Source organism: Pyrus communis, chromosome 16 (genome assembly GCF_041283825.1).
Source record: "Pyrus communis isolate YQ-2024b chromosome 16, ASM4128382v1, whole genome shotgun sequence".
In the NCBI taxonomy this organism is placed as follows: Eukaryota; Viridiplantae; Streptophyta; class Magnoliopsida; order Rosales; family Rosaceae; genus Pyrus; species Pyrus communis.
Window position 1 is genome coordinate 2,483,313 of NC_142580.1, and position 55,698 is coordinate 2,539,010.

At 38.7% G+C, this 55,698-nt stretch overlaps 9 protein-coding genes, 1 long non-coding RNA gene, 1 other non-coding gene and 2 pseudogenes across 13 annotated transcripts; 10 read left to right on the forward strand and 3 right to left on the reverse strand.

Annotated features, from left to right (window-relative positions):
• Window positions 1-2,452: 2,452 nt before the first annotated feature.
• Window positions 2,453-6,551, forward strand: LOC137731281 (protein NRT1/ PTR FAMILY 3.1-like). The gene is made up of 4 exons (XM_068470380.2): window positions 2,453-2,611; window positions 2,842-3,059; window positions 4,394-4,953; window positions 5,544-6,551. Exons 1-4 carry the CDS (start codon window positions 2,542-2,544, stop codon window positions 6,451-6,453), a joined length of 1,758 nt encoding a protein of 585 aa, XP_068326481.1. The 5' UTR covers window positions 2,453-2,541; the 3' UTR covers window positions 6,454-6,551.
• Window positions 6,552-7,479: 928 nt separating this feature from the next.
• Window positions 7,480-8,543, forward strand: LOC148689824 (uncharacterized). Its single transcript, XR_015957644.1, has 2 exons — window positions 7,480-7,842; window positions 7,994-8,543. It is a non-coding gene; the product is annotated as an uncharacterized LOC148689824 (long non-coding RNA).
• A 490-nt stretch (window positions 8,544-9,033) lies between these two features.
• LOC137732117 (ACD11 homolog protein) lies at window positions 9,034-10,587 on the forward strand. The gene is made up of 4 exons (XM_068471414.2): window positions 9,034-9,467; window positions 9,753-9,925; window positions 10,040-10,185; window positions 10,278-10,587. The coding sequence occupies exons 1-4, from the start codon at window positions 9,198-9,200 to the stop codon at window positions 10,382-10,384; spliced, it is 696 nt and encodes a 231-aa protein (XP_068327515.1). The 5' UTR covers window positions 9,034-9,197; the 3' UTR covers window positions 10,385-10,587.
• Window positions 10,528-13,734, reverse strand: LOC137732116 (dihydrolipoyllysine-residue acetyltransferase component 4 of pyruvate dehydrogenase complex, chloroplastic-like). Its single transcript, XM_068471411.2, has 6 exons — window positions 12,660-13,734; window positions 12,353-12,544; window positions 12,019-12,106; window positions 11,858-11,928; window positions 11,661-11,744; window positions 10,528-11,121 (listed from the first exon to the last, which is right to left on the reverse strand). The coding sequence occupies exons 1-6, from the start codon at window positions 13,713-13,715 to the stop codon at window positions 11,017-11,019; spliced, it is 1,596 nt and encodes a 531-aa protein (XP_068327512.2). The 5' UTR covers window positions 13,716-13,734; the 3' UTR covers window positions 10,528-11,016.
• Window positions 13,735-19,278: 5,544 nt separating this feature from the next.
• On the forward strand, window positions 19,279-23,914 carry LOC137731712 (uncharacterized). The gene is made up of 6 exons (XM_068470900.2): window positions 19,279-19,923; window positions 21,265-21,350; window positions 21,465-21,587; window positions 21,724-22,563; window positions 22,670-22,886; window positions 23,026-23,914. The coding sequence occupies exons 1-6, from the start codon at window positions 19,647-19,649 to the stop codon at window positions 23,568-23,570; spliced, it is 2,088 nt and encodes a 695-aa protein (XP_068327001.1). The 5' UTR covers window positions 19,279-19,646; the 3' UTR covers window positions 23,571-23,914.
• Window positions 23,915-25,204: 1,290 nt separating this feature from the next.
• LOC148689825 (uncharacterized) lies at window positions 25,205-26,714 on the forward strand. The gene is made up of 3 exons (XM_088687271.1): window positions 25,205-25,551; window positions 25,650-25,731; window positions 26,340-26,714. Exons 1-3 carry the CDS (start codon window positions 25,486-25,488, stop codon window positions 26,504-26,506), a joined length of 315 nt encoding a protein of 104 aa, XP_088543397.1. The 5' UTR covers window positions 25,205-25,485; the 3' UTR covers window positions 26,507-26,714.
• Window positions 26,715-26,861: 147 nt separating this feature from the next.
• On the forward strand, window positions 26,862-27,642 carry LOC137732459 (uncharacterized). Its single transcript, XM_068471770.2, has 2 exons — window positions 26,862-27,134; window positions 27,276-27,642. Exons 1-2 carry the CDS (start codon window positions 27,023-27,025, stop codon window positions 27,482-27,484), a joined length of 321 nt encoding a protein of 106 aa, XP_068327871.1. The 5' UTR covers window positions 26,862-27,022; the 3' UTR covers window positions 27,485-27,642.
• A 447-nt stretch (window positions 27,643-28,089) lies between these two features.
• LOC137730584 (uncharacterized) lies at window positions 28,090-34,011 on the forward strand. Its single transcript, XR_015957957.1, has 12 exons — window positions 28,090-28,575; window positions 29,126-30,339; window positions 30,442-30,838; window positions 31,028-31,090; window positions 31,635-31,707; window positions 32,079-32,235; window positions 32,325-32,616; window positions 32,696-32,810; window positions 32,953-33,116; window positions 33,259-33,333; window positions 33,436-33,613; window positions 33,756-34,011. It is a non-coding gene; the product is annotated as an uncharacterized LOC137730584 (transcript).
• Window positions 34,012-35,876: 1,865 nt separating this feature from the next.
• Window positions 35,877-39,121, forward strand: LOC137731282 (uncharacterized). Its single transcript, XM_088688164.1, has 5 exons — window positions 35,877-37,330; window positions 37,679-37,782; window positions 37,885-38,056; window positions 38,135-38,257; window positions 38,365-39,121. Exons 1-5 carry the CDS (start codon window positions 37,142-37,144, stop codon window positions 39,013-39,015), a joined length of 1,239 nt encoding a protein of 412 aa, XP_088544290.1. The 5' UTR covers window positions 35,877-37,141; the 3' UTR covers window positions 39,016-39,121.
• On the reverse strand, window positions 39,111-40,815 carry LOC137730585 (homologous-pairing protein 2 homolog). The gene is made up of 6 exons (XM_068469571.2): window positions 40,679-40,815; window positions 40,542-40,567; window positions 39,964-40,231; window positions 39,787-39,857; window positions 39,493-39,681; window positions 39,111-39,407 (listed from the first exon to the last, which is right to left on the reverse strand). Exons 1-6 carry the CDS (start codon window positions 40,704-40,706, stop codon window positions 39,315-39,317), a joined length of 675 nt encoding a protein of 224 aa, XP_068325672.1. The 5' UTR covers window positions 40,707-40,815; the 3' UTR covers window positions 39,111-39,314.
• Window positions 40,816-40,992: 177 nt separating this feature from the next.
• Window positions 40,993-48,038, forward strand: LOC137731284 (uncharacterized; annotated as a pseudogene). Its single transcript, XR_015957837.1, has 5 exons — window positions 40,993-41,354; window positions 41,802-41,844; window positions 41,943-42,079; window positions 42,323-42,619; window positions 47,620-48,038. The product of XR_015957837.1 is annotated as an uncharacterized LOC137731284 (transcript).
• Window positions 48,039-48,623: 585 nt separating this feature from the next.
• Window positions 48,624-50,992, forward strand: LOC137731159 (aluminum-activated malate transporter 4-like; annotated as a pseudogene). Its single transcript, XR_015957958.1, has 6 exons — window positions 48,624-49,143; window positions 49,235-49,372; window positions 49,457-49,726; window positions 49,808-49,944; window positions 50,035-50,186; window positions 50,304-50,992. The product of XR_015957958.1 is annotated as an aluminum-activated malate transporter 4-like (transcript).
• An 81-nt stretch (window positions 50,993-51,073) lies between these two features.
• Window positions 51,074-55,396, reverse strand: LOC137731160 (KRR1 small subunit processome component). Its single transcript, XM_068470269.2, has 12 exons — window positions 55,037-55,396; window positions 54,528-54,604; window positions 54,261-54,371; window positions 53,823-53,891; window positions 53,005-53,061; window positions 52,843-52,881; window positions 52,638-52,742; window positions 52,433-52,515; window positions 52,222-52,303; window positions 51,649-51,792; window positions 51,466-51,537; window positions 51,074-51,338 (listed from the first exon to the last, which is right to left on the reverse strand). Exons 1-12 carry the CDS (start codon window positions 55,221-55,223, stop codon window positions 51,225-51,227), a joined length of 1,140 nt encoding a protein of 379 aa, XP_068326370.1. The 5' UTR covers window positions 55,224-55,396; the 3' UTR covers window positions 51,074-51,224.
• Between the last annotated feature and the right edge of the window lie 302 nt (window positions 55,397-55,698).

The following is a 55,698-nucleotide window of genomic DNA, read 5'->3' on the forward strand; positions in this document are numbered from 1 at the left end:
AATAGTTAGTTAATAATGATGTTCAAGATATTGATGAGGATGGCAAGAATCTGCAACGTAGAAGCCTAATTTGGATGATTATTAAGCGATCCATGTGAATCATGATGCGATTGAAGTTGAAGTTGTTCAATAATTGCTTGACAAATGGTCATATATTTTGAACTCATCTTTGCTTAGAAAAAGCTTCTTGCTCCCAAAAAACGAGTGCAGAAATTTTAGTTATATATACTTTTATCTTTATTTGTAGACCTGTGTTCATAACTTCATGTTATATATTGCAGGCATATTTAGTTACAAAAATGATTTCATTGGTTAACCTAAAGCATTTTTCACTTAATTTGTTTTACAAAAGATCATGATTCATGACCATTTTGATTTGCACCATGGCCAAGATATCTAAATTCTAAAAATTAATGTCAGTTCCCAAATTGGCCGAAAAGCGAAAGGAATGCTTGATTGATATTTAAGTGCATAGTAAACAAATTGATCATAGAACAATACTTGTCTGTAGGAGTTCCTACTTAAAATTATTCATTATCGATTTATAGAACTCCATTTTTATAATCAAAACTGTTCATATTATAAATCATTCTATAAAGATCCCCTATGTAAAAAATCAATTAAAACTAAGATTGTTTAGTCATCGAACTATATAAAAACAAATTAACGAAATTGATAAAAGCATCACGAACAGTCTACGTATTCACTAAAATAGATTAACAAAATGAATTTATTTTAATTCATTTTTTACATAAATGATCTTTACAGTGTGATTTACAATATGAACGGTTCTGATCATAACTACAAAGCTCTGTGATTCGAACACGAAGAGTTTTAAGTAGGAGTTCCTACTCATCTTTGAATAGCCAAGCATTGTTCTTGATTATATAACACCAAAAATGCATATTTATATTAATTACATCATATATTCATATATACTAATATAGCGTTACCCTATACATGTTTTGTCGAGAATAACTTTCTTATACAACAATATATTTACACTAAGAGTTGAAATTGATTATTAATTAATCATCGTCAACAAGATTTACACTTAAGATCTCTCACTTACAAGAGAATAAAAATACTACTAGACTATTACATTAAGTGTCTCGTCTAAAATAACTTTAGACTATAGCACAAAATTCTTTAAGTGGAGGAAGAGAGGGAAGGTAACCGAACAAAAGAAATAATGCAACAAATCATTCTATATATTTATAAACAGTGAACGCCGCCAGGACCTGCAATAATATATAACACACTTAATCAGATCCAGCAGATCCTTTTAGGATTTTTTTGGTGAGGATTTTGAGGATTCGATCATTGTGCATCGTGCGATTAATTTTTGTTAGGTATTGTTTGTGTTTAATTTTAAATAAAAATATTTAAAATAATTTATAACCCTACAATGTACAATGAATAAACACGATTTATAAATTCTTACGATTCTCATAAAGAGAATCCGACGAGTAACCGGATTCTAATAAGATGAGATAAAAAAGAATTTTCAGGTACCTTAACTAGGGAAGTCGCCTAACTAGGGAAGTAGCCAAGAATTGACACATGCACATATATCGACACAATTAGGGTTTAGGTACTTTAAGCGCAGCTATAACTGGGGAAAACCATAAGAAGAAATATAAAAAACCTTAAAAAGCTCAGAATGTGAATCCCTACTTTTGAAAACAGTCAACAGTCGATATAGGGTAAAAGAATAAGAAATAAGGCATTTAAGTGGTGGATTAACTCGATTGATAACTTTTATCTTTTAACCTTGTGTGCCGGATTCAAACTCATCTCTTCTACCCCTCTAATCTAACTTGTAATAATAGAAAAACAAATATAGAAGTGAAGCTTTCAAATGCATGTATGGCTAGCTATCGTCGACTATTGTTTTAGTTTTTTGGTACAAGCCTTTCAGCTTGCCAATAATCGTGAGGAAATTAAAGCCGTGCGCCATTCCCTCGGCATTACAAGAGACAAGTTATGAAAACTGTAAATTGGAATACTCGTCTGTCCATATACATGCTACCTTCTCTTCTCTTAGTTTCAAAAGTTGTCAAAAATCAAAATCTCTGCTGCACTCCATATTTTTTTGACCGGGAACTTTAACGAAAATCTCCTGATACTGTTCACTTTAACGAAAAACCATATTTTTACACTAAAAAGTCAATCATGGTAATTTTCACTTTACCCTTTATTTTGTCTTTATCGTTAAAACTCAAAGTTTTCAAACCATTTTTATTAGTTTTCCTCATTTTTTTTATAGGCCACAATTTGCCTACCCCACCCACACTTGCAAAACAAAACAAAAAGAACGAAGAAAGAAAAATAAATATACAATAATTAAAATAATACCATCAATATTATGGAACACATTTGTGGCCACGTATACATGAAAGAGTAGTAGGCGTAAGCGTAACTCAGACAAGTTACTCTGCTAATTGCTAACTCTATCCTTTCCTTCATATCATTGCCTATAAATAATGGAGCTTCGTTGGTCACTTTAAAGCAGTATAGGAGAAAGACCAAAACTAGAAGATGGAGGAGCAAGGCAGCAGCCATGCTGCAAGGAAGAAGGGAGGCTTGGTCACAATGCCCTTCATCTTTGGTAAGAGCTAATAATATTTACTGTTTTCAAATTTCCGTTGGAGTTTAGTTTACAGCAGTGTGCTCTTTTCTTTGCACCGTAGTTTGAATATTTTTCTATATTTAGATGAATTTAGCGTAAATTATCTTGCCGTTGTCAACTTCTTATTCTCTCTCTCTTTATTTATTTCGATTTTAATTAACTATGCTATTAATCAGTGGATTGTTATTGTTGGATTTGTGCGTGTGTAGCTAATGAGGTTTGTGAGAAGTTGGCTGTGGTGGGATTCCATGCAAACATGATAAGCTACTTGACAACGCAGCTTCATATGCCGTTAACAAAAGCAGCCAACACCCTTACCAGTATTGCTGGCACTGCAAGCTTGACCCCCTTGTTTGGCGCCTTTATTTCTGATGCCTACATTGGCCGCTTCTGGACTATCACTATTTCTTCCATTATATACCAGATTGTAATTCTCTCTCTCTCTCTCTCTCTCTCTCTCTCTCTCTCTCTCTATATATATATATATATATAGCTATACATCATGCATTACGAGTAACTCAGTTGATTAATTAATATCGTATTTACTCATGTAATTTAGTTGGTTAAGATAATATTTAAGTTTTATTTCATAGTTATCAAACACCATAAAGACTTATAATTCATTGATTACTCGTGCATGTGCTTGAAGTAATTTCTCAAAAGTTCTTATCAACACTATGGAGTCTTTTTCGTGACTCAAGTATAAAAAAAAGAACAAAGATCTATAATTTGTCACAAAGTTAAATAGTTAAAATTACTAAAAAGTATATCCAATATGATTGAGTTGAATTTTTTAACGGGAGACTTTGGATGAGGTCATTAGCTATGAATATTCTTTGATTGAAACCTTGTTGGTTTTTAATTTTTGATCGAGGCCTCTGAAATCAATGTGATAATTTATTTCTATGTACGTTACTATATATTTTAAATTAAAAATTAGAAAATTTAGCTGTTTATATAAATGATATTTTAAATAAAAAAACCATAATTTGTGGGATTAAAAATATTAAAATATAAATATACTATTGTGTGTGTTTATATATATAAACATGGGTACATTCATCAAAATTAACCAAAAAAATTATTGTATCAAAGCATGGGTACATTCTTCAAAATCACCAAAAAAAAAGAAGAAGAAGATATTAGGCTTAATAACATTAGTAAATTTCTTCGATTAAACTTCACATGGTTACATTTTAAAATCAAAGAAAAAAGAATGTACCCATAAAAGTTTAAAAATGGATTAAAAAAAATTGAATAGATTTTATATAAAAAAAATCGTACATTCTACATATAACAAAATAAAAAGTTTTACATGAATAGGTACATATAATTAGCATGGGTACATTTAGCAAAAATAAAAAGTACAAATAAAAAATATATATGGGTACAAATACAAATAAACTTTAAAAAATATGGGCACAAAAAGAATTTATTATATGGGTACAAATTAAAACTGAAAAAAAAATTGGTACAAATTAAAAAAGAATTACAAATTAAAAATGGGTACAAACTAAAACTAAAAATATACGATAAAAATTTTAGTCATAAATATAAATATACTAATTGTAACATTTTTAATGAATATATTTAGAAATAAAAAAATATTTTATTATTGAAATAATTAATGATGCTATTAATGCCAAGAACCTTGATCAAAAATTAAAAAAGAATAGGAATTTAATAAATGAAATAGTAAAAAAAAAGGATGAGAATCTAATTTCTCCGTTTTTTAACTCATTGTCGCAATCAATGAACCAGGGAATGATTTGCTTAACAGTATCAGCAGTACTTCCACAACTGAGACCTCCTCCATGCACCCACGACCAAGTTTGCGAAGAAGCCGACGGAGGGCAGCTAGCAATTCTGTATGTCTCCCTCTTACTAGGAGCACTCGGGTCGGGCGGAATCCGACCCTGCGTCGTGGCATTCGGGGCGGATCAGTTTGACGAGAATGACGAAAAACAAACCACCAAGACTTGGAACTACTTCAACTGGTACTATTTTGTGATGGGTGTATCAACATTAGTGGCTGTCACGGTGCTTGTGTATGTTCAAGACAACATTGGATGGGGTTGGGGACTTGGAATTACAACTATAGTCATGTTTCTCTCAGTTATTGCGTTTGTGATCGGGTACCCGCTTTACCGGAAATTGGATCCGGCCGGGAGTCCGTTCACCCGGTTGATACAAGTGTCGGTGGCTGCCTACAAGAAGAGAAAGCTGTCTATGGTATCTGATCCTAGAATGTTGTATCAGAACGATGAACTTGACGGTCCTATTTCTATTGGTGGAAAGCTTCTTCACACCAAGCATTTGAAGTAACTCTCTCTCTCTCTCTCTCTCTCTCTCTCAAAGTGTTGTGGTACTTTTTACCTGCTTTTTTAATTACTTGGCGAAATTGGCTTGTCCCCCTTCTTTTACCGAGAAGGGATGATAGGACTGCCACCATCATCACCAAATTATCATGGTTGTTATTAGGTGGAATCATGTTGCAGATAAGGACTAGATCATTTTGACCATGCATAATTCATATATGTTTTCTATGTAGGGACCACAATCCTTTGATCTTCCTTGAGCAGCAGCACCGCATACTTGTGTTTCTGTCATTGCTGTTCTTATGCTACGTAACAGAAGTCTCGCGTCTTCTACTCCATTAGCAGAGACTCAGATTCATCCCCACCTCCTAAGTCACCTTTGAAATTTCCACACCGTGGCTCAACTTAGCTTCACATGTGTGTGAATCTAAATCATTAGTTAACTGATACAGACAGTTTAGATTAATACAATTCATATTACGATAATTGCATAAGACTGTGAATCGGAACAGTTAATTAAATTGATTATTTGTATCATAAGGCTTCTTATCTTGATATCTAGACTGTTTACGTATGGTGATCAAATAATGCAGATTTCTTGACAAGGCAGCGATCGCGATGGAGAAGGACAATCTCAAGTCACCAAACTTATGGAGGATCAACACCGTTCATCGCATCGAAGAACTGAAATCCGTGATCAGAATGGGACCTATATGGGGAACAGGAATACTCCTCACCACAGCCTATGCCCAACAAGGCACATTCGTAATCCAACAAGCCAAAACCATGGACAGGCACCTCACAAAATCCTTTGAAATCCCTGCAGCCTCCATGTCAGTCTTTAACATAGTCACCATGCTCTCCACCCTCGCATTGTACGACCGCCTCTTCATTCCGGTGGCTAGAAAGTTCACCGGGCTGGAGCGGGGAATAACATACCTCCAGAGAATGGGAATAGGGTTTTTCATTTCGATATTCGCCACATTGGTCGGCGGATTTGTCGAAATAAAACGAAAAGAGGCGGCTTTCGCACACGGGTTGGTCGATCATCCTAATGATATGATCCCCATTTCAGTGTTTTGGTTAGTTCCTCAGTATGCCCTTCATGGGATAGCTGAAGCATTCATGTCAATCGGGCACCTCGAGTTTTTCTATGACCAGTCGCCGGAGAGCATGAGAAGCACCGCTGCTGCGCTGTTTTCGACCTCTATCTCTGTCGGGAACTACGTGAGCACCATTTTGGTTTCACTGGTGCACAAATTTAGTGCTGGCCCTAATGGATCGAACTGGCTGCCGGATAATAATTTGAACAAAGGGAAGTTGGAGAACTTCTATTGGTTAATCACGGCATTACAAGTTGTTAATTTTATTTACTACATATTTTGTGCAAAAATGTATACGTTCAAGCCGATTCAGATCGTAAAGAAAGAAGGTGCTGAATCTGGAGAAAATGAAGTGGAGCTTGCCAAGGCACAATTGGCTCAATTAGCATCTGTTAATTAATTAATTAGTGCGGAGGCAGGTAGTCATGAGTCATATTTATTACATCCAGTTTGTATGATCTTTACATAAAAATCTTGGACGAAGATGAATTTGACCAATTTGCTTCTTACCCTTTTTTTTTTTTTTTTTTTTTTTTGGTTCTTTTTTGTTCCCCAAAAGATGTGGTGAAAATGTTCACCCATCACCCCTTAATTTTATTAAAATAAAAATACAAACAAGGGAAACATACAGTCAAACCTCAACCAAGACCTCTAAAATTTTCTAATAAAAAAATATCAACTATATAATATATATATATATATATATATATATATATAAAACACAAAAACTTTAAAAAATCATTATAATGAGGATGTTATAGCCTGTTGCCATCTTCACCATATATCATAAAATAGGTGAAAGTGAAATCACATATATTTATCAGTTCTATTAAAAATATTAAATCCTGTTTACCAAATACTAAGACAACATTATTTTTTAATTAACAAATAAAGCATTGACACATCATTTGATAAACAAATTGATTTACTTTTGCATTGCTGATTTACTTTTTCGAATTAAATTATTTTACTGTATTTTCATTTAGTTCTTTGTGGTCAATGTATCTTCAATTTAGTTTAACCAACAATTAAAAACGTGGGAAGTAACATATGGGCTGGATTCAATTTTGGTTGATCTTAAAAGGGCCTTGAACCAAGCCCGTTTTAAAATTGGACCTGGCTTGAAGATTTAAAGCAACCATCAAGGCCCTAGTGCAATCACCGTCTGGAAGGCATAAACAATAGGAAGAAGAGATTGGCTTTTCTCTTTTTTTTTTTTTTTTTTGGGGTTAATCTAAGCTTCCTACTTTGAAGTTTCGTAATTTTTAATATTTAATACATAAAGTTTTTTTAATTTCAGAGTCATATTTTAAGTTTGGAACAATTTTATACATCCGTTAAGTTTTACGTTAAGTTTTCTGTTAATTGATGATGTAGTGCTTACGTGGACAATAACTGAGTGTTACATATCAATATGGGCCCAATTCAATATTAAAAAAAAATACGAAAAAAAAAAAAACCATCTGCACCTCAATTTCCCTCTGCAACCCGCAGAGAGGGAGAGCAGCTCCCGAAGCAAAACCAGAAGCAGAGGTGGAAGAAGAGGAAGTGGAAGCAGACGAAGAGGAGGAGGAGCTTTGGACGTCGGACTCCGATGTCGGAGATGCGTTGGACTTTTTGGACTCCAAGGACGACGACAGAGGAGTAGAAGGCGGCTTCACCGTCAATTCACCAATTGCCCACGGCGGCCTTCACTCCCGCCCTGCTTCCTCGACCCTTCAGCCTCTCGCTAATCGCAACCAGAAGTTCACTACCCATTTTTCAAATTTAACACTGAAATTTTAATTGGGTTTGTTCTTCTTGCTGTTGTAATTGTATGTAAAACTTAGAATTTAAAGTGGATTTCAATTGTAAAATTGTTTGGTTGTAAGTCTGTTTATTGTTTGGTGCTGATTTTCTTGCAAAGTTGACGTCTTTTGATTTGGGTTTTGCGGGTGTAGGAGTGGAAAGGGAGGTCCACGTGGACAGGACCGTGAAATTCGGGTTGTTGGGGTTCCGCAGGCTGGCGCTGTGGACGAATTCGTAGACGAGGAATGTATGGTCGGTTGAGATGGACGCGCCGAGGAGCTTGATGATGGAGGTGTGGTGGCTGCGGCAGAGGGTGGAGAGGCGGGTTTTGAGTTCGGCGGCGGAGAGCTTGACGCGGAACTTGTGCTGGAAAATGACGGCGTCTTTTTCGCGGAGTTTGCAGCGCCAGGAGGGGGTGGAGGTGGAAGGCTGTTCGAAGGAGGAGGAGGCGGCGGAAGTTGGGTGGGTGAATTGAGCGGATTGCTGGGTGCGTGGGGTGCGGCGAGGGGTGAAGACTGAATGGGCGGCGCTGACATTTTGGATTTGCACATATAGGTGGAGGTCGAGGAGGGAGGGTCGGGGGTTGAGGAAGAAGACACTTTTTTCTTTTTTTTGGAAATTTTGTAATTTTTTAAATTTGTTAATGTTTAATGTTTATTTATTTTTTATTTTTAATATCCACGTGGGATCTTTATTGACACATGGCACCCAATCATTGTCCACGTGAGCGTTATGTCATCAGTTAACGGTCAGACTAACAGATATATAAGACTGTCCCAAGTATGACTCTAGGACGAAAAAAACTTCATGTACTAAATGATGAAAACCACGAAATTTGAGAATAGTAAATTGAGATTAACCTTTTTTTCTTTCTTTTTTCTTGACCAACAATAGTATCTACGTAAAGGAGAGAAAGAATGGTCTTGGTCTTACAATAAACTATCAATAATGTAATTCAAATTTGATTTTAATGAGAATCGAGCTAAGCTATCTCACTTTATAAATAGAGAAAAATACTACTATGATATAGTACTACGTGACGACTTTTCACTATTTGGACTTTGACCTTTGACATGCAAAAGTGATTTTTTTTTAACAAATTATTATTATTTACAAAAGTGGTTGCTTCTACCTTAAGGTAGGGCAGGCCGCATCCCTAGCGAAGCTTCAAACCCCACAGCCTTACGTTCGTTTTCAAACACAAATAACACAACCAACAACAAAAGCAAACAAAATTACGAAGAAACAATTGTTTAACAAAGCAAGGTTTTATCTCGTTTGTCGTAGAATAAAAGAAATTAATTATTTTAGTTTGACGGGAGAGTCGGAGGATCGGAGGAGGGTGTTTGTTTGTGGATGATTTTGACGGCAAAGCACTGCGGCGGAAGAAGAGCCATGGACGGTATGGAAATGGCAGAGTCGACGTCGATGCCTCCTCTGACGGCAATCGTTGAGGCGTTTGAGGAGTTGGGCAAGTTCCTCCAATCCCATTCCCATAACTCCCAACAAAAACAACAGCAAACGCTGCGTTTGGATACCTTCTGCCAGGCTTCCACTCTCGTCTCCATCCTCTTCAGCTGCCTTGGCCTCGCTTTCAAGTTCGCCGAGATGGAGTACGTCTCCAAGGTTCTTTCTTCCTTCCCACCCCAAACTCAAACCCTAATTCTCATTTTCTTTATTTTTCTTCTCCGATGCAAGGACATGGTGGTATCTCACATATCTCCATGTTGTTTCTTATCTCCGTCATACAAGAATTCTTTAGTTAATTGGATGTACCTGGTTCCCGGGTCCGTGTCCATGCATTGTAGTTTTTCTTGTATTTATTTGATTTTTTTTTTTTTTTTTTTTGGGATTTTGATTGTTAATTTTTATGAAATGTATTATTTTGTTTGTTGTTCATCGTCTATTCAGGTTGAAGATCTTGTGGAGGCGTCAAAGACTTACGACACATTAGAAAGTCTTCTGGATTTTGATGTTGCTAATGACACGGTAAAATCCCCGGGAAGCCATTCCCGTAATCTGCGCCGTGTCCGGCAGGGTCTCGACCTCGTCAGAGCTCTGTTCGAACAATTCTTGTCTACCGAGTATGTTCAAACCCCTTTATGTCTAATTTCATATGTTTGCAAACTGCAGCTATGTATCATTCTACAGATTTTTAGTTCTCGTTTTCGACATTTCTTCTTCCTTTTGCCTTCCAGTGATTACTCTTTAAGGGAAGCAGCTTCCACAGCTTATGCCAATGTTTGTGCGCCATACCACAGTTGGACAATCAGGACAGCGGTTGCCGCCGGAATGTATGCTCTTCCGTCAAGGGATCAACTTCTGGTGAATCTCGAAGAGACCCGTAAGTCTAAAAGCTTTTCTCCGTCCAGAAACACTGATCCCTTTCAGTTTTGCATGCTATTTATTTCTAAAATGCAATCAATTTCATTACAGATCAGTCAGCAGAGAAGAAGATGAAAAGGTACATCCAAGCCTCACGTCCGGTTATCGAGTACATCGACAGGCTATACCTTTCTAGGAACATCTCCTTGGACTGGTGACTTGAGTCTTCATCTATCACAGTAGATGTCTCCGTTAACAGCAAAGGTCTTACAGAAAGACCTGTGCAGTGGTAGTTCGTTACGGTTACTTCTTCACTAAAATCGGTCTGTACATAAACGTTATTTACCGTGCTACAAGAGAATTATGTTTATAGGAGGCTATTATTTAGACTGCAATACCAGAAATTTATTAGTTACATCAATTTACTGCTAGAGATGTTGAATATAATAACACAGCCGTGGGTTTTTACTTTCCACCCAAGCAATCCCTACTATTTCCCTGTTTCAAAATTTTCTCAACCGTGATTGGCAAAGCAATGCAAATTCTTAAAGGGAAATGTTATTGGCACTCCAAAAATCCCATTCTACACTCCTCACTAGTGTATTTTTCTTTCCTATTATAGAAAGTTTTGGAGTGTAGAATGAGATTTTTGGAGTGCTAATAACAATTTCCTTCTTCAAAGTTCAAAACAAAATGAAGTGCAACACATGCAGAAAATGCTTAAAATTATGCGAGAGCATGTTCCTTAATTGGGCACGCCGTTCAAAAGACACACCTGCGCTTTGTCACTGACGAAAAATAGAGGCTTTTGGTCAAAAACATTCAATCCTTGGGAGTCCTGAAACACCAACTACAATGTGAGGCTCTCTGGGTTCTCAACAATCTTGGCAAATGTCTTAAGGAAGGCAGCCAAATCAGCACCATAAACAATCCGGTGATCAGCTGTTACGTTCACCTGTAGAAAACAGCCACATTCCAACACAATTAAGTTACCTTTTCTACAAGTTTCTAGCCACAAGAGGAGCTATAATTTCCCCATTTTCAGGTACGCTGCAATTGTGTTCCAGTAACAAATTGATAAAAGCACAAAAAGAAAAAGATTCACATTGCAGTGGAACCTAGATGTTAAATCCAATCAATTATATAACATATTGATGTTTCTGGAAATAGACCAACTGCAGAAAGTTGATACACGTAAAGTTGTTTCTTTCCTTCCACACAGAGGCTGATACACAAAGTTGTTTCCTTCCTCCTCCGACAATATGAATCGACATGCATAAAGAACTGATAACAAGTAAAAAAAAAAAAAACTAAAAAAGGTTCCTTAAGGAACATTTCATATGCTCTTTTGCATTGTGTATAAGTTTGTTTAACATATTCATTCATTGTATAAGTGTGAAATTTAATTTATATCCTTGTAAAGTTTTCCAGCATATACGAGCAACGACATTAACAAACTAGTATACATTATGGAGAAATCGCGAAGATACTCACGAGCATTTTACTTTTTACACTGAAGAATCCATCTGCATCGGCCACAACAGTTGGCTGTGAAGCTCCAACAGCCATGATAGCCCCCTGATTATCAATTCAAAACTTCAGCAAGCAGCTAAAAAATCATAAAAAACAGAACAATCCTGTTGTTGATTCATGAAAGCGAAAAATTCTCGTCTTTAAGGGTTAAAACTCACCTGGCCTGGTGGAAGAATAGCATCAAACTTGTCCACTCCAAACATGCCCAAATTGGACAAGGTGAAAGTTCCTACACAGAGTCCAAGACAACTTAATGAGTATAAACCGAAAGCAAGCAGATAAGAGAACATGGACTGACAGAGAGTTTGTAAACAAAGACCTGTACTGTACTCATGGGGCTGAAGTTGCTTGGAACGGGCCTTCTCCACTAACTCCTTCCATTTCTGGGACAGCAAATACAAATCCAACTGTGCAAACAAATACAAATCACCGATCACTAATCAGAACCCAAACAACTAAAAACAGAATTACTAAATGTCGAAGATAAAGGTTCCTCTGCTAATTGCACCAAGGCCTTTCGATAAAACCCCACACGAACTAAACAAGTGGTTTAGTTGGGGACAGTATTGGTGTTGGTTAGTAATGGTCCACTGACCGCTTCTGAAATCTAACACTGCATTACTTAGTAATTACATATTCTTTGAAAGTAAGACCTTGTCGGCATCCTGAAGAACAGGGGTCATGAGTCCTCCATTGATTGCCACAGCAACAGCAATGTTTATGCTGCTGTTATACAAAAAGCTCTTTCCGTCTTTGCAGCTCGCATTCACAACTGGGTGCTGAGCAAGTGCCATAGCAACAGCCTTGGCCAACAATGCAGTCATTGTCACACCCTTTGGTTTCACCTGTTAAACAATTTCAATGAATTCAAATCAAAATCCCAGAAATGCAAACACCAATCAAACCCAATTGAAATTCCGAACGAACATTTTAATTAATCAAGCAGTATCCACAATGTACCTTTTCATAGAGGGCGTCGATGGCATCGCTGTTAATCGGGTACCCGACCCGGAAAGTCGGCACGGAGAGGCTTTCCACCATGTTCTTCGAGACGGCGGCCTGCATCGTGGTAAATGGCACCACGGTTGACCCGGGAAGCAGTGGCGGGGGTGCAGCAGAAGGCTTGGGTGGAGCAGCGGCCACCGAAGTGGGCTCGGCGGCGACGGGTTTCGTGGGCATGACAATTCCGGCAGCCGCCTCCACGTCAGCAGGGGTAATTCGGCCAAATGGGCCGGTGCCCACCACGGAGGCAATGTCGACCTTGTGCTGCTTGGCTAGCTTTTTCGCGAAAGGAGTGGCCACGCCCTTTTTGGGAGTGTAAGTAGCAGTTGCAGATGGAGCAGGCTGGGCAATGGCAGGGGCGGGAGTGGCAGTAGCAGGAGGAGGAGTGGGCGTAACAGCAGCTTCAGCTGGGGAGGAAGAAGCGGCGGAAGCAGACGAGGAGGATTTGGCTTTTTCCCTGGCCTCGGCGACTTCCTCTTCGGTCTCAGCGAGAAGCCCGATGGCGGCGCCGACGGGGGCGGTCTCGCCTTCCCCAACGACGATTGCGGCGAGAATGCCGTCGTAGAAGGTCTCGACGTCCATGTCGGCTTTGTCAGACTCGACGACAACGACGCTCTCGCCTTTGGAGAGGACGTCGCCCTCGGATTTGACCCAGGAGACGATCTTGCCCTCGGTCATGGTGGAGCTGAGGGCGGGCATGAAGATCTCCCTGATCTTGGATTGGACGGTGAGGGTGCGGCGGCGGGGATTAGAGCGAAATGCGGTGGAGGAGGATGAGGAGAAGGGGGAGGGGCGCCATGGGAGGGAGGTGGAGATGGAGGAGGAGAAGGAAATGGGGGTCTTGGAGAGGAAAGGAGACGACGCCATTGGAATGGACTGGGAGAAAGGCGAGAGAGAGTGAGTTGAATTGGGAGAGAAATGGAATGGAGTGGGGAGAGATGAAAAAGTTGATAGAAACAGAGGGGGGCGGAGAAGACGAGGGAGAGTTGGCTGGAGGCTTTGAACTACCCGCATCAAACTGGGGAGATTTAAATTGTTTACATCGCCATTCGTCTGCCACTTGGCCACTCCCACTCCTCCTTGTTACGAGTCATTTTTCAATGTTATCGGCACACGAAGTAATACATCATGTGTCATTATACAGATTGTAAGATTTGTGTGTCAAAAATTTAATAACTTAAAAAATAAAATTTTTCACCACTTACATAAAAACACATGGTATACCACTCGTATTCCCGTCACATTTAAAAATTTCTCCCTTATTACCACTTACGTTCATGTTACAACTAAAAATTTCTTCTTATTTAGGATTTTACTTTATTCATTTCTGTTTGGAAAATGGCTGAAATATCAATTTATAAATTTCAATTGTTGAAATTTTTAGGGTTTGTTTGATATTTGGTTGGTATTTGGTTAATATTTGATTTATATGTTGTCTATGATTGATTGATCTTTACGGTTTTTTTTATTGATATGTAGTCAACATTTGATGTTTTCTATGTTTGATGAACACATTGTCAATAATTAGTATAATGTATAAGATATATACGATCAACATTTGATCGATATGTTATTGATAGTCGGCTGCTATGCCACTAGTATTTGTAAAATGATTATTTCAATCAATTTCCACACTTAGGGGCGTTTTTTGCCCTCGCTAACTCTCACTTGATTGGACTGGACTAAAGGTTAGTCCAGTCCCGTGTTTGGTACCCGTTGGGACTAACTTTAATGGCACTAACCTTCACTCGCCTTGACTAACCATGGGATTAGCTGGTCTTAGCGAAACCCCTAAAAAACTATGGGATTGCTAGTCCCATTTTCAAAACTGTCTGCATGTTGTATGAAAGCTACAAGTCTACAAGCATGCTTCTGGGCAACTCCATTTGCCCTCCCATGCCCTGATCTAAAACCCAAACCCATTCGCAACCTAAATCTCAAAATCCAACCACCAAAATCCCCCAAAAAAATAAAAAATAAAAAATAAAAGGCAAACAATCTCAATAGAAAAATTCTGCCTTATTTTTGAAAATTCCCATAAAGGTTCCCTTTTCTCCATAAAATTCCGAAAATAAACGGATAGAAAAGGGGAGAGAGTTGGGGACGAAGAGAGATTAAGAGACATAGAGGGAGAGAGAAGGTAGCTTTGGGGATGATTTTGCAGGAAACTTGGTTTTGAAGCTTTTTGCAGGAAAAAGATGGGATGAAAGGAAGTATTGGGGATGGAACCAAAGAGGAACAAAAGTAAAGAACTCTCTAGAGAGAGGTAGAAGTGTGTGTTCGAATTTTTGGGGAAAAAAAAGTTGAATGAATAATAAAATATTATTAGATATATATTAAATAATATAATAATATAATTTGTTATTTTATCTAATTTTTTAGTCTGATACTGCATCAAATGCTTTACTAAGTTAGTCAAGTTTAGTCTAGTCTAAGCCAGTCCAGCTTAGTCCCTGCAACTAGTCTAGTCAAAGATAGTTCGATGTAACAAATGCATCCTAAAATCCTAGCTACATAATTATGTTCATGTTTTATTTATACAATAATATTGGAGATGGTTTATGAGTTAAATCAATGGTGAACCATTACGTATAGGTTTTGTCATTGGGGTGAAGCGAAGTTGATACCAAACAATTATAATTAAACATGAATAATACTATACCACAGCGTTAGTAATACGTGCATGTTTAAATAGTCATTCGTGGACATAAATTGTTGTTGATATATACGAGAAATGTTACAGAGGTTCTCTCAAAAATAAATAATCTGCCACCTCATGTTTTCAGCATAATCCCTGTGCCAATATTATGAAACATTATGTCAAAAAAGATGAAGTGGCGAAGAGTCATACTTTGAGAGAATCTCCTTAGCATTTATTTATATTTACACATTTTGACCACTAAAGAGTATGATTTGGTCTAAACTTCTCTTCTTAATAGTTTTAATTATCACATTTTAACCCTTTTGTTTTTTAACAAATAACTACTCCAATTTATGAGTACTTGAACTCGAATGCAAGTGAAGGAGCACATCCGGTTTTAACCAGTACTTCTCTGTTTAGCATGGGTGCATTTTTGCTTAGCTGTCTCAATTGATTGTAACGCTCATTACCATGTTTATCACCATTAGATAAATTTAATTTTAAATTTTGTATTTGTCCACTACACAGTTCTTAAAATTTAAATTTATCCCATGATAATAAATGAAGTGATGAATATCATCTTTATTTGAAGTTAGTGGGTAAAAATATTTCCATTTAGCACAGAGTGGAGGTACATTCCACGCTTTTACGAAAAATTATGAAAATGTGAAGAATATCAACAGTAAACCGACTTTGGGCCAAAGATTGCTGGTTTTTAATAACTTTGAACCGAAGACAGGCAGGGATTGATGGGAACTCGAATTGAGTGCGGGTTTTATTTTACAAAGCCCACGATCTTGAAACTTGAAGCTTTAATACGACCCAACTTTACGTGCCTTCAATATTGGGCCATGCGGGTTCATATGAAGCCCATAACAGCTTCTAGAAGTGGGCCCGTATTTGGGAGATCCTAACGAATACCAACACGAGATGACAAGATATTCTCATGAGGTGCACTAATAGATGAATCCGAATTCTCGCCGGATTCCTTTTTACAATAATTTCAGGATTCGTGAATTGTGTCTATTCATTGTATATCGTGCGGCCATAAATTATTTTAAATTATTTTATTTAAAATTAAACACAAACATGGCAAAAATTAACTATAATAAACAAATAAAATTTACGGATCTTCATAATCCCCACCAAAATAATTCAACCCCGTCCCAAATCATCGTGACGTAGAGCTGGTTAACCCCATCACTGTTATTAATAAACATTATTATCATTTCATTGTGGAAAGTTTTCCATTGTATTTTCCAAGAAAATGTAACACTCAATCATGCGCTAAAATAAATAAAGAAATAAAATAAAATAAAGAAGCACGACCGAGTAACAGACATGTTTATGAGTGGGGCCGGGTTGTAGGTCAGGCTCGATATTTTTTACTTAAAAGAAGATTCTCTCAAAATTAATATTTTTTTATAAATTATTTATCATCTCACAGTAAAGTCAATTTTCGTATAAATATCATAACAAAATATCAGGTGATATAGAATTTTTGAAGAGTCTTAATCTTGTAAGACTATATTCTAAACGGATGAACTAGGGTTGGGTATAAAAACCACCAAATCGGAAAACCAAATCGAACCGTGATAAGAAAAACAGAGTTGACCAAAAAAGTCAAAACCGAAACAAAAATCGAACCGAACCGTTTCAAACGGTTCTGATTTTGATTTGGAAATATTAAGAAATGGAGGAACAGGGCAGAACCACTTTTAATATAAATTATTGTTTTATTATTATTTTTATATAAATAAGATATTTTTCCAGAAAAACCATGTGTATAAGCCCAATATTTTTCTTCATTTCTCTCCCTCTCCTTTGTTGTTTTATCACTTTTCACCCCCTACATTATTTTTCTTCATTATTTTACAGTATATTATGCATTATGTACGTTTTAGTTTTAGTTTAAGATCTACATTTTGGTCTTGATATGAGCCTTTCTATATTTTGATTTATATTTATATGCACACTTTCTATCTTCTGGTCACAAATCTTGTAGATCTAGTTGTGAAAACTCAAATTTACTTGAATTTGTGGTTGAATTATGTGTTTGATATTAGAAGTAGAAAATTAGAAAAAAATATATATATAATTTTGGTTAGAACCGTAAACCAGCATGAACCGAATCGTACAGTTTTAATAATAAATTTAAGTGAAATCACACCAAACTGAACCGTTAAAATTTTCTAATTCCGATTCCATTTTAAAGGTGAAACTGAGTTGAACCGGACCATGCCCACCCCCACAATTAACCTTTTTAGTTGGAGATCATTTTTTAACTTTTCTCTTGGCCCTCCATATATTCCGCGGAATTTGGCGCCAATTCATGGCCCTACCAATCTAATCATGAGAATAGAAGGTTTGCATCTTAAGGAGGCAACGGCTGAGATTCGCTCTTGCTTGAATAGAAAGTAAAATATCCCGCATACTTCTCCCGCCTTATGGATGCAGACCAAATTTTTAAGGGCCGGCTTAGCTGTATTTTGGAGCCATTTCCGATGGCCCTACCTCGCCCATTTGCTTTTATGCTCGACCTTATCTGAATTTTTTAATATTTATTTGATTTGTTGACTTTATATTATTTTCTTTAAAGAGGGTGCACGATAGAGTGCTTCGCAACTGCATTATGGGCTATAGATTTAACGCGTTCACATAATTGTGTATACTTTGAATTTGAATTTGATGTAGTTAACAGAGTACGATTATTTCATTCAACTTAATAATTTTTTATATGACCCACGACAAGTGGTTCAGAATAAAGTGCGAACAATTTTTTTTTATTTTTTATTTTTATTATTTAAAAAAGATATTTTAAGTTCAAAATTTTATAAGTTGTGGATTTATTTGATCATGATCATAAATAAGGTGTAATTTTTAACTAGCATCTTTCGAGCTTGAAAGATATGGATAATCTTTGTTCTCCGCATATTGTTCTTCTTTTTAAATAAAGAAATAGAAAAAAAAAGAAAAATGTTTACTTAGATCAAAACTCAATTGATAAGTGAAATTAAAAAGATTAAACCTAATAACTTGTAAGTGTGTCATTACAAATAAAAAATAAATATAAAGTTCGATTTTTCGCCTTAGATATTTCGATGCGTATACATAAATGTAGTAAGAGTGTATACTTTGAATTCGATATAGCTAATAGAGTATGATTATTTTATTCAACTTAATAATCTCTGGTTTAATCATATCAAAACTCAATTAATTAGCGAAATTTCAAAGATTAAATCTAACAATTTGATAAGTGTGTCATTACTTGCTAATCAATAAAAGTAAATTATAGTAATAGTTCATTAATTTTAATTCAATTGGAGTAATGGTCAATCAACTAAAAATTCATTACTATTGGTTCCTTAACTCATCAAAATGTGCAGTTATGGTTCCTAAACTTTGTTCCAATAAGAGAAATGGTCTCTCAACTTTATTCCAATTGGAGCAATTGTCTCTCAACCTTAATCCAATTGTAGCAATGGTCATTCCAACATAACTCATTTTTGACAAAATTCTGACCAAATTGACGAATAAGACCATAACTACGTGTTTTGATGAGTTGAGGATCTAATTATAGTAATGGTCATTTCAACATAACTTATTTTAACAAAATTATAATGAAGTTGACTAAAATGATCATAATTACACATTTTGATAAGTTGAGGGATTATTGCTCTAATTTGATTAAAGTTAAAGGAGAATTATTATAATTTACTCGATCAATAAATAGAAATACATATCACGTTCGATTTTCATCCCGTCGACAGCTGGCAACCAAACTGAGCGAGTCTTGCTTTTCCACACCGCGAATTGCGGGCGCCACACTCTCTCTCCCTCTCCTCAACTTGTTCCTTGTCCTGTTGTCAAATGTCCAATTCCAACATGTGATCGATAACAGCACAAAGCAGTTTCCAAACTTTTCCGGGGGTATTTACGGAATTCCGTAACACCCTTAGATATCCTCGCAGGCTCGCAGCATCCTGCAACTTTCCTGCGGGTCATGCTCGTGGACGAAATCTCAGCCGTCCATCCCAATCCAAAATACCGCAATCTCGAAACCCTAGCTTCCCCTCCCCTCTTGAATAATAAATTTCACATTTGTTCTTCAAACCCTTCTTCCATTCTACTTATAGAGAGAGAAACAGAGAGAGAGAGAGAGAGAGCGCCTCTGGTTCGTGGGTTTGGAATTGGATATCTTGCTCGTCCTCCTCGGTTAGGGTTTTGTGTGCAATAATCAATTCAGAGCCAGAGCTCCGTCCTTTTCAATCAATTAGGGGTTTAAATTGTCGAGCTTTGAGCGGATGGGGGTATTGGTGGCGGCAGCGGCAGAGGCACCGTTTCGTTTCCTGAGATGGAATGAGGTGTTTGTGTCGAGCGACAAAGGGCGGAGGGAGGTCCATTACTATCTGAAACGGAGCGACGGCAGCTCAGATCTGGCGGTGGTGGGCAAAGAGAAGAGCTTGCGGCACATGTCCTATCACTATGCGCACCGAATCCGTTCGTTGTTCTCCATGTCTTCGCTTGTTAAGCTCAAGTCTCGCAGAGAGGTCATTGATTGGCTCGATTCCGTCGTTGCAGGTAAATTTCATACCATTCGTTCAAATTCTCAATGAATTTCGTTACCTCTCTCTTTCTTTTTTGTTCTTGTTTGTTTTCGGAGATTTGGAGGTTTTCAGTTTTCCTTGTTGGGAAAATTGAAATCTTTTTGGTATTTTTATTCAATGGGTTCGTGTGCCTTTGTTTAAGATCTGGTTGGTTTTCGATGGTTTTGTTGGAGGTGGGCATAGATTTTCTGGGTTTCCTGTACTTCTGTTGTCGATTTATTCATTAAGTAGGGTTCTTTCCCAATTTAAAAAACCGTTCTCTTGCGGGCTTTGTGTTTCTTGTGATGTGTTTATTTTTGCTCAGTGTATTTTATCTTCCTCACCGGTTTTGCAACGTTTATCGCAATCGAAGTTTTGTTGAAACCGAAGTTTCTCTGGTTGATAGGGCGGACTGTTCTAAGGTTCACCTACCAGCCTATACAAAGCTTTCACTACTAATGAGACGAGGATTTTGGAATAATCTCGGCTTCAACGACAGGCCTATACAAAGCTTTTCCTTTTGATAAAGTTTAAACCTTTGTATTGAGAGGTTTTGCATTTGTCTTCATTCCTTTCTCTCGTAATTGCTAGAGCTCTTGTTCTTCAAGTTGGATTGTAGTTCTTTTCTCTAACTCGGTATAATTCTTGTTGATCCCTTCGGCATGAAGAGAACCTTCTCGTACTTTTGTCTCGTCATTCTTTTTCCTTTTGGGATCCTCCTTTCCTCTCTGCTGTGTTTAAAACTTGGAACACCTTAGAGACTTTTGTCTTGTTCTTTGCAGCACTTGTTATCAAGCTGCATAGGGATTTTTGTTATTCACTAATGAAGGATCTTATAGGTGGCCTGGCCGGTTTTATGCGTGTGTTCTTGTTTTGAACATTGGTGTCTTACTCTGTTCTTTCAACCTTGACCATGTTCTGTTCTTCATGGTATTGTTGGTCTTCTTGTTTTTATGAACTGACTATGATTTGGGCTGCAGGATTTTTAATTAAATTGTAAGGAGCTGGTCGAGAGCATCAGATCCTTATGCCCTAAAAAACTCTAGGTCAAGACTCTTCATGGCCGAATCTACAATATTTTTTGTTCCCTAATGATCTTTTGCTATCTTTGATGGTTTATATCTTCATATTTTTTTTGTCTCTATGTTTAATCCACCTGTCTGCTATGGATACTTGTCCATTCTATCTGCTTGTTTCATGTACACAATTATTTCTGTTAATAGTCGTTTGCTTTTTTTCTTTTGGTTTTCTTGTCTGTCTGAATTATCATATAATTTGTACAGTTGTCCCATGGTAAATGTCATATGTTAATTTGTTTGTTTTGTGATTCTGTCAGATACAGCATTTCTCAAATCACCTGATTTGGGTGGAAGCGTGTCAGATGGTAAAGATGCTTACAAGTTGGGGACTGAAATCTTTAAGGTAAGAAGGATTATGTTGACTGGTGACACTTTATGTACTTACCCCTGCCTGTTTTATGCTTCATACATTTTCATTTCAGTCATCGCTTATATTCATTCTTTATCTTTCTCTTAGGATACTGTATTGCGGAAGTTAGGCAAGCATACCACTGAATTTCTGTGGTTAGGCTCTCATTGGACATGCAGGAAAAAACGGAGGCATTATCAATCATTTAGCCGGAATGGAGTTGTAGTTTCGGTAAGTTCTATTGGTTTTTTTTATTTTTCATTTACTTCTTGTTTCATGGACATCTTACCGTCAGTAATGTGTTTCCTGTTTGAAAATATTTTCGTTTTACTCATTGTTCTGTTCCCCTCTTTCCAAATGCTTTCAGGTTCATGATTTTGTATTTGTTTTAGCAGAGGAAGATAAACGTCTTGTTGCATACTTAGAAGATATGTACGAGGATTCTAGGGGCAACAAGATGGTTGTGGTACGGTGGTTTCACAAAGTTGATGAGGTTGGTATAGTTTTGCCTCACAATTTTAATGACAGGGAGATTTTCTTTTCTCTTTGTCTTCAAGATCTCAGTATTGAATGCATAGATGGATTAGCTACTGTACTCAGCCCCCAGCATTTTGAGAAATTCAAGAGAGAGGCAACACAAACTCTTTTGAAACCCTTCGTATGCCAGAAGCAATTTGAAAATGATGATGTCCAGCCTTTTGACATTACTCAAGTTCAAGGTTATTGGAAACAGGAGATACTTAGATACATGCACACACTTGCTCCTTCGAAGGCTCATGGAAGTTCTCAACAGCCAGATGAAGGGTTGGAAGCGGAAGAAAATGATGGTGCCAATGGTATCAGACCTAAAAAGAGGCATCGTTCTTCACAAAATGATGACAAGCGCTTGGAATTCCGTGACTGGAAAGAGTCTCCGGATGCTGTATGTGATAATGCGGAGAATCTAAGTCAACATGAGACTGATTGCAGAAGTAAAAGCAAATCCTTCTGCCTTGGAAGAGGAGGTTCTTCTGTTTTACCTCATAAAGAGGTGAAGAAAAACCCGCAACAGCATTTAGTAGTTGGTTCCCAGGTTGAAGTCCTCTCACAGGACAGTGGCATTAGAGGGTGTTGGTTCAAAGCTTTGATTATCAAAAGGTACAGAGATAAAGTGAAGGTGCAATATCAAGATATTCAGGATGCAGCAGATGAAGCTAAAAAACTTGAGGTATGCTTTGCTGTCATCTGTATCTTTTTTTTTTTGTTCATTATTTTTTGTGCACACCTGTTTTTAACCTATAGATTACTTGAACTTTGTGGTTTCCATGTTGTAGGAATGGATTTTGGCATCTAGGCTTGCAGCTTCTGATCAATTTGGTCTTCGTACTTTCGGTAGGCCAATTGTTCGGCCATCTCCACCATCTAGCAAAGTCAGAGTTTCATGGGCTGTTGATGTTGGGACTGTTGTGGATGTCTGGTGGAACGATGGATGGTGGGAAGGGATTGTAGTTCAGAAGGAACCTGATGAAAGACTGCATGTGTATTTCCCAGGTTTGTCCATTTTTCTCGTTTTTGAAATCTAATAGCAACAACGAAGTTTAAGAGAATCCAACTGATAATAGTTTTCCTTTTCTCGTTTGTGTTGCTGTTTATTTGCTTCAATATCTGAATTTACTAGCTCTGCGTGCAGGAGAAAAGCGGGTGTTGATTGTTGGTCATGGTGAATTAAGACATTCTCAAGAGTGGTTAGGAATAGGATGGGCTCAGATTAAGGACAGGCCAGAACTTGTGAGCTCAATATCATGTAATTTAGAAACAAAGCAAGTTGTCGGAAAGAGTTCAGATTGCGGGCCAACGCAATCTGCAGTGTGTGACAGCGAACCCTTGAAGAAAGAAGAAACCGGATGTAATAATTCTGTTTCGCTCGATGAAAGTGATAAAGATGAAAAGGTTAAAGAACCGGGCAAGGTTCCAGATCTTTTGAAGGATGGTCTACTTGCCCAGCTGAAGTGGAAGTCCTCAAGGAAGAGAAGACGTGGTAACGGAAGCTCTGTCCAGAAGCTCCACTGCATTGTTTCTGATGGTAAAAGCGCCCGTCGCCTTGTGGGGTCCGGTGCTTGCGAAAGTTTTAAGATTTCGTCTTCTCTGAAAGTTGACCGTGAGAACTGCAAATATTTAGGGGATTCACTTTTCAGTTCCTCAGTTGCGCCTCCGCTAACAAGTTTAGTGATGTAGGTTTTTTCTTTCTTCATCCACAAAGTATATATTATATCGCGGTGCATCTTTTTGATGCCGCTTTTTATAGGCCCCTCTTAGCTGAGTCGGTAGAATGTCAATGTTTCGTTTGAGAAGCCATTGCATCCGAGTCTCTCTCTCCGTGTACGTATTTAACTATCTGTTCAAATGCAGCAAATAGCCTGACGGGGCCATATGCCCCTGCAAAAAAATGTCAGCAGAAATTTTGGGCGCAGGGTAGAGGTGTAGGATAACCTTTTTTTTTTTTTTTTTTTTTTAAGAGCTTTTCACCTGCTCGCATTTTGTATAACGTATTTTTGGTTTAATAAAATTTTGACCCATCACTTGCATAAATGTTTGAGGTGGTTCCTCTTGGAACCCATTTTGGGAAAGGGATCATTTCCGGATCCTTTTCACTAAATCCTATCCATCAATTAATTTGGACTCATGAAATTTGATCTAACGGTTAAAGTGATTATAACTTTTAAAGTGAGCTCTTGTTTTAGCCGTTGAATCAAATTCCAAGAGTCAAGAATAGTTGATGGGAAGGATTTGGTGGAAGCGATCTAGAGAGGATCGTTTTCCCCCATTTTGTAGTTTATACTTTGTTTTTTAATGAGGGAGACTTCTCTGCATCCTCTTGGACACCATTGTTGTGTTCGGAAGGAATAGTATTACACATGACATTGTGTCGGAGTAGAAAATTTGTAACACGAAAGGTTGGTGTGCGCCCATTTGTATCCCCACAACTACAATTGCCACTACTGTTGATGCCACAACCGTCCCTTTCACCATTGCACCCAACCACCTCAACCACTATTGGCACTACCACCATTGCTACCACAAGCACCATTGTGGCTGCTGCCACCGCCACTCTCTCGTGCTACCACTGTTGCCATCGACACCCTCATTACTATGTTTTTGTAATTATATAACTTTTATAAATTTAACAAACACTTCTTTCATACCCACAATACTTAAAAAAAAATTACAATTTATCAAATGTCCAACTAATTTATTTTGCAGCTGATTATTTTTAAAACACAATAAAAACAATTTTAAAAAAAAACATAACAATTTCAAGTCATGCGTTGTGAATTGAGGGAAAAAAAAAGGGAATATGTTGTCTTTCCTTTTGTCAGTACCGTTGGCCGTTTGTCATTGTGATTGATCAAATTCCATCTCTTACTTTTGACTCTGTTGGTTGAGTTGCTTTATTTGACTTGGTCGCGCTTAAACGCAACAGCTATATACAATTATACACAAACAGCTATATACAATCATACAGATGTAGGGATCCTAGGTTCCATGTACCGTTGCAGATCCCTATCCAATCAACCTTTTTTTACTTTCTTTCCAGAAGTTTTGAAGCTTGATTGTATGCAATGGATGTGAAGGGATCCTATGAAAGAACAGAGCGATAGGCTTAGGCAGAGCCCACCAAAACGACGACTAACCTGCATAGTTTAATACATAAACGGCTCTAAAATACAGCTGTATCGCAATCAGTATTGCCCTACGACATCAATGTCCTGTGTAGGAATGATGTCGTATAAGTATGGAGAAGGAAAAACTAGTGCTCTTGTGGGGGCAAAAGTGAAGTAGATAAAAAGGTACTTTTGTGTTGTTGCTGTTGCTGCTTTAACAAGTTTTAATTTATCTGCGTTTCCCTTTCTTTCTAATTCTACCAACTGGTATGAAGAACTCGATTGCCTCAGAAAAGTAGCAAGGCTCTGTCAGTCGGTATTCAGCCGTGCAGGGGAGCCGCTGCTCGATCATTTTCTCCTTTTCACCTTCTAGTTTCGACAACGAATATCTAATTGCTGTGTTTAAGTAGTGAGATCATGGCCTGCGGTGGTGCTGACCTTCATCATGGCTTAACCAGGAGCTCCCTGCAGGATTCGGAATACTCGTCATGAAGTCTCGATCGCTTTCTCCCGGAACCAGTCTTGCCTCTGCTGAATCCTTGTCCATGCCTCTGGTTTGTTCCCTCTCTCTCCCTCTCTATCTCATTGATTTATTCACTTACATTTTGGTCTTGTTTTGATTATTTATTTGCGTATTTATGGTTGAAAACAGTTGCAGGAAGTCGTTCTCTCAGCTGACATAAGTTGTAGCGATTGCCAAAAGAGACTTTCTGAGATGATGTCAAAAATGGGTGGTAAGTTTCCTCATCCTCTTTCATTAAGATGATTTGGAACAGTCATGGCAAATTGGAATATGAATTTGTTTAATTTTCTTTTACTTTGTTGGTAATAAAATAAAGCGCCTTCAGGATTTTTACCTGCACTGTTTACGCAACAAAATGAACGTCTTGCAAGTAAAATATTCGTTGCATAAACTGTGCAACTTGATATAACTTTACCAATTTTGGTAAGATTGCGAAAAATACAACTACAAGTAAGGTAGTATATACGGAGTTGAATGTTTATGCCACAGAAACATATGGACGTACACCAACCCCCACTTGTTGTGAAACATGAAAGCTATGAACTTTAGCTGCAGTAGCGAGTGGGTAACTTTAATTCCGAGTGACAGAATGTCCTTTTGGCCAGTTGTTTATGCTATTAGCATAATCCATACCAGTTGTATATGTTGTCTGCTAGTCATGTTTTAGGGCAACCTAATTGGACCACCTCTGCAACTGCATGTGCTTCCATGGACGTTTCTGATTATTTCATCTACTTTTGCAACTTGGGGTCTTTGATTAATTCCCATAATCCAAATTACAATCTCTTAAACCATGACACTAATTTCTTTCATTAGCAGAGATAGAATCTGTTGTGGTGAATGTGTCGGAGAAGAGGGTGACGCTCGTATGCAGATATCCCGGTGCAGCCAAAGTTCCATCCACTCGGCTAGTCGCTGCAGTAAACAAAAACCCTCTGAAAAAAATTTCATTGATTCGAAGGATGCTTCGTACTTCCTCAAGTTGATTGAATATTCCAAGCCAAATAAGTCCAACACAAATGTTCCTCATTCCTTGAACAAAATTCGACATGTATTTTAGTTTTTTCTCGCAGATTAACCGGTGATATGTACATAATTAAGTCCGTTGTTTGATTCCACGGTGTTTTGGGACTCGATTTTCTGTAACATAAACCTTTGAGTTGAAGAAAAGTGAGATGCTTGACCTTGCCATAATGTCAGGAAACAGGCAAAGCTTTAGGGTGAAGTTTAAGGAACAAAAATGCCTCTTTCTTAACTTGGAACATAATCAGATCCCAAAAGTAGAGAATATCAGTTGGCTCACAATCCACATTTTTCAAATATTCCACAAGCACTTTTTTTTCCATCAACTTTTTCTCCCCCAAATAATCAAAACAACAAAATTTTATCTCAGGTTCTGACAATTCCAACTTCATGGTAGGAAAGGCAAGTTCTTGTGTTTCTCTTTCTAAACAGTTTAAAATTTCAATTTTCCAAAAAAAATCGGAGATTCTGACGAGGCTATGCGCCTTTATTTTGTGCATGAATTGCAGTATTGTTGCTTGGTGATGAGGCTCAATATTGACTGCAATGCATGCTGCAGAAAAGTAAGAAGGATCCTCCTAAATATGAAAGGTAAGATATCCGTAGAAGTAGGCATGAACGTCCTTAAATTAGAGTAGTTTCAAACATCGTCTTGTTAAAAAAAAAATATACGTTTAAACGTTCTAATATGTTTGAAAACTAATAATCCGATTTTTTGATTTGGTGTTGAAGAAATAGAGACACATTTGGTTGAGAAGCAGCAATGCAGGGTGAGTGTGTGTGGGAGGTTTGTTCCGGCAGATGTTGCCATAAAGTTGAGGAAAAAGATGAACCGCAGAGTTGAAATTCTAGAAATCCAAGAGTTAGATGACAGCGATGAACAAATGGAGCAAAGGGCTATGATTACTACCATTAGACCACATCAATTATATTGCTACTAGTAATTAGCAACAATTCAAATGTCCTTTTTTTCATTACTTGTTGGTATATGTACATTAGAATGTCAATGCTACAATAAAACCTCTTGTGAGGGAAATTGTTCATTGTGTTGAAAACAATACACAAAGTATTATAATACAATTGGTTGAAATTTTTTTTTGTCAAACATTGGAAAAAGCCTTATGATAGAACTTGATTTATCGCATAGTATCTAGGCAAACTGAAAAATTTATGCAAATGCAAAAGGGCAATGATAGGGAGACTAAATTTGGATACAAAATTTGCAAACTAAATAATGTGTCACCAATAGAAATGAACACATTTATCAAATCTTAAGTAATAAACTAATCATCAATTTCTATATCCTTTAGTTTTAAATTTTGTCTATAAATTTAATCTTCCTAGCAGTACACAATGCAAAACGGGAAAATTTTTTTTTTGGGTAAATAAAGGAAAAATGTATTTGGGCTGCTTAACATAGGCCCAAAAATCTAAAATATCGGCCCAATAAATGGATAAAAAAGCAATAGAAGACCATCAAACGCAAATCTCAAATATCGGCCCAATATATGCCACATTTAAAATCTCAAATCTCAAAAGTATTTGTAATTTCGTTAAAAAAATCTCATAAATAAAAACCAAATCTCTCGCTCGCCCACGTAATTCCGACTCTCGCAAAACCCCCAAAATTCGAAAACGACAAAAAACTCAACCCCTAACCCTAGATTTCCCGATGACCAGCGACGCCCAGGACTCGCATCGCAAGCACCGTGGTGCCTCTTCCGATGACGAAGAGGCCGTCGAGAAGTCGTCCAAGCGCCACAGGCACCGCCACCACCATCGTCACCGTCACGGCAGCAAAAAGCGCGAAGAGGAGACCAAGGCCGTCGTTGACGATGTCGAAGCTCCTTCACCGCGGCCTGTTGAGTTATATGATTCCGGTGTCAATGGTTCTATGCCGGTTGAAGACGTGGAGGAAGGCGAAATTCTCGACGAGGAGGGTGTCGGTGGTCGAGATGATGGCGTTTCCAATGCGGAGTCTGGTGAAATTGAGGCTTCTGGAGTTGGCGATCATTCTAATAAGCGGAATCTGGTGTGTTCTGATTTCCCCCCATTCTCTTCTGATTTCTCATTGATTGTGCCTTTGGTTGCTGAAAGTTTTTTTTTGTTTTGGAAAATTGGATAATTTCCCTGCTGCTTGCTTGTTTTCATGAAATTTATAATTGATCGGGGTTCAAATTTAAATGGGGTTTCTTTTCTTTTCATTTCCAAAATTCTGTTAGTTGAAAATCTCGGAAATTTTGGTATTTTAACCGTTGTTTCAGTGGCCAAATGATTTTTATAGTTCTTTTTCAACTGTGATGAAATTTGTTTGGTGAGAGCTTGTTCAAGCGGCTGAGTCATAGCCATTGTTTCATACATATGTAAGAACCCGCTCTTGCACTAGTCGAACATGAATCAATTCCAAATGAAGTTTCCTAGGCGTTTCAATCAATGAAGGCTGACGGCTTACTTTAATTTGTAAGAGTTGGTTACAATTCATATTAAGTTATTAACGAACTTTTTTATTTTGTTTTCCTCAGATAAGTGTTAATTACTGCAATTCATGCACTTAACTTTTTTTTCTTGGTGCTTTTTGGCAGAGAGACAATGACATAAATAAAAATACAAAGACCGTGGGACACCTGCATGATGATGATGATGATGATGATGCCCGCGGTTGTGTTGGTGGCAAGTCTCGGAATGAGGCTGGTTTGCCTAGAGATTCTATTGTTGAGCCTCAAGATGAATTAGTTTCCAGTGGTAGTGTAAAGGATCATGCAAATGGGGATTTGGACTACCAATCTCACAGAGAGGAGAAGAGGCGACACAGGGAGTCTGGGTCTCCTTCTAGAGGAAGTGATAAGAGAAAGAATTACTATGATGATGAAAAACTGTATGAAGATGGAAGTAAATCAGCTGATTGGAAAAAGTTATCCTCTGGAAGTAGTGGGGACAAGTACAATACCTTGGTGCGTTCACCATCTTGTGATAGGCGCGGTGACGAGCTACATGGTAGGGGCAGATCAAGGTCATATGATCGTTTGAGGGAGAGATCTCGTTCCCGCAGTATAATAGAAGAAGAGCCTCTTTCGAAGAGGAGACGTTATCATGAACGGGACACCTCTGCGTATGTTGAGAAAAGCAAGGCTGTGCACGGCTCTGATGATGAAAGATTGGCTCCGGGTATTGACAGTGTCGATCTGAGGAGGGATGATGAAAGGGAACACAATATTAGTTATGGCAGATACTCCGGATTAGGCCATAGTCGAGAAAGAGAGAGAAGTAGGGGGAGGGAGGTGGATCAGGAGCAGAGAAGGGAGAAAGATCAAGAAAGAATCAGGGACAGCGAACGGAGAAGGGAGAAAGAAAGAGAAAGGAGTAGGGATGGGAAAAGGGGAATAGGACGAGAGCATAGCAGGGAAAGAGTGGTTTATATGGAAAGGAGAAGGGAAGAGCGACATAGGAGCAGGGACATTGAGAATAGGGATAGGAATAGGGATGATAGTAATAGGAGCAGGGACAGGGTCAAGGATGATAGGGACAGAAACATGGACAGGGGCCGAGATAGGGACAGAGATATAGACCGAAAATGGGAGAGGCAAGATGATAGAGACAGGGATAGGGGTCGAGATATGGAGAGGGAGAAATATGAACATCATGAGGATGGCTATGGAAACCGAGATAGGCATAAATCTGCTCGATCAAGGCGCGATGGAAAAGAATACGACCAGGACAGAAGAAGTAAAACTGATCCAGCAAAGGTACAGAGTCCAAAGAATTATTCTGTCGAAGGGGATGAAGACATGTTAGAAAGGTAGTTGCTTGTTTTAAACACCAACCCCTGCCCCGCCCCCCTCCTTGCCGCTCCCCTTCCCATTTTTTTTACCATTTGATGTATATATTCCCTTTTTTGTAGAGATGAAGATGAAGACGAAAGCATTCAAGTTGCTGGCCAGGAAGAGGATGATGTGGATAGAATCAAGGAAGAGTCTCGGAGAATAAAACAAGCCATCTTAGAAAAATATAAAAGTCAGCAGTCACAGCAAACAAAAGAGTTGCGTCTACAAGAACAAACTGAGTCACAATTGCAGAAGCATTTTGAGCCTCAGCCTCTGGAGCAATCAGCGGATAAAGGTCCTGCAGATCATCTGGAGCAATCAGCAGCTTCTGTCAAACCTGGTCTAGAAACTGATGATGGAAGGAGTGATGGGGATGTGTCTGTTGCTGCATTTTCTGTTTTACCTCAGCAGAATGGTGCTGATACTTCTAGAATGCCTTCTGGTGCCACGGGGCTTGGAGAGGGTACTCCAGAGGTCAGTCCACTCTTTCTGAAATTCATATTATCCAGACTTTTTATGATAATATCTTTTTTTTAATTATTAAACGTAGATTCATTTGTTGTCGAAACCCAAAGTTTTGACATTTTACGACCAAACCTGGCTTGCAGGGTTTAGAATTTAACTGATTTATGTAAATTTTATTTTTATTTTCAACTTGTGCAGAGTGAAGGAACTGTTGCCGTTGATGATATTTTTGGTGAGACCCCAGTTGGAGTTCAAAAATTGGTGAGTTTCAATGTCATGCATATGTTAGTTTCCCATGCAGTGCAACTTTATTCTTGCAATTATGGTGTGGATTAGAAATTGATAAAAGGTTCATTAAATATAAGTCTAATCTTGTATCCTGAATAACGTTCATGTAGTTGAGCTGGTATTAGTTTGCTTTAATGTGCTCATGTTTTTGTTATGCATGGACAACAATGAGAAAGCATTGGCCTTTTTTCATGTTGCTTGTTACTCTGCGCTTTAGTTTACATGTTTATCTATTTGTGATTGATTTTGTCATTTTTGTTGTGACTTTGTATTCATGGCAGTTTCTTTAATTTCATAGTTTTACACGGGCAATATCTGAATGACTTTTTTTCATTGTCTCATTTGAAAGATTATCTGGACTCTGGAGTGCCTTAATTTTTTTTTTTCTTTTTCTTGTATGTTTCATACTCAAATTACATCAACGTTTTGGTAGTTTTGGTGTGTGGGAACACTAGAATGATTATCAGTCATATAGTGTACGGCTAGACTTAAATCTTATGCTCTATTTTGTGTGCAGGGAAAAGGAGATCGTGTACGGATTGAAAGGAGTGGTCTTCATGATAACTGGGATGATGCAGAAGGGTACTACAGTAAGTATATGACCAGTTCTTATATGTCTTTCAAATTATTGCTATTTCTTGCTGGGAATTTTCTCCACCTGTGATAGGCTTTTAATGGTCCCTTTCAATTAACAGTTGCATTACCATGCCTCCCTCCCTTCTTCATGCGGTGCTTTAATAAAATCTCGCATCTCCATATAGCCACTCATGTTCTCTCTTGTTGCCCGAATTAGTTTCTACCCTATTCCTCCTTGTTTACAGTTCTCGGTTGCATTTTGAAGTTATACAAAATACAATGCTGCGTTACTTGATTACCTAGGTTGATATTTCATCCAAGATATGTTTTATTTTCTTCCTACTGTCTTTTTACTTTTCTAATTTATTACGATGATCCTGTGAAGGCTACCGGTTTGGAGAATTACTTGATGCTCGATATGAAATCACTGCTGCTCATGGGAAGGGTGTCTTTTCGACAGTAGTCCGTGCAAAGAACCTTACAGTTGGTAATGGTGAACCTGAAGAAGTGGCAATTAAGATGATACGGAGCAATGACACCATGTAAGTGATTATGAGACCACTTGCATTGCTATTGGCTTTGGTTTTCTATCACTCTTTTACCCATTTTATTGCTTCTTTTATGTGAATAGGTTAAAGGCTGGAATGACTGAGTTGACCATATTGAAGAAATTAGCAGGTCACGATCCAGATAATAAGCGCCACTGTGTTCGTTTTCTGTCGAATTTCAAGTATCGAAATCATCTTTGTTTAGTGTTTGAATCCCTTCATATGAATCTTCGTGAGGTCTTAAAGAAGTTTGGGCGCAATATTGGTCTTAACCTAACTGGCGTCAGAGAATATGCTAAGCAGCTTTTTATTGCACTGAAGCATTTAAAGAACTGCGGTGTCCTTCATTGTGATATAAAGCCAGATAACATGCTGGTAGGTGTCTACTACTCTTTTTGATGATTGGATTTTATCTCAAACCATTTATGTTTCTCATTAATAATTTATGCTTCAGGTAAATGAGTCAAATAATGTGTTGAAGTTGTGTGATTTTGGTAATGCCATGTTCGCTGGAAAGAATGAGGTTACACCATACCTCGTCAGCCGCTTTTATCGTGCTCCTGAAATAAGTAAGTTTTCTTTTCTTTTTAATTAAGCTAATGTTAGTTGATTCAAGTCATGGGAGGCATTAATTAGTATTTTAAATATATTGCTTGATTAATATGTTCCACCTGAAATATTGATCTGGTATTTGATATGTCTTGGTTGCAGTTCTTGGCTTGCCTTATGATCATCCACTGGATATCTGGTCAGTTGGTTGCTGTTTGTACGAACTTTATACGGGAAAAGTTCTTTTTCCCGGTGCTACAAACAATGATATGCTACGTCTACACATGGAACTGAAAGGCCCTTTCCCAAAGAAGATGCTTCGGAAGGCAAGTATTGGGTTTGACATTCACCAAAATTTCTGTTTATGTATTAATATTTTCTAATATATCCCAACTGTTTTGCCCGTTCTATATCAATAAGGTATTCATTTTGCTAAAGTTTTTCTTGTCTTGGTTTTTGTACTTATAGGGAGCTTTTACACATCAACATTTTGATCAGGATCTGAACTTCCATGCTACAGAAGATGATCCTGTTACAAAGAAGGTAAGCATCTGTGGTCTGGTTTATTTCTGTCTATTTCTTGTCAAGTATCAGAGTTTTGTGGTTTCCTGTCAAGTTTACGAGGTTTAAATTCTGCTTGTGCAGGCAATCAATCGGGTGATTTTTAATATAAAGTCAAAAGATATTGGATCACTTATTACGGGTTCTGGTGAGAATGCAAAGATGCTAGCTGACTTTAAAGATCTTTTAGATAAAATGTTTGTATTGGATCCGGATAAGAGGTTGACAGTATCACAAGCTTTGAACCATCCTTTCATCACTGGCAAGTGAACCCTGTTGCTGATTTTCTGACTCCAGAATTCCTGTTGCGCTAGATATTTGTACATTTTGATCTAATTCATACAGTTTCTAATAATTGGGCATTGTCTCTCTTCTCTGTGATGGCCTGAGAGCTTTTGGCACAGTTTTGGCATGGTTGAAGTCAGAAGGGGTGATGTTTTGGTCAGGAGTACTCATCACTGGCGGGGGTTCTTTCACTTGTACTGTTTCTATCGTAAGACAACTAGCCAAAGATGTCTTTTCCCCCTGTAATCATTTATGGTTGGCAAATGTGAAAATTAATTACTTCCGTTATAATTTTCCATCATGATTTTATGTGTATTCTGAACTTGGTTTCTGCAATTCAATCTGTGGTACAACAGAAGATATATTTATCTTCAAGAGTTTTTTTCTTACTTTGTACTTCTATGTATTTATTTTCTTGGTTGCTTGTATTGAAGTTCATTCTTTAGTTTATGATTGGTAGGTTTGTTAAACATCCTTCATTTTCATGTCCTTTATGTCAGCTGTAACTTTACACCCACTGTATCTTAATTATTTGGGTTCTGGAGATTCTAATTTAACTTTTCATTCAGGATATGTGATACCAGCAACCCTCCAGTGCTTAGATGCTTAAAAGGAACCCAGGAGAAGGTACCTTGGTTTTGCTTATTAGGAGAATATTGTGAGGGACTTGGAAATAGATGTCTTTATGTTGCATGCTTTGTTTTTCTGTTCCTAGATGAAGCTACTGGGTTGACTTGGAAATCTATTTAATTTGAGTCTTAGTGTCACTGCTCTAGATTCATTTGACGACTTCTTGTAGCTTCTTTCTCTTCTTTTCTTTTCGGTGTCTGCTATTTGTTCTGCGTTTGAAATTGTGAGGATGGTTTCTTAATTACTACTGTATTTGTTATCTGAATGTCTTAATGCATGTACATGCACTCTGAAATGTGCATTGGTTCTTCTAAAACAGGGTTCAGTTGACGTGTTTTACCATGTCATGTTTGTTTTATTTGACATCATACTAAATGCATGAAATTGTATTCAGACATCTGTTTTCCTGTCCGTCTTTGTTTGTGCTCGAGAGCATTATATATATTACTTATTTTTGTTTGTTCTACCCTTTAAATATATGCATATCCTAATGAGATTGCATTGCATCTGATTCATGGTCGTTCTGGAGGCACTTGCACAGGAGGCATGAGGCTGCTGTTTGATCTAGAACAAATTCAGAGTAAGTAATTTAGGTTATGAATTTGCTTCTTGTGTGCAATGTATTTCATTACGATCTATGGTCTTGACATTGTTGTTTATGTTTTTAGGGTATGGCCCCCATGCTCCTGCTCCTGCGGCATCTGTACGTATATTCAAATCATAGTTTTTATTTATTTTGGTGTGCAGTTTTTGTGAAGCAAAATTTTACTTGTATTCCTATGGAAAATACTTTAGAAATATGGCTATAACGTGGATACTGGCTAAACAGTTTTGTTAGACTTTAGGAACCTAAAGAAAACACAATTTAATTCCTATTGAAAAATTAAAACATTAACTAGCATAATTGGTCTCCCTTGAAACTGATGTACTTATGGATGTTGCTTAACCTTATTTGATTTCACGACGTTGAACTACACTTTCGAACACACCTGGAATGAATACAATGACATGAAATCAAACAAGGTTAAGCCACATTGTCGGTCTGCACCTTCAGAGGTTGATTCTTGTTATTTGTCGGCTACTCAAAAATTATTACTTGTACCCTTGTGCGCCTGACTTTAGTTTCTCTTTACCATTTTCTTACGACTTGACAATTCTTTCGTTGTTGTTCATTATTGATGATCTTGAAAGGAGTTGATACGTCAAATAAGCTGTTTTGTTTATAATCAGTTTCAATAGAATATAGTGATAGAAAGCCTTAAAAGAAAGAAATGTATTGCCTTGGGATTGCTTCTATTATTGTTTTGTAGCTTTTTTCATGTAATTAGTTGGGGTTCTGCTCTTGGTTTTTCGTTTGATGTTCACCGCCAGCAAGTTATTGGTATACAAGTTATGCTGATCTAATGACAGATATACTCTTTTAGTTAACTCGAGATGCTATGCTAGCTACTCATTCAGCCGGGTTGATTTGTAATTTGAGATGAAAGTGTTATAGTCGTATGTATTCTGCATGTTTTTCCTCTAGTTTTATTGTTTATTTTCATCCTACTGAACTATAACCGGGATCAACTTTCTTTGGTGTGCTACGTAATTTACATTGACGATGCAAGAGTTGTAATCTTTCGGTTCCAGACATTTTGTATTACTTATGTTAACGCGTGTGGTATGGCAATCGGGGTTGATGGTCTCTTGCAAAGATGGATTCGTTCTCAAATGTTAGATGCCGACGAAAGTTATGTGAGACTTATCGGTTTGCATTTAAATTTCTACAGCTTGTTTTCGAGATCCTTCAATACTTTTGTAAATCGATGGTAACATGTTACCTAAGCCCCCTTTTTTATTTTCCAGCGGTGGTGGTGAATGTCAATTGCGTGGGTTAGTGATTTTGATAAGTTTACACTTGTAGACTAGCCACCGGGTTCTTTGGGGGGTTGGGGGACCAGTTCTCTTGCTTTCTTCCAATTTTTGGGTCATATGAGAAGCTTCGTCTTCAAGAATCTTCGACTCCACACCCAATTCTCCAAATAAGTCACCTAGTCCACACTGAAGAGTGCTCACGACCACCCCTATTCCTAGATGGGGAAATGTTGTTTCTATCTGGTTGGTTGGTTGGAAATTTCGATTGGGACACCCCATTCTCCAAATGTCGACTGGAAGTATCAGTTTGTACCATTTCTCTAGTAGATGCGGGACTTGTGTATATTGGCGGCTCCCAACTTTGTTAGAGAGATTGTACAAATATGTGATAAATATAGCATTACTCAAGAAACAAACACAAACTGAACAAAAATGTTATTCTTACAATCTATTTGTATCATCTTCTTAGTAGAGATGAGATTCATATGTATTGGTGGGTTTTACCTTTATCAAATAGTTGATACAAATGAATATTGCTACCATCTCTCTAATAGGGTCCGTTAACTTATGTGGGTTGCATCTCTGTTAGAGAAATGTTACAAATGATGGTTCAAATAGATAGTATACCTCGGCCGGCTGAGTCGTTTTGACTTACGTGTCCGAAGATCGTAAGAACAAGTGGATGCTTTTTGCTCCTCTTGGCAGAAATAGTCCAGCTCATAACAAGCCGCGTTTTATCAAAAGCCACGTTTCCTCCACCTGTGCATGATTGTGGAAACTTAGCCCCTAAGCCTAATATAAACCCTAATAAACAAAACAAAATACCACGTCGGCAACACCTCCTCCTCCTCCAAAGTCCGAACTAGTCATATAAAAGTCGTACCGTCACCGAGTTTTTCCCCATCGTCGTCACCCCTTAAAGCAGCAAACGATCCAGGACTCGTTTGTTGCCTTGCTCTTTCTACCTCATCCATTGGAATTATCCAGAGTCAGAGAGAGAGAGAGAAGAAGGTGAAGAATGGGAAGAAAGCTCGATGCTTTGCTTGGAAGGAGTCACAAGACCTCCGCCAAGTTCAAACCAGTTTTGAACCTCGCTCTCTCCCGCCTCGCCGTTCTCAAAAAACAGCGCCAGGTCAAGTGCTCTCAGGCTCGATCCGACGTCGTCCAGCTCCTCCAGCAGGGTCACCAAGATCGAGCTCTTCTTCGCGTAAGTTCCGTTTTAAAACGTTCAATTCGGAGTTCATATGACTAAAAAGGAGTGTCCAAACCGCTACTAATCTAATTACCAAAAATTTAAGAATGCTCGTAAAACTACTTTCTCGAAAAGCACCTTGGATTTTTAATAATATTTTTTATGTGTTTTAAAATGCTTTCAGATAACAAAGGACGCTTACATGCTTATAATAAAAGCAATTATAGCAAAAGCGCATATAAGCGTTTCCTACAAAAGCATCCCAAACAATCCTTATAGCTTAACGATCAAATTTTTCCACGGCTCTTATTTTTCTACTGGAATTCGAGGCTGAGAGACTTTGTTTTGTTTTGTTGTTGGCAGGTGGAGCATGTGATTAAGGAGCAGAATATGTTGGACGTGTTTGTCATGATCGAGGGTTTTTGCAACCTCGTGATCGAAAGGGTTCATCTCATTGAACAAGAAAGGTTTGGTTTTTTAGACTAATTAGTATTAATCTAACTTAAGTACTTTTGTTTAGCTGGCATCAATCTAATTTAATGACTTTTGCGGTGTCTTTGTTCACTTAGGGAATGTCCTGATGAACTGAAGGAGGCAACATCGAGTTTGCTCTATGCGGCTTCAAGATGCGGGGATTTTCCGGAGCTTCAAGAGATTCGCGCGGTTCTCACTGCTCGTTTTGGCAAGGAATTTGCTGCTCGTGCCATCCAAGTGCGCAACAATTGTGGAGTCAACCTCACGGTAATGATCCGGAACAGACTGAAGTTTTCCAATTAATTTCGGCATGTTAATGATTTGTGTGTTTTTCGGTTTTTGAAGATGATGCAAAAACTGTCAACTAGGATGCCAGTTTTGGAGGTCAGAATGAAGGTGCTCAAAGAAATAGCTGCAGAGAATAACATTGTTCTGACGCTGGAAGAGACGTCTTCTGTTTCCATTGAGGTATGGAATTTCGAAGAACTACGAGAATTACGAGAGGATTAGAACTGAGGTTACTTTGAAAATTATTCATGGTATCTGAGGTTTGCTGTGCGTGATCAATAATGCAGGATAAATCGGATGCGAACAAGGCCAGTTCAAGTGGCACAGGACCAGCGGATAATGTGCAGGCTTCTGCACAAGAGACCGGAAGAGATGATAGGTTCTCTGGTTCGATTAAGCCAAGGAAATACAAGGATGTAGCTGATGCTGCGCAAGCAGCCTTCGAGTCTGCAGCTTATGCAGCAGATGCTGCAAAAGCAGCAGTGCGACTCTCTAGGTCTGAATCTCAAGATCCCGATGATCAAAATAGTCCGGGAAGTAAACGAGGAAAGCTATCTGACAAATATGAGTCCTTTAAAACTGAATCAGAATCGCCGAGTGAGCAAAATCAAGGTGAATTAAAGAGGTCAACAACTTCTTTGAGTTTAGATTCAGATGGTGATGAGGTGATTCCAATGTCCTCAGATGCCGTAGGGCAGGCCAATCTTTTTGGGACGGATACAGTTTTTGATGAGAGTGAAAGCGACAGCGAACCAAATACAATGCCCTCGTCTCATAAGCAAATTCCTTCGAGGTTTCAATCCGGCTTGAAGGCGGAGTCGAGGCTTGAATATCCTGCAGCACACATCGCTGGAGGGTCTGGAAGGCAAAGCCCGCCACGATTAAACGTAGAGAAGGGACCATTCTCTCTGCGGACTAGACGGGTGCGTGGCTTCTGAGTTTGATTGCAATTTTGATTGTTTCTTTATCTCTTTTTTGGTTTTCAGGTTGATTATTTTTCGATTGTGAGTACTTCCAGTTCTATCTATTGAAATTTGTTTGATACACCGAGGCCTCGTAGTAGAATTTCCAGGGTATGCAGAATACACATACATAAATTGTGTCGAAATGCCATGGAGCTATAAACTAATCAACGGATACATAAGCCTAAGTTTTAATCTCCGGAGCGTGCAGAATATACATACGTTTGAAACTAATTTCGGAACATTTGACTAATGCCCGACATCATCTGGAAAACTCAGCGGAGTCTAGGCCTCTTGTTACTGCGCAGATCACTAAATGACTGCAAGCTCACACCAACATCTTCATCATATTCGATCCCGAGCTCCTCCTGCAGTGGCACAACAGCCTATTCACAACCACACCATAGCATAATCCATAAGCGCGTAAGACGAAACATCCCAATGTAAGCATACCTTAAATTCCTTAACATCTTTCGGTGAGTTCTCAGTAATAGCATCCCACAGATCTCTGAACATCCTTCGACGCTTTCTCCACTGACTGGCTTTCTCAGAGACCATTTGCTCAACCGCCTTGCGGTCTTCTGGCTTGACCAACGTAACTCCTCCGCGCAATTTTTCCAGTCGGTCCTCCATTTCATTGACCTAATACAGAATTCAAAACACCGGACTTCATCCATGTTCCGTACCCTTTTTTTCCCAGTCACATACTTTGACCTAATCAAGCACAAACCTATCGAATTAACTTACCTCCTTTCTCAGTTTTGCTTCCTTCTCCCTTATTTGCTCCAGAGTCAAATGTGACTGCAAAGTTTTTATTTCTGCAACGAAAGTGCATCGCGAAATTTCAAACCGAGAATTAAAATGTCGAATACCAGAGGCAATTCTCGAAACCATGACATGTAGTAAGGAACAGTAAACGGGTACCTCCCTCAACCTCGCTAATTGCTCTCTTTTGTTCGCCCAGCTGTTCCTGCAGTTTCTCATTCTCTTGCTTCATTCGGGTAAGCTCCTCGCTGTTTGGAATGGCGAACTGGTCCTGCCGAGCCAGGTAGATCTTCTGCTTGCCATACTCCTTGAACGAAATCTTGCCATTATCCGCAAGAGTGTCCAGCGCCTTTTGTATGGCCGCCTTCTTGAGGTTGAACTTCTGCAACGCATCCGCCACATTTTGAGAATTCAGCGGCCTATTTTGCTGGACAAAGATGTGCAAATTACCGTCAGCATTAGGACGAGCACAAACTCTACTTAGCAATAATCTGTTTGTTTTAGGCTTAATAATTCCTTCAATTATACGCTAATTAGTAGAATTACAGCGAATCAAAAAGAGGAAAACAACAACAACAGCAGCAGCAGCAGCTACTGAAAAGAGAAAATTAATCACAATTCGATTTTCTCACCTACCAAACAGGCCAAAAATCGGAAGGGAAATTCACACATTACCAATTTATTCGACTTTACAGTAAAATTAGATTGCAATAGGAGAAACGAAAGATTATTTTTACCTCGTTCAAGTAGTTGAGGACGATTGCTGTAACGTTTCCACAAAACCAAAGGCAACAAAGAGGTTTAGCGATTCAGTAAAACGCAGATCGAAAATCAAATCGAGTAAATTACAGGAGAATGCTAGAACTAGGATTACCTTCTGGGTTTTCGGATTTGGGAGCCATTGATCGGAAACTCCACGGCTCCGTCCGGAGAATCGGAAACTGTACGGAAAATGGCGGGAAGAAGAAGCTTCTCAGAGACTCGAAAACTTTTGGCTCTCGGTTTGAAATGAAAACGACAATAATGTGCGCCCTTTCTGTATACGACGCCGTATCTCCAATTTAAAAGTGGTTTTCTAATGGACAACTTTATCCCTGTTTCATACTCGAATTTTACGTAAAGCAAACAAAATCGTTAATTTGGCGCTGAGAGGCAGGCCACGCAGCGACTTTTCGTTTCTCAGAAACGATGGCCACCGTCAGCGCGACATCTCCGCCTCTGCTCTGCTGCAAAAACCGCATCGCCGGTTTTTCAAACAAACCCTCCCTCAGCTCTCGACCCAAGACCCAATTTTGCACGCAAAAGCCGTTGTCTGGGGCATTGGACTCCCAAACGCGGCCTTCACAACCGTCCGCAACCCACGAAAGGAACTCCAAATTGAAGCCGCACATGTGCCGCGCGGGTCGCCCGAAATACACCACCCCCGTCCAGCAGGAGAACGACGGCTCAGAACGGCTGCTTCAGATTGCCGTATGGCTTGCTGAGGGAGTCTACATTTTGTGGCCTTTTCTCCTTCCTTACGCTCCTCTGCGTAAATTAATGTACTTTGAGTAATTCTTATATATATGTAGTAATACGCACACACACACGTACATACATACATACATTTATATATATATATAAATAATTATAATTAGCTGCTCAAAGATGTTGCCTTGTTGGGAGTTCAGGGAGACCCAGTGTGGGCAATTAGTTCAGATACAGTGAACTCTCTTGTTTCTCTCTGAATTCCTTCTTCATTTTGCCTTTTATCTACTCCGGTATGCTGAATCAATCTGGTATTCATTTTCTGAGTTCAATTTCCATGTTGCCCCGTCACGGTGGCGATATCACAAGTTAACAAGGCACTAGAGTGCGGAACATAAAAACAGGTGACAGTGCATGATTGGCTCGAGATACCAGTACGGTGGAATCCCAGCTCATATTAGTCATATCTAGTAGTGGTAAACTTTAATTAATTTTTTTTTTTATGATATCTGCAATTAACTTGTTGGAAGAGTAGTTGGTGTTGGTTTGATTGATGCCCCGGTTCTGCACCCGGTCAGAATTTGTCATATCAAGTGAATTTGGTTTTTACTACCAAGTTTTACTATTTAAGCATCTTTTCTGACATGGACATTGGACAATTTGTTTTTTAGATGTCTGAAGGATTATTCAACTTTGTGATTGGGTGGACATTCATGTTTTGCTCCTCTGCTGTTCACGGATCGAAAGAGGGACAGATACAAGTGGTTTCTCGACGCCTTATGGGGTTTTCAGATGTTTCTCACTATTAATATGCTTTTGTCCAAAACTTATTGTTGTCGATATGTGAGCATTAATCTATGAATTTTGATAATTGGGAGGGCGGATTCAAATGCAGGACCTCTTTCGCGATTGAGAAACAGATATCACTAGGTCAAGAGCTAGTTGTTATCGGTCTATGATTTTATATATGCTTTGTAATGGGCATGTTTTCGGAGACCAGTTACGTTTTCCATCAATTTGATCAATGTTGTTGTGCATGTGATATGAACAGCTTTTCTAATACCTTACATGGCTACCCGGCTGAATGAGGCTGAGTCAGACTACACTCCAAGCAAGGGCTCACAGCTCGGGTCTGTGATGACCAATGGTGCTCCCATCGTTGGACTTGCTGGCGGAGCAATATGTCTGATATCTGCATTGTGGGCACTTTTTGGCCGAATGGACGGAAACTTTGGGAGCATTTCAGAAAGATGGGAGTTCTTGATCGGTTACCTAGGATCGGAGAGGCTGGCTTATGCATTCATTTGGGATATCTGTTCTTACGCCGTCTTCCAGCCCTGGTTAATAGGTGAAGAATATTGTCTTTTAATGATTTATATTTCACTGCCCAATGCTGCAATGGCAGCATGGTTTATATATAGTTTACATATACACGCATGAAAGAAAAACAACAATAAAGGTCGCAGCTGCCATGTGCTTGTCCAGGTTGTTGCCATGTGATTGTCCAGGTTGTACAGATGCTTCAGCAGCTAGTGGGATTATTAGTGGACCACTGCCATGGGATTATTCCTTCTGTATTCCTTCTGTTGTGCAGGTTGTACAGATTCCTTCTGTTGTCCAGGTTGTACAGCAGCTTTAGCTTCATCATCCCCCCGCAAGCTCATGAGCGGACGACGAACGAGCTTGGACTTTAAGAAATGAAAACGATCAGCAGATAAGCCCTTGGTGAATATGTCTGCAGTCTGAAAAGTAGTAGACACATGATAGACATTTAATGACTTTGCCACTACAAGCTCACGCACAAAATGATAATCCACAGCAACATGTTTTGTTCGAGCATGGAACACGGGATTAGATGCCAATGCAATGGAGCTTGTGTTATCACACCAAATTAAAGGAGTCGAAATACGGATGCAAAGCTCCTGCAGCAGTTGTTGGATCCAAACAAGTTCAGTTGCCGTGATGGCCAACTGCCGATATTCGGATTCGGTACTTGAACGAGCAACTGTGCGTTGCTTTTTGGAGCTCCAAGATATTAAATTTGGACCAAAATATATGCAAAAACCACCAGTGGAGCGTCTAGTGTCTGGATCCCCGGCATAGTCCGAGTCAGAAAATCCGACCAAATCAGTACCACCGCGACTAAACTGAAGCCCGTCCTCAGGTGTGCCTTTTAAGTAACGAAGGATGCGTTTTACTGCAATCCAATGAACTGAGGTGGGCTGGTGCATATGCTGACATACCTGATTTACTGCATACGTGATGTCAGGTCTGGTGATGGTTAAGTATTGCAGAGCGCCGACCACACTGCGGTAGCTGGTAGGATTAGGCAAGGGAACACCATCAAGAGAATGAAGTGGAGAGCTAGATTGAGCTGGAGTAGCACAAGGCTTGGCGTCCAACATATCTACACGCTGCAACAAATCGAGAACATATTTTGTCTGCTTTAGATGTAACCCATCAGCTCCACGAGTTGCTTCAAGACCCAAGAAAAAATGGAGGGGTCCCAAATCTTTCGTAGAAAAACTCTGACCAAGTGCATGGATAAGGGAGTCAACATGAGAGCATTGATTGCCTGTGATAAGGATGTCGTCAACATAGATTAGAAGAATCAAATATACGCCATGATCATTAAAAATGAAGAGAGAATGATCTGCTTGTGATGCCACAAAACCCAAATCAAGAAGATATTCAGAAAAGCGATGAAACCATGCTCTTGGGGCTTGTTTCAAGCCATATAAGGACTTGCGTAAACGACAAACATGATGAGGATACTCGGGGTCTTCAAAACCACGTGGTTGTTTCATGAAAACTTCTTCAGAGAGATTCCCGTGCAAAAACGCATTTTGGACATCAAGTTGGCGTATAGGCCAATTATAAGAAACTGCAAGGGCAAGAACCAGTCGAATGGTGACATGCTTAACCACCGGACTAAACGTCTCCGTGTAATCAACACCCATCGTTTGATGAAATCCATTGGCAACAAGACGAGCTTTATATCGCTCCACTGTACCGTCAGATTTCCGCTTTGTGCGATAGACCCACTTGCAAGGAAGAACATGAGTAGCAGTTGAAGAAGGTACCAACTCCCATGTACCAGCATCTTTCAAGGCCTTAAACTCCAATGTCATTGCATCACGCCAATGAGATAATTGATTTGCCTCGCGAAACGAGGTTGGTTCAGAATCAGGAGCTTGTAATGATGTCAATAAAGCATATTTGGGGTTTGGTTTTCGAATGCCAGATTTAGACCGAGTGAGCATGGGATGGTGAGCAGAAGCGGAGGAAGGTGGAGGAGCCTCATTAATGGAAATCAAACTGTCAGAGCTATCAGGAGCAGGTTGAGAATGAGGTGGCGAGGAAAGTGAAGGTGTAGACAATGGTGAACTTGAGGAAGGTTGCAAGGGGAAGAGAGGTGCTGCACTAGAAGAGGATGTTAGAGTATGAGGAATAGAAATATGAGATGATGAAGGTACCTGAGGGAGAGGTGGTAAGGGAGAATGAGTGATAACCACGGGAGAGTAAGCTTCTGACGGCAAGACTGAGGAGAATTGTGTAGGGTTGTCGAATGGAAAAGTTTCCTCATCAAAAACCACATGACGTGACAAATAAACTCGTCCATTTGACATATCATAACAGCGATAGCCCTGATGATGAAGTGAGTAACCAATGAAAACACATTTTTTTGAACGAAATTCCAATTTATTTTTATTATAAGGGCGTAAATAGGGAAAGCAAGCACAACCGAAAACACGAAGACATAAATAAGAGGGCTTGCGACTATACAATTTTTCATAAGGCGAAATATAATTCAATTGGCGTGCTGGAAGACGGTTAATTAAATAAACTGAGGTGTTGAAAGCATCCACCCAAAAAGAAGAAGACATTTTAGCAGTGGCAAGTAAAGTAAGACCCATGTCAACAATATGGCGTTGTTTCCGTTCAGCAGCACCATTTTGTTCAGGAGTATGAGGGCATGTTATCCGGTGCTCAATACCATTATTAATTAAAAATTGTTGAAATTCCTTACTCATAAATTCACCCCCGCCATCAGTTTGGAAAGATTTTATCTTATAAACAGTATGGATAGATAGAAGATTTTCAACAAGCAATTTAAATTTTTGAAAATGAGAAAAAGCTTCATGTTTAAATCTCATAGGAAATATCCAAGTATAACGAGAGTAATCATCAAGAAATATTATAAAATACTTGGAACCCTTAACAGAGACAATTGGTGAAGTCCAAACATCACAATGAATCAATTGAAGAGGACAAACTGAAACTGATGGAGACAAAGCAAATGGTAGTTTAGTGCTTTTGCCCAATGGGCAAGTAGGGCAAAAACTAGGGAACTTAGAATCCTTAATAGGAATAGAGGACATAATTTTTTTTAAAATTGCAGGAGATGGATGACCGAAACGCTGATGCCACATAAATGAAGAGGTTCGTTGTCCAAATAATGCCACGTTCTTGAAAGGAAATTTCGACAAACCCACACGAAACGGATACAATCCATTCTCACTCTTGCCGTGGAAAAGCGTCTTCCCCGTGGATAGATCCTTCACAAAGAAATCAGTAGGAGTGAAAATGAAGTAGCAATGATTATCACAACAAAAGCGATGAACGCTCAGTAGATTAGCAGAAGCAGAAGGACAATGCAACACAGAATTTAAAGGAAATTGAGACACGAAACCGGAACCAATATGCTTTATAGACAAACCTGCACCATTACCAACCGCGACTTGGTCTTGGCCAATATATTCTGTGGAGAGGCTCAAATTAGCTAGATCATTGGTGATGTGTGACGATGCGCCACTGTCGGTATACCATGTAGGGGATCGTGCATTAACCACAGGAGAGGCAGCCATCATAGCATGAGATTGTGGATAGCGGCCTTCGGAAAAAGGCGACTTGAAACAATTTGCGGTAGAATGACGATGATCACCACAATAGTTACAAATATTAGAAGAAGAGGGAGCATCCGCAACATGGTGGGGAAGATAGGAAGAGCGACGAAGACCAGCATTGGGTGTAGGAAGAAGTCCTCGATTCTGAAACGAGCCACGACCGGATCCACCATGAAACAAACCACTGTTTGAACCACCACGACGGCCAACAAAAGGATTACTAGCACCGCGACCTTGAAAAAAGCCACGACCTTGAAAACCACCACGACGGAATGAGGATGTACGACCATTTCCTCGGTGAAGTGTGGTTCCACGACCAGGATTGGGAGTGGAGCCAGAAGGGGCAAAGAGAGCTGTAGTGGTGTGATCAGGACTGAAAGTAGGGCTATAGTCGTCCATACGGCTTTCAGCGCTTAAGAGCAAAGCAACCATATCGTCAAGACTCATAGGATTTTCTCTTGCTTGAATCGAAGTAACTATACTTTCGAAAGCAGGACCAACACCATTCAAAATCAGCTCCATAAGATCATCGTCATCAATAGGTTTTCCCGCAAGAGCCAATTGATCAGCAAAGTTTGTTAATTTATCAACATAGTCTGTGATGGACATGTTACCTCTTTTAGTGGACTGCATCTGGTGCTTAAGTTGAAGAACACGGGTGCGAGATTGAGAAGCAAAACGTGTTTTCAGAGTATCCCAAGCAGCTCGGGATGTGTCACAGGTGGCGACGATGGAAAGCACATTGGGTGTCAAAGTTGAGTTAATCCAACTCAACAATTGTTGGTCCTGTCGCTGCCAAGTTACGTACTCGGAGTTGAGAGTAGTAGTATTCTCAAGAAACTTGGGTGGACATGTTTTTGTACCATCAACATAGGCAACAAGATCATTACTTTTAAGTAAGGGATTAAACTGGGCAAGCCACAACATATAATTGGTTCGATCAAGTTTGATGGAAACCAGATAGGAAATATTAGGAAGGGAGCTGGTAAGAAGAGAAGAAGAAGCAGCCATGGAAGCGGAAGAAAATTTGAGAAGAAGAGAAGGCAGAAAAAAAAATACAGTTGCGAGCTTGATGGGTTAGAGGAAGGAGGAAACAGATGCAGGAGGTTTTGTCGTTAGACAAAAGGCTCTGGATACCATGAAGAATATTGTCTTTTAATGATTTATATTTCACTGCCCAATGCTGCAATGGCAGCATGGTTTATATATAGTTTACATATACACGCATGAAAGAAAAACAACAATAAAGGTCGCAGCTGCCATGTGCTTGTCCAGGTTGTTGCCATGTGATTGTCCAGGTTGTACAGATGCTTCAGCAGCTAGTGGGATTATTAGTGGACCACTGCCATGGGATTATTCCTTCTGTATTCCTTCTGTTGTGCAGGTTGTACAGATTCCTTCTGTTGTCCAGGTTGTACAGCAGCTTTAGCTTCATCAATAGGTGACAATCTTCAAGATGTTGAGAGCAGCAAGATTGGTATCGTAAATTATCTTAGATTTGTACCAGTTGTTGGCTAAGTTGCTTACCTTGTTTGTCTGAATCTTGACGAGGAACTGTAGCTTTAACAGCAAGTAAATATCTGATTGTAATAACTGTATCAAAGACAAAACATTGTACTGCAATATGAACATGAAGCTTCCTTTATTCTTCCCAAAGACAACAACACAAAGACAAGGGCGTGAAGTTTCCCCCCATTGGGTAAAGCCACAGGACCAATAATTATTAAAAAGGGCTTTTGCGCACGTTTTTTTCTTCCTTCTACACCAGTATTTATGTTTCATTTGTATTTTCTTTTTATTGGAGGCTCATATGTTAAAGTGACCCAGATAAAATAAAGGGTGGTGCTATTTATAAACTCATTTTTATCTCTCAATCTTAATTTCCGGCCTTCGAATCGGAAGAATTGAAAAATATCAATAGATAAAAATCAACAAGGGTGTGTGAGAGGTAAAAAAAAGTTTGAATAACAATACCCAACATAAATTGTATTAAAGAGTATGAAAATAGTAATACAATTAGCACTACGACTTCATTTTTATTTTGCTATAAAAAAAGGGGACATGTATCTCGTTTTACTATAGCTAAAATGTAAAACGAGATACGTATACCTGGAGGGACAACGACTACAGACAGTCTATGTAATGTTAGCAGAAACTGCATATGTAGACAAGACAAGGAAGAACGAACATCAAATCTATGGCACATGAGATTGGGTCATGTTAGCGATCACAAGCTAAATGTAATGATGAAGAAGTCAATGCTTAAAGGGCTATCTCAGCTTGATGTAAGAACATATACAGTTTGTGTAGGATGCCAGTATGGTAAAGCACATGAACTACCATATGAGGAGTCGAAGTTTAAAGCAAAAGATCCGTTATGTACTCTAATTTGTTTACTTATTTTGTCTCTCCAACACTTGTATTAGAGTTATGTACTCTAATTTTTCTTAACATTTTTAACTTTTTCTCTCTTCCATGCGTATGCACGTGAAAGTGACCAGAGGACTGCAATTAAGTACGGATCTATTTTCAACCAGAAAGAGATGCATATTGCTTTTTGGGTAAGTCCAAAGACGTGCATTCTTCTCTATTACTGAGAGAAGTGCCGCAGCAGGTTAAAAGGAAGAGAGACTCACTTGGGCTAATTCGTCTGCGAACAGCATGGAAAAGCCACTTCTGGGCAGCTTCAAAGAAGCTGAGTACGAAAATGCAGAAAGCAGATGCATGCGTTTCAATTCGATGGGTAAAAAGATGATGAATTCTTGGAAAGATTTACTACATTTTGCTACAAAAGCATGGCAAATGGGCCGTTCTGATCCCAGGAAAATCATCTTTGCAATAAAAATGGGACTGGCTTTGTCCACAGTTTCTTTGCTAATATTTTGGAAAAAATCATATCACGACGTTAGTCAGTACTCAATCTGGGCTATCCTCACTGTAATTGTGATGTTCGAATTCAGCATCGGTACGCTTTGTTTGATTTCAGAACGTAAAGTATCAATTTAGGTCTGTTCGATAACCATTGTTTCAGTTTTCAGTTTTCCGTTTTCATGCAGGTGGGACTTTCATCAAAGGATTTAACCGCGGTTTCGGAACCTTGTTTGCCGGAATGCTTGCATTCTGCTTTTCCGAGTTATCATTGCTGGCTGCAAAACTGGAGGAAGTTGTGATTGTCATAAGCATATTTATCATTGGTTCGTATAAGTACTAATTGCAAATTAAAATCATAGTTAAATTCAACCTTTTTTCTAACTCTGCTTCTTCTCGACACCCTTTAGGATTTTTTGCGTCTTACTTGAAGCTGTGCCCAACAATGAAGCCCTACGAGTACGGGTTTCGAGTTTTCGTGTTGACATACTGCATCCTAATGGTTGCTGGGAACAGAACAAGGGAGTACAATGTGGCAGTTGTGACTCGACTGGTTCTTATTGCAGTGGGAGCTGCTGTTTGTTTAGCTGTTAACATATGCATATATCCGATATGGTCGGGAGAGGATCTGCATAACTTGGTAGTGAAGAATTTCAAGGGAGTTGCTACTTCATTAGAAGGTACAATTACAATGTGCGAATTTTTTCTTTACTTTCTAGTCAGCTTTCTGCTCTATTAATCTGCTCGACTTTATTGCTTAGGCTGCGTTAACGGGTACCTAAAATGTGTCGAATATGAGAGGATCTCCTCACGAATTCTTACATACCAAGCTGCAGATGATCCACTGTACAAGGGCTATCGATCCGTGGTCGAATCTACAAGCCAAGAAGAAACTCTGGTATGATTTACTCCAAGAAGAAGCACTCATACAACCCGGAAGTTCTTGGGAGTTTTGATTTCCATTTGACTTGTTTTTTTATGAGTGCAGTTGGGATTTGCAGTCTGGGAACCACCTCATGGGCGTTACCGAATGTTCAATTATCCTTGGACAAATTTTGTGAAATTAAGTGGTGCATTGAGGCATTGTGCGTTTATGGTCATGGCTCTACTCTACATGGATGCATTCTTTCCGAAATACAGGTAACCGTGCGTGACAAGAAAGAAATCGATTACATTACAAATTGTGATTCGGACGTATTACTTGTACAGTTTCCTTCCCACAGACACTGTTGGTTAATAATTTTGTACTACATGTAGGCACCAGCAGAAAAAAGGCAGGTTTCTCGTGATGAACTCCAGCGGGTTGGAGCTGAAGCTGCCAAAGTTTTGCTGGAACTCGCCAAGAAAGTGGAGAAGATGGAAACATTAGCCCCTGGAGACATGCTCAAAGACGTGCATCAGGCAGCAGAGGAACTGCAGAAGAAGATAGACCAGAGATCATATCTTCTGGTCAATTCAGAGAGTTGGGAAATCGGAAGACGGCCTAACGAACCACAAAATGCTTCATCAGAGGACATGCTTGGGGACCAAGCATCTTGGCCCTTGCCCCTTTCATTCGGTGGCGGCAGTGGCATTATCAAGGAATGTAACTGTGGAACATATGAAAGCGCGAGCGTCTTGTCCCTGGCTACATTTGCTTCGCTACTGATTGAGTTTGTTGCCCGGCTTCAAAATGTGGTTGACACATTCCAAGAGCTCGGCGAGAAAGCAGACTTTCAGGCGTTTGTTCCGGATACACTGCCTGCAAAGAAATTCGGGTATAAAAGCGTAACGAATGAAACAGGATTTGCTAACAAAAGCAATTGCAGGGAGGGTGAGGTGTAGGTTAAGATTATGATAGGTCCAGCGTTCGAATCCCTCCACTAAAAGATGTGCCGAAATTGCTCTGCTAGTCTGTAACACCCACGAAAATTTCAAGCTACTGGAAATCTTGTGGGAATTAGTTCCGTTTGAACTCTAAACCTGAGAAGAAATTTAAAAAGGGGACGTTTCGATTGCTCGTTACACTGTTGATGGCGCACGGACGAAAAAATGAGTCGATTATCGACTTAATAATGTCATGAGAGGGTGTGGACAACAATTCCTTACATTTCAAACCATCCAGAGTTTGATCAGATGATACATGTCCAACACTCATCTATGAGCCTATCTATCACAAATCACAACTCAAAATTATATCTAAGAATGCTTGCGCTTGGATTTCTTTTTCGATGGTTCTCCAGACTCCGCAAGATATGCTTCTGGATTTACGTTCTCAGCCATTTTTTGTATTCCATACTCTTTTGCCTTTTTCTGCAAAACAACCAGCAAAAAGGAGGTAAGGTAAAACGAAACCAACAAGACAACCATGTTTCTAGAGACTAGAGAGCGATCAAAATGTAAGCTTCTAGCATGCCTTATTTCTATCATTATAGTTTACCTTCAGAGATGTGGCCACGGCAGCCAGATCTTTGCTACCATCATCAGATTTGGTATCCTGAACTACAGGCTCCTGAATCAGGAAAAACGGAAAATTAACAACAGCTCGTAGGAAGATGTATAAGTAACTTAAAGAATCAAAGCACCCTAACACCAAACAAAACAGAAAACATCTATGTACTACCTTTGGAGGAATGAAAGCAGCTTCTCTTTTTCGCTTATTTTCCGCAGTTTTTTCAGACTGTTTCTCCTGCTTCTCTTGCCACTTCTTTGCTGATTTCACTTTGTCGTTCAAAAAGTATTCCCCAGTTTCCAATTGTATGTCAATCTGAGAAAGCAACAGAAAAATGAAAATTTATATGACAACTAAAATGCAAGTTGATATAAAATAACTTCCAAAAATTTATTTTTACTTGGAAAAGGAAGAACATTGGGAACTAAAAACAAGGGATATTTAAACGGATAGAATCAGACATCAATCAAGAACTAAAATGGTATAAAAAAAGTGGGGAAGAAAGAAGGCAAACGTGTTCAGTAACATCTAAAAGTTAAGCATCTACAATTAACTACGACAGAGATCACTGACATTTTAATAATTTTAGGTAGAGAAGGTACTTTATCTATAGACATAACAGCTACCAAAAGTAGCTACTTTTGTTATGCGTATTCAGGAGAACAGCAACCTTATTATGCCTCATTCACAAGGAATCCTTGCAGGAAGATGGACCATACAAGAGTCTGGTAGCAAATTACTCACCTTGCTAGGTTGCTGAGGAGGCGGGAATGGTGTATATGGTCTCTTCTCTTTACTCTTGACCTTGTTTTGATTAATATTTTTCCTGGGGAGAGAAAGAGAGAGAATAGTTCAAAACTGAAATAATAGCGCCCAAGACACCTACAAAACATAGGCAGGTAATAACAGTTGTCAGCATGCAGAGAGTTAAAGAAAAAAGAAGTAGAAGTCATACTTCTTGAACTTTGGAAGAAATCTATCCCAGTTCTCATTTGCTAGCGCCGGATCCTTTTCAAGTTCTTTCCTCACCATGAGAGTCTGCTTACCAGGAAGGAAGAGATAAAAAGTTAAGCACAGAGGATTCATTCACAGACCTTCAGGTCTAACTTTGTAAGGTGAGAGACAATCTTGATGAAATCACATAGTACAACTACAATCACCTTGATATGAAATATGGGATGCATTGCATTCGTCATGCAGTCTTCCACAATCCTCCTGACTTGCTTCAATGCTTTAAATGAACCCATTACAGAAACGGTGTTTCCCTATTCATTTACAAGCGAATTAAAATTCTTTTGCCATAGTTTCACTTCAAATAAAAATGTACAATATAGCAATCACAATCACAAGGAATAGCACACTTACTTGGACCAGAATATAACAGCCTGTAAGTATTTCAAGTGCCTGTGTTCAAAGTATATTGTGAAAGATTAGAGAAACAGAATAAGATATAAGGATATACCTAATGAAATGTGAAATCACATATACTTGAATTATAAAACATGATATCTGGTTTACTCCATGCACCTTCAAAGTAGACGAATTGGGGCCAATCAGGCGGTCCCGCCGTTTTACAAATCGTTCCTGCACTCAATAAGAGATTGGAATGCTTAATGTAAATTATTCTTGGAAATCGTCCAACTGAAACAGTTCAACAGTTGGTATTATTACAAATGTCAACAGTCAGTACTTATTTCTTCTAGCCAATCCCTACCGTTCCTCCATTGCTAAGGGTAGCTCTTGGGTCCAACTCACACGGAGTAGGCAGTTGAACCCAAAGGCTAGGTAGGAGTTTGAGGAGGGCTACCACGGTACCACCTATCTTGTACCCAGTTCTAAGACCAAAGGAAAGGGGAAATTGATTCAACAATCACTCGAAAATATTTGGATTGTCAACGCCACAGTACTCAGCAATTTAAAATTATCAAAATACGCTGCTTTTGCAGAATGAGAGTTACCAACCACTTGTTCTTAGCACAATAGGCAAAATTAAGTCCTAATATATTGTACTAGAGGTAGTTTAAAAATAAACCTAAAATAATTTTACCCTTCAAATGTGAATTTTAGTAAAATAACATTCCTCTTGCGGATCAATTGTTTATAAACCAGTAAACTTATCCTTGTATTCCTGTTTCACTAAACCTAAGAAACTCAAACCTAAAGCATCAAACAAATGCTCATATCATCTTAGTGCTGACACAAAAAGGTCCTGCATCAAAACTACATAGAAGGCTTCTGAAAAGAAGAAAAAAAAAATTGATGGGAAGTTAATAGCTTGGATCTGTTCATAAGAAAACTGACAATCCACTACTAAAAGTAAAAGAAAGAAATTTGAAGCAACACACCTTACTTCTCACGAAGCTGCTAATCTTGATGATGTCACATTGCATTTCATCATTCAGTATTTTTATTGCCTGAAACAAAGGTTGAGCACTTGAATCAGAAAATTCACAAAAAAATTGCCCAACCCAAAACTCAATTCCATGAATGAGACTATATATAGTGGGGTTTGTAAGTAATGAGAAATAGTATCATATAATTATATATTACAGGTTTATAAAATTGATCCTGAGCTCTTCACTAGGATTCAAATAATCTGACGTAAAACTAAAAGTATATCATTTCTATTGATTCTGAAAAAGAATATTATAGCATCGAAAGAGAAAAGGAATTAGATCGAAAGAACAAACAGAAATACCTTAAAAACTACTTCAAACTGTTTGAAGCCATAGGAAAGCCGATTCAAACATAAGAAGATAATAACAAGAACCTGACATTTGTACCTGAGGAGCAGGAACACTTCTTGACAAAAGTTTGATCAGATCCCTAGCTTTGACAACAATATATGGGTCTTTAGTCTTCCTGGTTGTTGAGACTGTCATGGAACCCTCAACCTACCCACATTACGAAAGCAACAGTTAAGCTACATAAACCAAATCAAACAGAATTTTTCATAAGCCACCCATCGGTCACGAATAAATTTCATGAAGGTCAACCAACCAAATTAACAAATACAAGAGTTTGCACAAACAAAAGTTAGTGCAACATACCAGATTCAGTTCGCACGTAATGCCATACTCTTTCAAAGCAGATTTCACCACTGGCCAGCATTCTTGCAAGTACTTTTCTGCACAACAGAGTGCAAAGTCTCGTGAGTGAGAAAATACAATAGCATAATTTCCTATAATGCTCACTGAAAAACAAGATCCCGACTGTGCAACAGCCATATTTCAAACTAGGTTTTATCCTTTTGCCTCACCTGAGTTCCCAAATTCACTTTTCACACAAATTTCAAATACATTTTCTTAGCAGCCAAACAACAATAGTAACCAAATTTAGCATCATAAAATGCTTACCGGCACAAAACAGCATAAAGAGAATTAGGTCAATAAAACAGATTCTAACCCAATAGTTTTTACTTTACCCAAAATCTCAAACACTTATTTCATGACTAAAACTTTTGAAATTTTCTTTTCTTTTCTTTTCCCACACTTTCTCGGCAGCCAAACAGATAAAAAATAAAGAGTAACAACAAGAAGAAGAAGAAGAGAGGAGGCACCTCTGTATTGAGGGAACAGCGTAGAGAAGGAGGTGACTTCGAGCATGCCGCCTTCGTTCCAAGAAGGGTCGAACTTCTCAATCGTCCAGCGGTCAATGTTAGGGTCGTCGTCCCAAGGCTTCGGTTTACGGTGCTTGTCCTTGCGCCTCTGCGGCTCCTGAACGCCAGCGTTTTCGCTGGTCTCCATCGTCGCTCTGTTGTTTTTGCTTCGGCGTTTGAAACCCTAGACGTACAGGGAGAGGGAGAGAGAGAGAGAGAGAGAGAGAGAGAGAGAGAGAGAGGAGTGTTGAAAGATTCAAAAATCCATGGGTTTGGGTCGGCCCGTTTATCTAGCTATTCAAGTAGCGAGGGAAAAAATGGGCGTTGTTTTGCTGGGAAACCAAAACAAAAGAAAAATAAAAGCGCCATGGATATTTTGTTTACAAGTTTTTTTAATATCTTAATTATTTGAGCTACAATATATTTGTCTGTAAAATATTTTTTTCTAGAAGAAATATGGAAATTGCTAATTTTTATTAGTATTCTTCAATTAAAACAAAAATTATTATTAATGCTTTGCACTCCTAATTCTTTTGGGTACAGGTACATGTTCTTTATTCCATCACAATTTAGCAGTATTTTTATTTATTTGTAAGTAAGAGGTTTTATATTCGACTCAATAA

Excerpts from the sequence above, each read along its gene's own strand:
- LOC137732117 (XM_068471414.2), top strand. The coding sequence starts at position 9,198 with ATGATTTTGACGGCAAAGCACTGCGGCGGAAGAAGAGCCATGGACGGT. Across the intron at positions 9,926-10,039 it reads GAACAATTCTTGTCTACCGA|TGATTACTCTTTAAGGGAAG; the intron begins GTATGTTCAAAC and ends TTTGCCTTCCAG. Across the intron at positions 10,186-10,277 it reads GGTGAATCTCGAAGAGACCC|ATCAGTCAGCAGAGAAGAAG; the intron begins GTAAGTCTAAAA and ends ATTTCATTACAG.
- LOC137731281 (XM_068470380.2), top strand. The coding sequence starts at position 2,542 with ATGGAGGAGCAAGGCAGCAGCCATGCTGCAAGGAAGAAGGGAGGCTTG. Across the intron at positions 3,060-4,393 it reads CTTCCATTATATACCAGATT|GGAATGATTTGCTTAACAGT; the intron begins GTAATTCTCTCT and ends TCAATGAACCAG. Across the intron at positions 4,954-5,543 it reads CTTCACACCAAGCATTTGAA|ATTTCTTGACAAGGCAGCGA; the intron begins GTAACTCTCTCT and ends CAAATAATGCAG.
- LOC148689825 (XM_088687271.1), top strand. The coding sequence starts at position 25,486 with ATGAAGTCTCGATCGCTTTCTCCCGGAACCAGTCTTGCCTCTGCTGAA. Across the intron at positions 25,552-25,649 it reads AATCCTTGTCCATGCCTCTG|TTGCAGGAAGTCGTTCTCTC; the intron begins GTTTGTTCCCTC and ends GGTTGAAAACAG. Across the intron at positions 25,732-26,339 it reads GATGATGTCAAAAATGGGTG|AGATAGAATCTGTTGTGGTG; the intron begins GTAAGTTTCCTC and ends TTTCATTAGCAG.
- LOC137731160 (XM_068470269.2), bottom strand. The coding sequence starts at position 55,223 with ATGGAGACCAGCGAAAACGCTGGCGTTCAGGAGCCGCAGAGGCGCAAG. Across the intron at positions 53,062-53,822 it reads GCAGCTTCGTGAGAAGTAAG|GAACGATTTGTAAAACGGCG; the intron begins GTGTGTTGCTTC and ends TATTGAGTGCAG. Across the intron at positions 52,743-52,842 it reads GCTGTTATATTCTGGTCCAA|GGAAACACCGTTTCTGTAAT; the intron begins GTAAGTGTGCTA and ends GTAAATGAATAG.
- LOC137731712 (XM_068470900.2), top strand. The coding sequence starts at position 19,647 with ATGGGGGTATTGGTGGCGGCAGCGGCAGAGGCACCGTTTCGTTTCCTG. Across the intron at positions 21,351-21,464 it reads TGGGGACTGAAATCTTTAAG|GATACTGTATTGCGGAAGTT; the intron begins GTAAGAAGGATT and ends TCTTTCTCTTAG. Across the intron at positions 22,887-23,025 it reads ACTGCATGTGTATTTCCCAG|GAGAAAAGCGGGTGTTGATT; the intron begins GTTTGTCCATTT and ends CTCTGCGTGCAG.
- LOC137732459 (XM_068471770.2), top strand. The coding sequence starts at position 27,023 with ATGCGCCTTTATTTTGTGCATGAATTGCAGTATTGTTGCTTGGTGATG. Across the intron at positions 27,135-27,275 it reads GATCCTCCTAAATATGAAAG|AAATAGAGACACATTTGGTT; the intron begins GTAAGATATCCG and ends TTGGTGTTGAAG.
- LOC137732116 (XM_068471411.2), bottom strand. The coding sequence starts at position 13,715 with ATGCGGGTAGTTCAAAGCCTCCAGCCAACTCTCCCTCGTCTTCTCCGC. Across the intron at positions 11,929-12,018 it reads GCCCCATGAGTACAGTACAG|GAACTTTCACCTTGTCCAAT; the intron begins GTCTTTGTTTAC and ends GACTCTGTGTAG. Across the intron at positions 11,745-11,857 it reads CTATTCTTCCACCAGGCCAG|GGGGCTATCATGGCTGTTGG; the intron begins GTGAGTTTTAAC and ends ATTGATAATCAG.
- LOC137731282 (XM_088688164.1), top strand. The coding sequence starts at position 37,142 with ATGGGAAGAAAGCTCGATGCTTTGCTTGGAAGGAGTCACAAGACCTCC. Across the intron at positions 37,331-37,678 it reads AAGATCGAGCTCTTCTTCGC|GTGGAGCATGTGATTAAGGA; the intron begins GTAAGTTCCGTT and ends TGTTGTTGGCAG. Across the intron at positions 38,258-38,364 it reads CGTCTTCTGTTTCCATTGAG|GATAAATCGGATGCGAACAA; the intron begins GTATGGAATTTC and ends TCAATAATGCAG.
- LOC137730585 (XM_068469571.2), bottom strand. The coding sequence starts at position 40,706 with ATGGCTCCCAAATCCGAAAACCCAGAAG. Across the intron at positions 40,568-40,678 it reads CAAATCCGAAAACCCAGAAG|CAATCGTCCTCAACTACTTG; the intron begins GTAATCCTAGTT and ends GAAACGTTACAG. Across the intron at positions 39,858-39,963 it reads AATTAGCGAGGTTGAGGGAG|AAATAAAAACTTTGCAGTCA; the intron begins GTACCCGTTTAC and ends CTTTCGTTGCAG.